At 42.4% G+C, this 71,911-nt stretch overlaps 2 protein-coding genes and 1 long non-coding RNA gene across 6 annotated transcripts in view; 1 reads left to right on the top strand and 2 right to left on the bottom strand.

Annotated features, from left to right (window-relative positions):
* The window catches only part of NF1 (neurofibromin 1), a 141,073-nt gene extending 125,602 nt beyond the window's left edge, over positions 1 to 15,471 (bottom strand). For 2 of the 3 annotated variants that reach the window (XM_019545597.1, XM_019545598.1), the window contains exons 1-3: positions 15,317 to 15,470; positions 4,874 to 5,017; positions 1,579 to 1,662 (exon numbers count right to left, since the gene is read on the bottom strand). In XM_019545597.1, coding sequence (XP_019401142.1) covers positions 1,579 to 1,662; positions 4,874 to 5,017; positions 15,317 to 15,376 — 288 coding nt within the window. In that variant the 5' untranslated portion in view covers positions 15,377 to 15,470. Of the gene's footprint in view, positions 1 to 1,578; positions 1,663 to 4,873; positions 5,018 to 15,316 lie in introns of all 3 variants that reach the window. The other variant, XM_019545599.1, reaches the window with a different exon arrangement.
* A 2,077-nt stretch (positions 15,472 to 17,548) lies between these two features.
* On the bottom strand, positions 17,549 to 47,263 carry LOC109317117. 2 transcript variants are annotated; one of them, XR_002102980.1, is made up of 6 exons: positions 46,987 to 47,263; positions 46,765 to 46,865; positions 39,198 to 39,293; positions 38,110 to 38,267; positions 20,067 to 20,133; positions 17,549 to 17,944 (listed from the first exon to the last, which is right to left on the bottom strand). It is a non-coding gene; the product is annotated as an uncharacterized LOC109317117 (long non-coding RNA). The 2 variants fall into 2 exon arrangements; XR_002102981.1 differs by lacking the exons at positions 46,765 to 46,865; positions 46,987 to 47,263 and adding an exon at positions 45,256 to 45,744.
* Positions 47,264 to 47,646: 383 nt separating this feature from the next.
* Positions 47,647 to 57,830, top strand: WSB1 (WD repeat and SOCS box containing 1). The gene is made up of 9 exons (XM_019545595.1): positions 47,647 to 47,775; positions 48,957 to 49,125; positions 50,194 to 50,462; positions 51,434 to 51,565; positions 52,056 to 52,156; positions 54,355 to 54,527; positions 55,112 to 55,225; positions 55,877 to 55,984; positions 56,700 to 57,830. The coding sequence occupies exons 1-9, from the start codon at positions 47,736 to 47,738 to the stop codon at positions 56,857 to 56,859; spliced, it is 1,266 nt and encodes a 421-aa protein (XP_019401140.1). The 5' UTR covers positions 47,647 to 47,735; the 3' UTR covers positions 56,860 to 57,830.
* Positions 57,831 to 71,911: the final 14,081 nt, after the last annotated feature.

Below are 71,911 nucleotides of genomic sequence, written 5' to 3'. Positions count from 1 at the left end.
TACAATAGGGAATTGGGAAGTTGCAGCCACTCCCACTCGGTTGACCTGAGTCTTGTTGCCATGAGAACTTGGTGAAACATTAAGCAAGAAATGTCTGAAGACATCACAGAACACAACTCTCTTTTTATACAACTTTGGTTCCATCTTATTAAATGTATACTGGCTCAAACTGCTTATTTGAACTGACAAAGCAAGAAGCACAGTACAATTTTAAGCTATTAAAAGAAATGTCATCATGTACATGAAGAACACTGGGGTTTCCAAAAGTTTGGATTTTGGCATGTGTACCCTTTAAAGAAAAGAATTCAGGAAAGTTTGACAAGTCTAAAGCACAAAACATTACAGGAAGAAAAGTAAAGAACAATACATTATGGGCTTAAAGTTGAAACCTACTCTGTGATGTGCATTTACCTATATCTCATTGTTCATGCATTTGAAACAGAGCATTTACGTTGAATAAAAGTACTTACTACATTGACAAATCAAATCCTAGTGTGTTTAAAGTGAAAGATCTTCTAAAGCCGGCACAACAGAATTGCAAGCTTACATGATTTCATTACATCCATCCATCCTGAGTTCAAAAGCAATCCCTTTCTGGTTAAAGGAATAAAGTAGAAACTCAAAAGATTTCACCCAAGCTAAAGTTTGTCTTTGCAATTATACAACTTTGCAGAAAGAACTGTACAACTGTTTTTATCCCAAAGGTAAAAGCAAAGTGCCTCTCAGCACAGATTTGAATGACATAGGAAAGTTTCTGTGGAAACCTCAAGACTGGACTCCCACTGGAAGTTTGTACAAGGTTAACTAATGTAAACTAGGAAACACCTGCAAAAGTAATCTTTAGTATGGTGATAGCAAAGGTTTCTGTCTGTGTATACAGTTACACAAACCAAAATAAAATTACATCAACAAATGAAAGTTGCAAGAAACCTCTGCCTCATTTAAGAAAAGTGGGCTTCCATAAACTTTAATAAGGATTTTTATTTTCATTTAATCCATGTACTACTCTACACTGATTGTAAAGCTACCCTTTAATTTTTTTATACTGTCTGAATTGTGACATGAAAGGATTTTATTATTTTGTTGGTTAACCTACTTAGAAACTTTCCACATACACAGATCCAGTAGAAACTTCGCACTAGGATCTGTTTCTACACCAAAGTCTGTCTCTTATGAACACAACAGTTGGTTTGAGTTGAGCTGTTTGCTACTAATTTTTCATATGAATTGCCACAGAGAAAAAAGCAGTAGCATTAAGAGTTCTGCAAGAGGAGGAAGCAGAGGGCAGGCCAGTCTTGAAAGCTTTTTGGGCTCCTTAAGTTGAACATTGAGACATTTTTAATCATAGTTACCTACTACATATTAGGAAGGAGACAAAACATTTTATAATTCATTCTTATTTTATCACTTGCACTAATGTTTCAATGCACAGAAGTTTTTTTCCCTAACATTAATAGCTATCCTGTTATGTGACATAAATTGCTTCCAATTTTAGTAGCAGCTAGCACACAACCCTATGTATGACTTCCGCTTTCTGTTTACGTCGGATTTACAAACTTAGGGTTAATGACAACTCACCCCTGCAAGACATTTTTCCAGTGTATCCAATATAATCAGCTGAGAGAGATATAAATTCTTTTCAGCAGCTTCTCCAAATATCCTCTAGAAGAAAAGATGCAGATTTAGCTCGATGTATAACGTGTAGATTATGCTAAAAATTAGAGGTAGGTGGGGGTTAGGTAGCACAATAGGTTTATGTCCTAGCCAATCAACCTTCAGAGCTCTGGGTACAAACTTGGAAACAGGACAAACAAAAGGAAATTAACAGCTATACCTTAACTGCTGCCCAAAAGTATCACAACAGTTTTGACATGATTAACTTGTATTGCACCAAGAGAACCATAGAACAGCATGCCTGGAGGTGAACTAGCAACTGAAGTGGGGAGCCCAGCCAGCCCCTCACTTTCATGAACCTAAAATCCAGCCAAACAACAAAGGCTACACTTCTCTGGAAGTTAATCCAGTACCTAATACTGTTCATCTCTTCATTTCTTCAGTACTTTAGTTCACTGCTAATGTCACCTAACACAACTGAGCTTCCACAAATCTGTAGCTTCTCAATGGTGCAACTGCTGCAAAATTTAGCACAGACCCACAGGAAAAAGTTCACATAATACTAGAACCTAAAAGCAGATGCTGCATTTTAAATCTGGGACACAAGACTCCATTTGTCAGGTATTTACCCTAGCATCCGATTTCACTACCAGCTCCCATGGCCAATTATGTCAATATTTGGACTGGAACAGAAGAACAAAGCAGAGAAAGGATACCCAAAAATACAACTGGTACCATTGTCTGTAGCTAGAACACCACACTCTCATGTTATATTTAAAGTTGCCTGAAAGGTTAGTTCAAATAGCTATAGAATTTTGGAGAGAACAAGGTCTTCTAACTAGATCTTTTTTCTAAATCTGGACTACGATGACACTACAGTCTGCTGGAGTTTCCTGACTCTGATGGAGGAAACCTTGAAAAGTATTATCTGCTGAATGAGCTGGCATCTCTTCTTTAATCATGGAAAAGCCCAATCCTTGCTGTTTGATATAGGACACTGATGAGGAGACACATTTCTTCCTGCCTGTGCTTTAAGGCAAGTAAGGACTTTCAGGAAGGATTCATTTAGCATCAGCTTGGGTTAATAAATTCAGTTATGCCGTTTCCCTGAAAAGCTACACAAACAGTACAAAAATTTATCTTTTAGGTCTATAGTTTGCACCCTAGTTTATCCTACAATAACCTCAAACATCAAAACATTTCCTCATGCCCAGGAGGGTTAATTATAATTCCCTCTGAATGAAGATAACAGGCAGGATTTTAGGTTGCTTACTGTTCACTCACTGCAAAGCAGCATGTTTTCATTCGCTGATTTGAGCTAACTTAGGTAAATTATGGAAAATTTTTATCTTCCGCACATTACTAATATGTAGAGTGGGCAGCTGATTTATTTGCTGGCCCCATTAGTTTCTATGGCCTTTAACACTGCAAGCTTTTGCTGCCCTTTCTATCTCTTTCTAACAAGTATGCAAGCTGGCATTATCACCTGCCTTTTTGCAAATCCACCCAAGCAGTGACAGTTAGCAAGCAATCAACTTTATGATGATGATTCCTAGTATCTGGAATGTATTCCCCCATGAAAGGTGTTTTATTTCATCCTTCTCCTCTTAAAAGGCTCCTCAAACTCCACATCTGGCCAGCAAAAAGGCAGTTTTTATTTTTCCTCGAAGAAACACTTTTGACCATAATTAATACTTTTACCACTAGTTTTTTCTTCCCTTCCTTCCTCTGGTATCAGGCACCATCAAAGATACTTCCATTGTTAATATTAATGAACAAGGGGATCCAATAATGCTCTAGCGGATTTATTTTGGAAGTGAATTTACTGTGCATTTTGTTGCTCCTCAGACAAACTGAGCATCGATGGAGACCATTCATGTAATGTTAAACCTTGGCATTTAAGAATATGTTTCTGGAAATTGGAAGGGAGGTCCTTTGGAACCTCTTTCTCCCACTCTTTTACTCCAACTTGTTGCCCTCAAGAATTCAACATTAATGAGATCCCTGACCCAACCAAGAACAACCTGGGGTCCCACATGGCTTGGTCCATGAACCCATACTCTTCAATGTCTTCATCAGTGACTGACTTCATTAGGGGGATGCAGCAAGGTATTGGAAATGCTCTGTTTGCCAGGGCTCCTCTTGGGATAACAAGGAACAATGGTCACAAACTGACAGCAGGTTTAGGCTAAACATCAGAAAAAACTTCTTCATGGTAAGGGTGGCCAAAATTTGGAATGGGCTTCCAACAGAAGTGGTGCTCTCCCCTACCTTGGGGGTCTTTAAGAGAAGGCTGGATAGGCATCTGGCTGGAGTCATCTGACTCCAGCATTCTTTCCTAGCCAGGCAGGGGATCGGACTCAATAATCTGTTGAGGTCCCTTCCGACCCTAGCTTCCATGCCTCTATGCAACTGAGCGAAATCAAATGTCAACAACACAAGATAAACTGTGGAGGATATACTCCACTCTCATCTTCACTTGTTTTTCTTTTCTACTGTCCTGTAAGCGGTGAGCTCAAGAGATTCACTCTTTAGTGCTACTATTAGACAACCCCAAACCTTTTCCTTAATGGTTCTTAACCGATAAATTTCTTTAGCTCTTTTTTGGGGGGGTGTAACTGATGACAATGCCACCTGCAATTGACTGCAGGAAATGCTTATGCCAGAACATGTGAGCAGGAACTAAAGAGACTTACGTCCAAGTTTTAGATGCTGTTTCTGACAAGAGTGAACAGAAAAGCTCCCATCTTGCCAGGTTCTCACTAGCTTTGAGCAACTGTCCTTCTCCTCTCCCAATGTTATTGGGGTGCTTTTTCAGTTAGCTGGCATATTGAAGAGAACCAGTTCTCACTGACCAAGTATTATTTACACTACATGTTCCAATGATTTGGAGAGTGCATGTCCACATACTGCTTACAAACACAGGGTAGTGCAACATGCTGAGTTGTACCTCTCAAATAGTAATATATCCTTTATCATCCATTATCTCAATGGATAACCAAAAAGGTCCTAATGAATATAATATCACTACCATTCTTCTCTCAGACTCTGTTGCCATATCTAGCTCATCATCCTCACATGCAATATGTATATTACTACTTTCAATTCTGTTGGTAAGTTTTACTGCAGTTAAAGTTGAGAAACTGGAAGGGACCCAGAACCGATTGACTGCACAACATGTAGCAGCAATTTGACTCATATTTCAGACCAGACATTCCAAGGGTTTTGATAAATCCAAACAAAAACAAAAAGAACTTACCATATTATTAACATTTTTTAAGATATTAGTGAGACCACTTATGACCAGGGAAAACTTGTACTTGGAAATGTTTATGAGGCATTCCTTGTTATGTTCTGTGCTGACTCTGGTGTGGGTATTCTGTTGGCCAGCTTTTATTGGAAGCTGCAAATAAAAAGGAGTATTATTAATATCTGTACAGCAAGATAGAGATTGACATTTTTACAGGAGAAAAGCAGCAGAGAAAACTTTAAAGGATTCTAAAAAAGGCAACCTTACAGTAAGTTAGCACGGTATCTTACTTTTATATAAGAATGTTTTACTTCCTCTGTCTGTCTGCTAAGGAATCTCTTATTGTGACATGCAAACCAAATGAATAAGTAACCGCAGTCCTCCAGAATGTTTCCATTTAGAAACAATCATTCATAATAATAAAAAGGATGCAGTGCATTCTTCTTCATTCAAAAGCACTGCACTGGACAGCTTGTCTACGTCTAGTCCAACCATGCAGTCAGTTCGGTAATAGGTGTCACCCACAATCCTCACCTCACGCATTTCCTCGACCATCGCAGCTACAACAGCACTCGAACTCTACCATGAAAATAGAATTTGAAGTCTTAGAGGAGGAACAAGAAACATGAAAAGCAATTGCCCATGAAGACAATTATGAGTCAGTGGACAGACCGTGCATTTCAAGCCTCCACACAAGTTGAAATGTAGGGTGTACAGTAAATATTAACAGGTAACCGACAGCTGCTAAAGCCGTTGGTATTAGAAGTGACAATCCCAACTGTTGGGAAGGGAAAGCTAATGGAAAACTAGGTGTGTGCCTGCATAGCACCTAGCCCAAAAACCTGGGATTCTTCTTCACTGGGCCCTCTCAGTGCTAATGAAATATCAACACCAAAAGCCAAGCATGGGTGATAAAATGAGAGGCTCTATAGTACGATGGAGAGCATGAAAGAGAGTTCCTAAGTCCAAAAAGTTTCAGCAGTGTCGCTGAAATAGTGCAATCTAAAAATGTTACATAAATTTTCAGCACTATTCTTGAAACAACTGTTCCTCTCAAACCAAGTATGAAAAACAAACAAGCAATAAAAACCAACTTTAGATCCTCAGGAGCTGAATTTACCCCTAAAAAACCATCGCTAACCTTCATATGCTACACAGCTATTGAAGAGGGATTTTTTTGCAATGTTTGTTGCCAGTTATACGTTTTACCCTTAATTATTCTTGTTACAAAATGTAAGTCCTATTTGTACTTCAGAAGCACTCTCAGACTCCAATCTGGAGCTTCACTGAGCTAGGCACAAAGTCATACAAAGACACAGTATCGGTCCCAAAAGCCTGTCAGTGAGTATTTCTGTGATGAGGGCTCAAAGAGCATTTCACTTCTATATACATTGCAATTCAACTTATCAATGCCTATATTCTGTGAATGATTCAATTCAGGTGCTCAGCTGCAAGATGCATCTGTTTTCTCCCATCTTCTCTGCATGCCTGATATGTAGATTAATGAAAGTTACATTTTGTGACAATACATTCAAAAAAATAAATCTTTCTAAAATTTCTCCCAGCTTGATGCAGAAAGAAGACCGTCAAGAAGGATCTTTTACATCAAGTAGCAAAAGTTAGACTTCAGAGGCAACTATTCCACCAAAGATAAGACTTGGAGCAATTTGACAAAACATATTAATCCTACTCTGTGAACACTAGACACTTTGTTTCAAGCTGCACTCAGTAAATTCTTCTAAGGTCACAGCCCAATCATTTCCCTTGTGTGCAGTTTACCAGAGTCAGTTGGTTACAAGCCATGAGACCACATTAAAATGTGGAAAGAAGGCCTTTGTTGAAATTCGCTTTATGTTTTAAAAAGAGTCAACAGATTAGGGAAACAAGAACGCAATCAGCACATCATCTGTGTTTACAAATCACACGCACTATTTAGGTTTTGAGCAGGCCCTAAGGATCACTAATTACAAAAATGTCAAATATTTAAAGTGTTACTTTCTTCTGGTTTTAACTAGATCCCACTAGAACATTCTGTAAACTTATATCCTGAAAACACATCGATGGTTCAAAGAGATGCACTGAAAGATTATTTGAACTGGAAGCCCACTCTCCTTAAGAAAACCCACAGAATTTAAGAGCAGCTAAAGGGAAAAGTCCAAGCAGTTTACATGTGCTTAAATCACCAGGAAGCACTAAAGGTTTGGGGTCAGCTTTTAATGAAAAGCTGTAGCATCTTAACACTTAGTTTATTATATTAAAATGTATAAACTTCCTTTTAATACAGTTATAATGAGATTGACCTGAGCCAGCCATCAAAAACTGTTTCTAAATCCAAAGGAACTTGGCCATGAAGGTTATGGCTATCCTGTCCAGTGATCCCGACCCAGAATTGTACTGCAGACTTTTTTTTTGGAATAACTGTTCAACAGCTGTACCACAGCCTGACTTGATAGCAGATGTCATTGTAGTTCTCGGGGTCTGAATGCCAGCAGAGACTAAGCAGGCATAAAGGAAAATGAAGAATATTGAACTGCCTGGTGCAGAGAAATTCCTCTTTTCTGTGCAACTGTTTCCCACTCCCACCTCCCAAAGCTAACTGTGAGACTACAATTTCCAAAGCTGGTTAAGCTTTTTTGTATGTGTGTGTTTGTTTCATTTCCGTAACCCAGAACTAAATCCTGCTCACATGGGAATTCAGGTATACGCAGCTACTTTCTCACATTAACAAAATCTGACAAAAAATGACTGTATGGTAACTCTAACATGAATATGCATATAGCAACCTGTAAAAATATAAGAATGCTATTTTGTATGTTCATTTTTCAGCGCAACTATTTTACAGGAGTCTCAAGTTACCTGACAATTAGAATCTGCATTAAAATCAATTTAATATAGATTCCCCCTTCCAAAAGAGATGGTCACATTTTAAACACTGGAAGTGACCAAAAAAATGTTTCTGACTCATGAATACTTTAAGTGAATATTGATTTTGGAGTGATTCCTCCTATTAAAAAACTGACTCTTTATTATGCTGGTACTCTTAGCTGACTGCATTTTGTCCAGCATTAGAAAGATACTTATTTTGCAGAACTCGTACAAACAAATTAATTAAAAAAAAACATGAATTACCTCAAGCAAAGGATTAAAATAGGAAAGTTCTCATTAGGTCAAATTTTGCTGTTGGTTATAATGTTGCCAATATGGAGTAACTACAAAAAAAACCCCACCAACCACCAAATGAGTCTGCCATATCCTAAGATAAATCCCAAGCAGAAGTAGAACCATTGCCTAATTTCTTATTGAAAAATAAATGTAACATAGAAGTTTTCATTTTAAGCCTTGTAAAGCAAGTACTGCTTGTTAAAGGCCCAGGTTCTGCAAAATCTTATAAATGTACGCAAGTTTATGAACTTTAAGTGCTTAGGAAGATAACTTGAACCCCACCATACAAACAACACTTGATCATTACTGATGTAATTTACAATGACAACACTGCAAAGTCATCACTTTTACAACATGCAAGAAATGATAGGTTAGCAATATCTTTTACCTGTGCATTCTATTATAAGCTAAGCAAAAAATTAATTTAAATTTATATTCATCTTTCCATCCACTGTCAGAATGTTCATTCTCAGCCATCTCAATAAAGTTGATGACATGAAGAACTACAAACAAGACCTGAGTACACAAGTACTAATATTTAAAAAAAAAAAAAAAGTTGTTACTAATTTTGTAAAGACCAATTTTTTTGGTAACACAATCAATGTGAGGTAGATCACTTAATTAATAACTTAGAGTTATTGGCAATCTTTATTTGAACTTCCAGATTTGCAGGAGACAGCAGAAAAGTCCCATCTTACTAAATGACACAATATTTCAGAAGCGTCTCAAAGTGTTCAAAAGATATTTCATGCCACAGATCTGGTTTGATATGCCTTTGTACTAAAGAGGCAATGTATGATATATCTTTTGGAGTTTCTTACCACAAGAGCCACTGTAGCAACAATGCCTCAAAGCAGTGTTACTCTTAATACTACCATTAAAAAATAGGATACGCACAGACACTTGTATTAAGTTTTTGTATAAACCTATTAGTGACACCCTTGAATGCAATTCAAAATAAGGGGATGGTGCTGTTCCTCTGCAGTCTTGTGAAAAAGAGCAAGAGCAACAAAACTATAACCGTAACACTAATATATATATCAATATGATATTGAAGGAATAAGCGAAACAAAATGCCTACAATTAAAACATTTTATTTAAAAAGGATAGGATTCCTGCATTACATTTATTTTAATTACTATCACAAAAAAGTTAAAAGACAATAATACACAAATAATCACCCCCTATCCCAAAACTATGAATACATGCACTGTTCTGTACTCCTCTAGGCTACAAAGTAGATGAATTCAAGACTCATTTTAACCTAGTAATAACAAAATGGAAAAGGATCAGAAGGTCATAAATCTAAAGGAAGACAGGAATCTGAGCTGATGCAGCAGCGGGCTTCGCTGATTTGAATGAGGGAAGTAAAACTGTGTAAGAAGCATCATTATTATGTTTTAATCTGAGGGATGGTCTGCACCAGCAGTTCCCAAACCATGAGTCACAACCCCAAATGGGGTCACAATATCAGCAGATGGGGTCATGGGGGTGGGAGGCTGTGGGTTGGGATTGAGAGGCCATGCTGAGGAAATGGCATCACACTGAGATCAAGTTTGGGAAGCTGTGATTTATAAGGAGTTTTTGGATTAATTTAACCATATCATTATATCAGTAATTTAATTAGTCCATACTGGGGGTGTCAAACCGTGAAGATCTCTGGGATAGTCTGCAGGCTGGATCAGGCAGTACTGGAGCCAAGGTACACGACCAGTCTGGTGGGGCACCGGGTGTGATATACTCCCCATGCTGACCCTGTTGCCATATGCAGTGCACACTGGCCCCACTCTGGGGCTTTTGCTGCAGGCCAGGAGTGGGTTGGACCCTTGCTTGCAGCACAGGGGTTGGCACAAGGAGCACACTGCATGAAGCTCCCCTCCAGACCAACCCTGGTCCAGTTTGGCCCTCACCAGCACCAAAGCAAGAGCTGATCCAGCAGGGCTCCAATTGAAGCATGCATGCCATGCCAGCCCCAGCTGCTATGCAACAGAAGCCCCTGAGTGGGACCAGTAAATGCTGCACCCTGTGTGCAAGCTGGATTAGCCACACACTGCACGCAGCAAGGGGGCTGGCATTGGGTACACACTGTACACAGCACCCTACCAGGTAAGTCCTGTGTGCTGGCTCCAGCATGGCCCAATCTGGACCAGCCCTGGAGCTAGTGCACAACTCCCTGATGGTACATTAGATTTCAATCCTTTTTTCATCTTCCTATTTCTAAAAGGCAGACAACACAACGTGAATTTTGAAAAGCGTTTGAGAATGGAACCAAGAAAATATCAAAACATATAAACTGTAGCCATCTACTTACCCATCTACTCTAAACTAAGCCTTCAATAGATTTTTCTCATATTAGTTATCTAAGAGAAGTGAATTCCCCTTACTGGTTGCCAAAGTGATATGAAGTTCTTCCAACTCTGACCTCAAAAAAAACTAAGAGTTTAAAAACCCTTCACAAAAATATGCTTTAAAAAAAAAAAAAAAAAAGGGCTTGATTCATTAATTGATAGCAAAGAGTCAGCTACCGGCAACCTAAAAATAATATTTCAAAACCTCCTCCACATCCTTACAAAATGGTACATGTTAATTTATTGAAAGCTCTATGCATTACTACACTATAAATTATTAACTGCTCTGCAATGATGTCTGGTAGCCTCAGACCATCCAGCCAACTTTGTCTCTACCATGTCATCAACCAGAGGGTCTGCCATACTGAACTTTAAAGTAAAATCAACACTTTCCCTATATCCTGTCACTCTTACCTGTCTTCCTAATGTAAAGGAGTGTTTCATCCCCTTCAAAAGGACCAGGTAATTTAATAGCGAAAAACAAGGAATTAGATTTTTGGCACTTACAAAACAGAAAAAAGCATTTAAAAAAAACATACATACTTAAGATCTCTATAGTTACATCCTACAACTGGCTTTCAGACTGAAACGGAGGCATTAAACAGAATTATGTAGGTATTGCACTGTGGAAAGTAGTGTGGTTTCTAACAGTAGGAGAGACTGTAGTGTCTTTGGGAGTGGTATCCCTTCAATAACTGAAGTGCCTTTATCCTTTGAAACCTCAGTCAAATGACTCTTCCACAGTTTGTAGATATAATTTAAGAAAAATGAGTCTCTTTCCTAAGTGTGGCAAAGAAACATTAGTATGCGCTCCAATTACTCTAATTTGAATATACAAAGGCAGGAAGTCTTTTCCTAAAGTGTTCAGGACATTGGTTAGCAACTGGTAGCCCTAATGCACTTGATCATTTGCAAAATAACCCATTCTGCCCATTGAAAGAGGTAAAACAAAGAATCAAGGGCATTTCCACTACAATAAACACAAAGTAAACCTAGTTCTCTTTAGCTAAAAGAATGCTCTTTAGCAAAAAATTGTCTTTATTTTCAGTGCTCCTGGGACCTGTATGAAGTTCATTAACACTTCCGATGAAAAAGTCACCCCTTAAGTGTCAAAGATTTAAAACTCAACAGGCCAAACAACCTGCCACAGGCTCTAAACTACAAACCTTTGAATTCTCAACCACAAAACCAAACAATTTTTCAGAAGGAAAACAAATATTCAGCATTCAGAAAAATAACATTATTCTCATACAAGTGTATGCCCTCCCTAGAGAGAGGAGCGCTTCACTCCCTTCAAAAGGATCAGACAGTTCAATAGAGACAAACAAAGAAACTCCTAAAAAAATTCAGCAGCCTACTATATAGAAATCAGCACATTCAAGACTCAACTCCAAATACTTCATCCAAGGGTAAACCCCTGAGATCTGGAAACAAAACTTCCAGTGCAAAGCTAACAATACCCAACCTGAAAAGCATCCAGATCCACCTGCTTACTTCCTTGCCAGAGAGAGACACTGAAAAACAAGTTGGAAGATGGGGTGTTCTGAACAGAAATAGGAAGAGAGATAAAGCACCCTTCCTTCCTTCAGTCGGTGTTGGTTTCTGAGCCAGAACCAAACCTCAGCCAAGTCAATTGGAGTCATTCCATAGACTGGAGACATACTGGATCAGGCCCTAAGACCACGTGGTGAAGCAAAACACTCTTGCACTATAATACATTGATGGATTTCAGACTGCTTTCAGAAAATAGGCCATTTGGTTCATTTCTTACTAACACTAGAAAAAGCGTAACTTAAGGGCATACATTGTAAACAAATGTGTATTTATCTACACAGCCTGCAGCACGGTTTTGTTTTAGAAGCATTCAGTTTTTCTGTTTTGTTTTCTTCTTTTAGTCTGTATGCTGCTCTATGCCCATGTCAAAGGAGGTAAGATTGAATTAGTTCACCTTGTATTTGGAGCAGAAGGTGGGAAGATATGTGACGGTCCTTAGTTCCTGTGGGAATCTGTCAGTCTTACAATCAGCAACACACGGTTTGGTTTTGTACATGGTTTTAGTTCAAAGACATGACTTGGATGCTGGATCAGAGTCCACTGCCCTTTAGTAGGGGCAGGCAAAGGCCTTAAGAGGTGCACAGACTTTCTGCCTTCTGATAAAGAGTTTCCTCTTAGCATGAAGAAAGCAGTCCTCTTAAATTCTAAGTGAAATCACAGTCAGTTTCTCTTTATTTACAACCAGCTTCAATCTCAGATTCTTGGCTTGCCAACCAATTTCATATGTTTCAGAAAGAAATTTGCTTTAAAACAAAACCTTGCATTTCAATTTAAGCTAAATGTAACATTACTAGTGATTTTTTTTATCATTATTTTTATAGAAAAATGTTTTTAAATGTGGACCCTAATTAATGTAACAACATCCCTTTGACTGAAAGCCACATAAACATTTTCTTTCCTTAATGGGCATCACAGAATCATTTAGGTACCACAGGTGTCAAAAGATACAGCCCTTGGAGCACTATCATCCAGCCACTGCTGCTGCCCATGTGTTTTGGAGTGGTCCACATGCCTCATGGGGTGGCCTCACATGCTGCATATGGGGCCACTCCAGGACACTCACTGCACACAGTTCCTGTGCAGGGCCAGTCTGGGGCAGGTACTGCAAGACCTGCCCACTTGGGGCCAGTCTGCAGGCACTTCAACCCATGAGGATCAGATGAGTTTTGACACTCCTGACTGAGGTCACAGCAGATCCTACTGACTGTAAAGGACTGGGGCCCTTTGTCCTTGCATCTATGAGCACTTAATGCAGCCAAATTTTAAATGATTCAAGTAACAGGGACTTCCATTATCGTGCTCAGGGTAACTAACGGTGTCACATTTTTGCCAGGAAGTGACGTTTTGGATTGCGGGAAAACTTGTCAGCTAGTTGCAACATTTTTGACAGGAAGTCACATTTTGGATTATGGGGAAAATGTCATTTGCTACAATGTAAAGCCACATTTGCTGGCCACGTAAATGCACAGAATCATATGCATAAAGGGTATGCCAGTTAACGCAGAACTTGTCAAAAAAAAACAAGAGTAGCCAAGAGCAACTGGCTCCCACCGATGTTCGTTGTTGTTCAATACAGATAAGCCCGTACTCAACTTGTTTCACCTTAGAATAATTGAAAAACTTGGCTAAACAAAGAGAAAGACTGTCTAGTAACTATAACCTTCAGCAATTCTATTTTGGTACTTTCTAAACCATGCCACCTAAGTGAATGACAAAATACTTTTCTGTTTCTAAAAGCAACAGCAAACAGTTGTTTCCCCTCTTAATTTGGTGAGAAATATACTCAGTATTACATGCACTGCTAGCTCGGCTCCCTCAGGGCTCACACCATGGTTCTGCCCTTAGGAGTACAGACATTATGAGCGGAGAAATGTGAAAATGCATAACCAGCCCAGTAAAGAAGAGAAGTGGGGAATGTAACAGCATGCATCAAAGTAATTGAAACTGCAGTCAACGATGCAACAAGGAAATAGCTCCCGACTTTTACATCATTATTGGCTCATCATTCACACATCTATTTTAGTAACAGTTTAGGGGAGTAGATTATGCCCGTTCAAAAGTAGTACATTAGGAGAACACGTAAGGGTGTCAGAATAACCTGGCAGGTTTGCTCTGAACTGAATCCCAGTCACCTTCCCACCATAAAGGCTGCTCTCAAGAGTGGGCGCAGCAGAAGGGAGGAAATACGATGAGAGCTTGCAAATGCAAGATGAAGTAAATAAAATGAAGTGGAACACAAGACCAATTCAGTACGTAATAAAAGTTTCAAAATACAAGTACAACAGTCCCTTCCTCGCTGCTTGACCCATTAAGTGGTTTAACACTGAGACTCGACTCTGGTTAGTATAGATAGGAATTACTCAATGAACGGACCACAGTACTGCTACTAAAACATCTATTGTGCAAGCTAGCAGGCTGCTGGGATCATCAATATCGTATTTACTGAATATTTCCTCTGTAACTCGCAATCCAAAGGGCTTCGTTTCTTTGAAAGCAGGAAAGGACCCTTCCTTCCCTATGCATTGACCCTTAATTATTCCATAAAGCATATAAGAAGACACTTCTATTTAAAAAGCTCAAGGGCTTAACTCCTACCAGATGCTGGCAAGCCCAATTCCAACAACAAAGCCGATGGCAAAGCCAAAGGCCTTCTCACACCAGTACACAAAGTAACATTTCCTGGCGTTACTGGGAGCAGAACCAGCACCGCTGGTCCTTTTCAACTGACAGGTGGAAAAATGTTCTGCGATTCAAGATAAGCCAGCAAAAGACAGGCTCAAAAACGTGTCACTGTTATCAAAAAAACAGCATCTTTGCGAACTGTCGAACAATCCAGGTAGAAAAGCTCAACTTTTCTGTCCCCAAGTGAACTGGGCTGATCACTTTTTGACTGAAAAAGTAGCAAGGACATCCTATTTCTACAGGCCACACAGCTCTACCTGGGGCCGGAGCGGACAAACCAAACCTGCCCTCCAGAGTCAACCTCGTCTTTTCTTTTTTAAGATGAAGGGGACACATTAGGCCTCCGTGACACAAAAGCGTAGCAAAAAAAGAGCCGAATCAAAAATCAGCCAACCGACCTCACCCCCGTTACGTGCAGATGATATATCTTGGGGAGGGGGCGGAAGCAAATCTCAGGGCCGCCAAGGCAGTCACCCGATGCCTCTCTGCTCCTCGTTTGGAGGAAATGGATGGATATTATCCACAAAAATGATGATGAAGAGGAGGAGGGGGAGGGTGGGGGGAGGGGACAAGAGCAAGGCCCAGGCACACCACCACCCCGGCCCGGCCACTGATGTGACAAAGGAGAGGGGCCCCAGCCCTGGGCGTGAGGGGGAAGCGGGACAAGGGGGAAGCGGGAGAGAAGGGGCCGGGGGACCGACCCCACCTGCTCGTCGAAGCGGTTGACCACGGCCTGCACCCACTCCACCGGCTTGTGGGCCGCCATGTCCCGCCGCGGGCGGCCTGCGAGGGGGTGGGGGGGCAGGCTCCGCGCGGGCCTGGCTCAGCTGCCCGCCGCCATCAGCGCCCCGCCGCCGCCATGACACCCGCCGGAAGCCGGAGCCCGCCGCCCCCACCAACCCAGGCTGCGGCCGGGCGCGCGGCCGGCGCATGCGCGGCGGGGGAAGCGGGTGGGCTGTGCGCAGGCGCCGAGGGCAACGCGGCGCGGAGAGCGCGTGCGCGAACTGGCGGGAGGGCGGGGCCGCTGGCGGGAGGGTTGCGCATGCGCGCAGAGTGGGGTTGAAGGGGGAGGGCTGCCAGGAGAGAGGGAGGGCAAGTATGCTTTGCTACCCTGCCCTGCTGGCTGTGGGGGGAATCTCTCACTGCTTCACACTCAGCTTGTGGGCCCCCTCCATGCCTTCTCCCTTGGTTGCTTATCCTGGCTGCAGGCATGAGCTTCAGTTCTGGACGGTTTTTGGGTTTTTTTATAATTTGTATCCCAGGCCAAATTAGCCAACAGGGTCTAGACCAATAAGTGGCCCTACTACTGGCAAACATCCTCCACCTGCACCTGGAGCTTCAGATGTTTCCAAAACCTTTCCCAGGCATCCTCCTTGCAGGCCCAAGCCCGGAGGCTTGGGGTTAGGATGCCCCACAGTTTTTCTTGCCCTTTAGGCTTACAGCCCTTGGAGCAAACAAGGGAGGATACTCCCATTTCCATAAGCTGGGCTTAAAGCTGCTGCACCTTGGTGGGTACTGAGCTACGCCAGAGGAACAGTTCTCCCACAAGGCAGTTCAGAAAAACTGCCTTCTTGGACACAGATACATAGTATTTCCCCTGGCAGGTTAAGAAGCCACTACACTTGTCCTGAGCCTTCAAGAGGCATGACCTCTTGTTGCACCTGAGGTCAGGCACAAAGACCTGGCTGCAGTGGCGATGCATAGGGTGTGCACAGGGGTGTACGTGCAACCCCTGACTGACCGGGGACTGCGACGCCGAGGAGTGGAGCTTCTGGAAGCAACTGCAGTGATTAGCCACTGACTGGTCCCTGTGGGGGTGGGACACATCCCCCCGCCCCGATTAAGGCAGCACCAGTCATCCATGCCTGGCTGGGAAGGTGAAATGGAGAAATCCTGGCCTTCTGCTCATCCTTCCCTCCATGGGCAGCTGATTGTGTCAACAAACTAACTTCTCAGCCAGCTTCCCTACACAGCCAACCTTCTGGCAAAGGCCAGCAGGAACCTAAGCAACCTTGGGTTGCTTTGCCTGTGCAAAGTTATTCTCACTTCACGCCTGAAGAGCAATACAGAGGGAAACACACATCCTGCTCTATTTCCCTCTGCAACCTTCCTGTGCCATGCATAAACTTCGATTGAAGTTCCCCTGCAAAGATTTGCGGGGGGGGGGGAGAATAAGGGGAGGACTGAAGTACCCTGCCACCCTGAGAAACAGTTTAAAGTATCTTTAAACGGACTTTCTAACGTTTTCATTTATGCATAAAATTACTAGCTACAGGTTTTGTTAGGGGGGATCGTAGTTCGCTTTACAAAACAGTACATTGCTTTACAGTAGCATACTTTGCTTTACAGGAAAAGGGCTTTCCAGTAAAATACTTTACTTTACTTTACACAATCCTAAAAGCTCCAGACAAGACACTATGGAGAAAATTATTCGCCTCTCAAAATGAAAGCAACATTTTGAGCCTGGAGAGGTGGTTAGCTGTCTGAAACCAGGTAGGGGACAGGGTAGAGTTGCACCTTGTAGATTAACTATATCCAATGTATAGCATAAGCTTTTGTAAGTGAGCCCTCTGCTTACGAAAGCTTATGATATATATCTCCGATTTTCTTTGAATCTAGCAACGTAACAGGATTCTACGCACTGGATTACATCCTATCACACCGCCTTTTGTATTTAGGTAGACACCCTTACTGTAGTATCGGATTGCCTTATATTTAACTAACAATGAAATATTTAGCAACATTTCACCCACTGTCGTTGTCTGATCTCCTTGATTCCTGCCTTGTGTGTTCTCATTAGTGGGCAATGAATCCATATGCATCACATTTTGTTTTAAATAAGTAAGGAGGCTATTGTTATCTGTGTGCATACTCTCATTCTGTGTAGTTTCATATAATTTGCCACTTCAATAGAAGCAGGAAATATTTCTGAATTAATATGATCCAAAATAACATGACAAACACTTTATTGCAGGCCAATCTATCCCAGGTCTTTACAGATCAATAATTGATCATTCTAGACTTAAAATCGGAAGCCATGAGGTTTCCTCAGTTTGTTTTTGTCTGAAAAAGGTGCTTATTCTCATATTTAATTTTGCTATGTAACAAGTCTCATTGGGAACAATCTCATTGGGAGCAAATTTTTCTCTCACATTAGTTATTGCACCAAAATCACAAAAGAGATTTTTGGACTAATACAGTATAGAACATGGTAATGAAGATCGGTCCTAAATGTCATACTCTTCACAGATTCTCTTTTCACACAGATATTTGTTCTTCTTAATTAATGTGCAAGCTGTCGTGAAATAAGGATTGACTTCAGGACCAACTCCACCTAAGCAGGAGACAAGAAGAGGAGCAATGCATTAACAAACTCCCACGTACAAAAGAATGGAGGTTCGCTGATCTCTTAAAGACAACAGGTTAGATTTCACTCTCTGCCTTGCTAAGGGAAATCTAGTTTAACTCTGTGGAGGTCATTATGTTACTCTGCATTTACCCTGATGTAAAAGAGATCAAAATGTGATCCATTGTGTCTAAATATAGGCACAACCTGCCCACTGGGTAATAAAGAAAAATCAAAACTGCCACAGAGCGATTAGAGACTCTATCCATTTCATAACTCTTGCAACCAGTCCAATTGCCCTGATCCAAAATTAGTTCAGGTTCATCCAAGCAGCGGCCATTAAAAATGAGGAGGAGGGGGCAGTTAATGCCACCAGACCCACAGTCCATTTAAAAAAAGACGAACATGTATAAACAGACTTACATAACCACTCAAGATCACAAGACACCCATGAAGGAGGTGGAAAGACCACTTTGCATAACTGCCACCTCTATTTCTAGTCAATTGCCCTTTTTACCAAAGCACAAGGCCTTCCCTTTACCATATTTTATTACAACCAACCATATGGTCTAATATACAGGCAAGAATTTACTGTGTACTAATCTATCTTGTTTCTTTATTATTCTTTTAAAATAGCTAACGTTGGCTACAACCACTTTGGTACTTCACTAGAGAACCCTTGGAAACTGAAAACACGTCATGTAGCATAGAAAAATGTGTTCCCAAGCCTAGCTTCATGGTTCTGGTCCAATTGTTTACTCTTTCCGACTCAGGCAAGTAGGATATGTGGATAACCATACAAACATCCACTTTCAATCTCCTTCTTTAAAAATCCTATGACCCCAGCTGACTTCCTGCCCTTTGGGCAGGGGGCTGGACTCGATGATCTCCTGAGGTCCCTTCCAGCCCTAATGTCTATGAAATCTATGAAATCTTGTACATGCTAATTTGTTTTGCTTCTGGGAAGACAAGAGACACCCAATAATGTCTTTTCATATTACAGCCAAGTTAAAATTCTGATGAAGCAAATAAAGACGCCAACTGTTGTCTGGCTGAGCCTTGCATGTAAGGTTTAAAAGTGACAAGTGCACAGCGACAAACTGCAGAATATAACAGATGTTATTTTTTAACAGGGCCAGATTTTTGCAGCCCGTATTTGGAAATTATTTATTTTTGAGGATAGATGATAAAATCATTAGAAGGGTACTGTGCTTAGACGGATTGCCGTGAAACAGATTTGTTGATGAAGTTTCTCGTATAGAGCAAATCCTTCTAATTCTTGTTTTTCCAATTCATAAATCTGGCAATTCTCACAAACTGGAGGAAAGTAAGCGGGGAGTCTAATCTCAGCCTTCGCCCAAGTCCAGATCACTTTGATGAAGTACATACTACTTCTGTTTACCCACAAGGTTTCTACTTAAGGTCCCAATCCAGCACCATGGAACCACTGAGGGTGTGATCATTGTATTACACTACCATACATTTAATATGCTCTAAAGTACCATGAAAATTAAACTATGCTCATCAAAGTAATTGAACAGTGCGTTTTGTGGTGCATTGCCCTTGACTTCCTTCTAATCCTATTTGTTCACTTACTTGCTAATGCGCAACAGATCTGTGAGTCATTAATGTGAATTAGGATCCACGGTACACAGTTGGAAAACAGCAAGCAAGCAAAAACCTTCTCTCTCATCTATGTAATAGTAAGCAAGTCCTTATCCTAGTCTCCTGAGTGAACTCAGTATAATTTCACATATAACATTGGATTAAATATTTAGAAAAAGACAAAGCAAGCTCAAAATTCACTGACCTATTCCTGCTTTGAGTTTCACTATTGTACGTCTGGAGTAACACCAGATTATTTGAAAGGCAGTTGAGAATCGATGCTGGTCTGCATTGTTCATTAGATGAATCAAACACAGGGTAAGGTATCTACAGTTCAGACAGTAAACAGGGGCATCTTTCAATTTGCCACTATCTAAATATGAAACAAAGACTCAAAGTGGAAGAGCAGTGGGAGAAAAATAAAATAAAATAATGCAGGCAGCTGAAAATGAGGTGGTATTTATCTCTATAGCACGAATGATTGTATGGGTTTGTGAATTCTTACCTCTGATGTAACAGCCATGCAGCAATAACATGGGGAAACCAGGTCTGTGGGTCTAAAAATGGTACCACTGAAAGATCTGAATAAAGTTATGAATAAAGGATAGAGGTTCAGTTCATATTTCCTTTCTTCTACCCTTTATCAGCCTTGTCTACTTAAACTTTAAACAGTTTGGGAAAGGGATCTCTCTTTTTATAAGTTTACACAGTGTTCAGTGCTCTAAGCTGGGACCTTGTGGTGCTAAAGTAATACAAAACAATCCTCTGCAGCAATAATATCATGGAAGATATAGTTTAATGTGTAAATGAACAAAGAAAATGTTGTAATTTAAAAATACAGGATTATGCTGCATGTTGGGAACAAATTCGGTAGCTATGTGTTATGGTTTCTGGCTAACATTACAAGAAAAGAAACATTGTATAAAAAGAGAAAAATCAATAACGTATTATGTAAAAAAAATAATGATTTGCATAGTTTAAGAATAAAACAGTATTCCTCTCCTGCACAGCCTGTGGTGCTACCCTTCAGGAAATGCAATAAGCGTTCTGATTTATACATATTATGAAGCTAATATTGGTTTTTAAGTGGCCCGCTTTGTCTATTATTCATTTGTGTATATGTAATAAACTGAGTGTGGTGTGAAGCCCATTGATTCCATTGCACTAGAGCGCATTGCACTGGTCTTAGTGAATGTAAGTGTTTTAAAAGATCTGGAGAAAACAAATGCAGAGCTTTCCGCTGTATTTTATTTTTGAGCCTTTTTCCTGGGGATGCCTTCTACTATCTGGGGGTTTTCAATCCCCTATGCATGACATGTATGTTTGTTTTCTGTTGGATCGCCTCAAGCGGCTAGAGGGTGACAGAAGGCTAAGAATTGGGTGAATGTTAACCGTGTACCTGAATATGGGTTTATATGGAGACGAGCTGTTTTACGCTGTATAAAATGTGGTCTACATGCCACTAGGGCACACACAGAGACAGTCTATATCAATAATAATACATAAACAAACAATTTTAATCTTTAGCTCATTTTAGGAGCTTTTTACTTGACCTTCGCAATATACCTGTGGGATAGGTAGGTATGAATATTCTTATTTCAAATATGGGGAACTACGGCAAGCTGAGGGCTCTATTTTGCAGAGGTGCAACACCCGCTGACCTTTACTGCAGTGAAAGGTGCCACCCTGCCCTGCCTTCTGCATCTACCGTAGTGACAGGTGCTCAGGACTACGCAAAGTCGGTCGCGAGTGACTTTCCAGAGGTCTAAGGGGTTGAGTGTGGTTCAGACCACAACTCTCTTGCTACTGTGCAATGCCCAGGAACTTCCTGGATTCATCAGAAATGGCTCTGTTAGTCAACCTTGGAGGAAGAAAACACCCATTGATGTCACCGGGCTAGGATTTCACCCCAGATTTTTTTGTACGTTAAAATAAAACTGTTAGGAGTAGATTCTGAGCCCCTTACTCAATACCTAACTCTTCAAGTAATCCCACCAAAGTCAGCAGAAACCCTTGCAGAGTAAAACATCTATAAGGGAGGCAGAATCAGATTTATGGATGCCACAAAAGTTTGCTTTAGCTCTGAATGTAAATAGTTTGAAAATAAAATCGGCAATGCTCATTTAACTATACTACCAAAATGGCTGAAATCCTCCTTTAATGTATGTTGTGGAATAAAAGAGACACAGAAGACCTATTTAGACATTTAGTCCATTCCACTGTCATTACAGTATTACTTCATGCAGTATGTTTGGTTCGGTTCAATTTTCAATGGTCCAAAATGATAGATCTCGGTAATAATGTGTTATTAAACACAATACCTCCAAACACATGAATGGGAAGCAAGCTACTCTAAGCAGGCAACTAGCAACCCAAGTACTGGGCTGGCTGGGAATCTGGGAGACCTTGGTCTATTCCTAGCTCTGCTACATACTGGTGTTTGAACCTAGGATAGTCACTTCACCTTCCTGTCCTTCTGTTTCTTTTGCACACTGTCCGTCTTAGTCTATAAACTATCTGAAGCAGAGCTAGTCTCTCACTAGTATAAGGTAGCTTTAATCTAGGCCAGTGGTTCTCAGCCTTTTTAGACTCATTTTTTCTGCTGCAAAGAACTCAGAAAGACCACAGAAGGTCAGATTGTTTTTAACACTGTGAATGGCAGATGTTTTTTCATTGCTAAAATGTCCCCTCTTTCTGCAGGGGTAACAGTGGTAGGAATACAATGTAGACTGCCTTTTGCCCACCACCTGTGGGGGCACATTGCTCACAAGACAACCACTCTCCCTCCAATCTTTCAGTTCTAATTCTCAAAGGGAATTTACAAAACACCTTTCGCAGATGTGCCTATGAACTTCACTTCATCAACCTACTGGATACAAAAAATCATAGACTACATATAGACATTGGATTTATGGCACATTATAACCTGCCCACCATCTGATGCCCCAGAAGACCTCTCTACTGTTTACCAGCTACCAGGTCTACATTCCCCTCTCCACCCCTACCCCCACCCCCTGTTTGTCACTCATTGACTGCCTCACTTTGCATTTTCATTGACTGGCATTCTTGCACACTGGCTCCTGACTCCTATTCTATTCTATTCTATCCCATCCAGGAAGAGCACAGAACAACTGCAGATGCTTCCTCAGCCTGAAGAAGGGTGTTTGTACCTGAAATCTTGCAAAGAAATTTTTTTCCAACTATTTAGTTGGTCTAATAGATTCAGATTCATATTCTAAAAGATATCAGATTTACCCAAAGAAACTTGTCTGCCTTTTGCTCATCTGTCATCTGATCCTGCTCAAAACTCTTGCTAGATTCACTCTTCTGCCATGGAGCCAAACTCATGGCCAAGTCAAAGGCTGAACTGAGATTTACCATAATAGGCAAGATCCAGTATTATATAAAAGAATAGTATATCAAAGTATATACAGTATATAAAATAAAGAGCTAAGTTTTTCACATTTCCAAAGTGTAGACTTTAAGAACAATGCCAAAAATCATGAGTTGGCAACACTGAGATCCTCAGCTGATGTAAATTTACAGCACTATTGACTTCAACTGAGCTCCAGTCAGGCACATTGAGGAACTGGGCAGACACCATGTGGGTATTCCCCTCTCTACTTTTCACTCCTGTACCCGCTTCCCACATCCCTTCATCTTCATTCTCAAGGTTTTTTGCCTTTTGACCTAAGAGGCTAGCATAGCCATCTTAACAAAACCAAAAATATCTAAACCCTGTGACCTAATTCTAGAGGCTGCCGAAGAAGAATGTTTTGAGGGTTGTTTTTCACCTTTTGCTCTTCCTGTCGTTTCAGACAGAAGATTGGAAATACATCCTCCCAATGGAGCAGTGTTTGCTTTCAATGAACAAATCATGAAAATTCAGACTTTGGTTTGGATGTTCATCTGAGCTTTACCTGAACTTCCTGAGTCTACCACAGGGAGCTGGCAATACCATCTACAGGGACAGTCTCTCTCATGGAATATCTAGAAATTCCTGTTCACAATCCAGCCAAAACTGCCACTTGAATAGCTTCTCTGATGATATTCTGGCACTCCTGCTTAGGTCTGAGCCAGGAAATGGGGAACCAGATGAGAAAATTGAAGGGACACAGAGAAGATGTTTTGCCCAGACATCAGAGAAACTCTGCAGCAAAGCCCATGTTAATTCTTGATTCTTTGATCCTATCTTTATTCCAGAATATAGGAGTACCCACAGTATAACTTTACCTATATAGATATATATTTTTCCTGGGAACATTCCTTTTATATGTGAGCCCTTAAGCACAAGGCAATTCCTTCCATTCCAGTTTCCTTTAACCTCATTAGTTTCATTTCTTTCTCTTTATTTGCCACGTTACATTCAACATATCTGCACCTCCCCTCTCCCCCTTGCTGTTTACTGGGCCTGAGTCAGCTCTTCTGGAGGCAGCACTTTTCTCGGCTTGTTTCCAGAGGATGTGGATTTTCTCCACATCCTTCTCCTTCTCTATTCAGCTCCTTTATCAGCCTCCCACCACCTCATTTTTTTTCTGTTTTCTCTCTTACCACCACAAAAGTCTCTGTTCTTTTCTCCTCCTTTCCCTCTTCCTACTTCCCACATTGTCTCTTTTTAGTTGTTACAAAATCCTGATATGCCAGCTGACTCCTGCAAAGAAATGTACAGCTGTGACTAGGGCTGCCAACCCTCCCAGACTGGCCGGGAGTCTACCAGAATCGGCATCGATCTCCCGGTGACTACTGAAAGCAATCCAGGAGATTTTAATGGGATATTTTAAGGGGGGGAAAAATTCCCGGAATAGCTTCAGTCAGAGTTGGCAACCCTAGCTGCGAGAGGAAGCCATCCTCTGTAAAGAGGGGTCTTGCCTGGATTCCTTTCACTCGGGGAACCAAAGTGTGACAAATGTGTCAGGTCTGGGACCAAAGAGGGGGGAGAAATGAGCTCTTCTTTAAATGAACCCAAACCAAATTTCATGATGGAGAAAAGAACAAAGAAAAAGATTTTTCTGTGAAATTTTGTCAGTGAATAAACCCCTCTATGTTATAAAATCCTTAAAGATGGAGTTTAATCTAAGCGTCTGACACACTCCAATGAGCACAGGGTAATTTGCCTGGCAAATCCACAGTTCCCTCCTCTCTGTTAACATCTGCATTTCTTAACTTAGTTTTGCTGTTCTGCCAAAGGGGATTTTGCTGTAAAAGATTTGTCCAGTAGAGGGCATCAGAGGCCACTATAAATCTCAAAGTTTTCCTTTAACTAGAGGAAAGGAAAGTACTCCTGGGGGCTTTTTTGTTTGTTTTTTAAAATACAAAAATAGTGTTGTTGCACTGTTTGCATGCTAGTCACCTTATTTATTTAGCTGAAACATGCTGGATAGATTTCAAAAGGCAACGACACTTTTTCCAAGAGATCAAACCACAGGTTCGCTACTTTATTTTTTGCCTCCTGATCTGTCCTGGCTGAAATACGAACAAAGCAAATAGACAAGCAAACTAGATTAAGAGTAACCATATGATGATGGGTTGTGCATTAGGGAAGCTATAGACTGTGGGCTAAGTATTCACACTGTAACTCTTTATCCCAGGAAGTCTGATCGGCTAAGTACTTGGGGCATAACTGAAGCTATAACAACAAATAATTTCATATAGACAATTTCTACATGCTGGAGTTAAAAGGGAAGCAGCTGCAACTGAAAGCTAATCTGGATACAAAGCAGCACTTTAATGGAAGATCTACTGTTCAATCTGTGATATCTTAAAGAAGCAATATATTGTCAGTACCCTATAAGCCCAATATTTTTCAAGGGGGTTGTTAGGGCAGAGACTGTGCTCACTGGAGAGCTGATGCATACACTAGGTTACTGGGTATCATTTTATTTTACAGGTATAAAACATAAAATCTTAATACAATCCTGGTTACGATTAATTTGACCATAATGATTTCTAGCATCACTGTCCAAAAATGCTACAGAGCACAGGGATGATTCTATGTATATATGAAAGAGGCAAATATTGAACCTTTTATTGGCCCAATTTCATGGCTGGGATAGTCATATAGGCAACTTTCAAGTATCATGGTGCCCTTCCTCAGACCTAAGTAGCAGATGGAACCAAAGCCTGTATAAACCTTTCAATGTATCTAGTTGTTTTGCAGTTTCCCAGCTGGCCTAATAAAAGGTATCATTTTGGAACCAAGAGTTCTAGATTTTTGCATTTCTGCATTTTTTAGCATGCGGTAGCTTTCCCAGGTATTACAGTCACTTGTGAAGTCTGGTTGGTGCTGCAGTGCTAAATGCATCCTCTGGAAACACGCCTCGAAACGTGCTGCCTCCAGAATGCAGCCCTTTAACCAAGCCCTACATTACTTGTGATGTGCATGGCAAGTTACTTAAGCACAATAATATGCTTTAAACTGTTCCGGATGACTAATCAGCCATGCCGAGGCTATCAGCCCCCCAGTGTCACCCCTGCAGATCATTCAAATCGTTCCTTCCTTTCCTCGAGATTCTCTTTCTTGCTAAATTACTGTAAAATGGAGGCACCAATTAGGGCAGATGTTTCAGGAGGGAGGAAACCAGCTAGAACCTGTGATGATCGTCAAAGAGCAGGTCACACAAAGGAGCTCTCACGGACCCAGAAGAGCAGACATCCACCTTCGGCTTCCTCTGTGCAAAATGAAATTTATTTTTCTACCTATGGGGACTTTTACCACCTTGAATTTTCCCTCAGCCTGAGCATGTGTGCCCGAAAGCTTGCAAAGAAAGTTCATTTTTTTGCAATTTCTTAGTTGGTCTGAGAAAAGGTATCATCTCCAAAGCAAGAGTTTTAGAGTGCGGCATTTCTTTTTGTCTCAGACAAACACAGCTACCAAATACATCCATCAAACTGCCTGACACTCCGTAGCTTCTTCTTTAAGTGACCTTACAAGGCTAGTGCCCCAAGGGAAGAAGCTGAAGGTTTGAAATTTCAGCTAGCTGAGACAAGGCATAAAAAAAGCAGCAAGAGGCTAGCAAGCCAGCATCTAAATCAACCACGCTTTCACTGTAAGATGTTTTCTTTATATTCTCTCTCCCAGGCAAAGCTACTGTGCTTTGACTCCTCATTACACTCAAAGCCCTCGGTATAAAACTAGCCTGGACTAAAGTTCCCTCTAGCCAAGAAGCTAGCTTCTAAGGTAGCAACTGTGTTACAAAGTGTTTTGACTGGCACCCAAAAAAGAGCCTCCCCTTTTTTCCGAATACCCTGGACTTTCTTAACTGTTTCTGTATAGGGTTGATTTTTTTTCCGCTGAGCTACAGAAAGCTAATACTTGCAGGAAAGAGTCTCGATTTTCCTGCTCAGTCTCTGTACTGGCTTACCGTCTAGACCAGTAGTTCTCAACTTTTTTAAACTGGAGACACCCCTCAGAAAATGCCAGCTCTTAGTTTCCGCCTGCTTTTTTACTACAATAAAATAAAAGAGTAATTTTTCGTTACAAAGAATTCAGAAAGACCACAACAAGGCAGAATACTACCATCACTATGTACTTCGCTTGGAAACCTCTGGGTTTATCCTGTGAACCATGTCTGCACACCTAACAGTGCTAACGCTGCATGATACCCCATGACACCCTTGAAAGGATCTCAAGTCACCCCAGGGTGCTACAACACCCTGGTTGAGAATCACTGACTAGAGCCAGGAGCAAGGTGGTACTGTGATGGTCCAGCATTAGTGGTAAGGATTCGTTTCTCTCTGTTTCTCCTTTGCCATCAGAAAAGTTCTCAGCTGGAGCACTTGGATACCATTACTGCTGACTCTACCTTGTTTTGTGAGTATCCAGGAAAAAGGGTGCCTTGTGCTCAGATTTCTACTTGGAACTGAACTGCTGGAAACCTGCTGAAATGTGCTGTAGTCCGTTGTCTGGGCAGGGTCTGCTTCAGTCTCCTGATCATGGCTTTTGCCACAGTGTCATACACTGGAACTGCAATTTCAATTTACTTTCTGTGCTTTAAAATGTTTTGTCCTTTTTTTGTACTTTGCTCTCTGCTTGGGTGATGACAATACCCCATCGTTCTCCTTGTTGTTTCTAGGAACCATTCGATTTCTTTTTTGCTACAAACCCTTAAGCCTTCGGACAGTTCTGACCTGACACTATCCCATTATGGCCCCTGTCCTACTGCCGAAAAGTTTGGGCAAACTCCTTCCACTGCTTCAGGAACGTGGCTTTAAGCATGCAGAACTCTTGGGCTCAGTGCTGGTCAACCCAGATCTATATGCCGACAAGCCTCCAACGCTTGCCCTGCTCCAGCTCCACTTCTGAGCCAAGGGGGATTTCACAGCTATTGAAACCTGCATTAAATGTTTCCACCTAATGTGTCGGTATGTCCACATGGTTTCCTTAGCAAAGAAAACTGGAGCTTTCTTGTGGTGACTAGCCAGGGTCCACTGCTAAAATGCCCTGTCCCATGTCTCATGCTAGATCTCTGCTTCCCCTTCCCAAAATGTGAGGTGTATTAACGCCAGCATTTGGTTCAGCATTCGGCGCTGGATCCATGCCTTGCCATTCATTGGGAAAAAAAGACTTTCTACACCCAGAAAGGACAGACAAGTTTTCCCACACTACACTGTGAAAAATACATAGAGCAGCTCCAATTAGTGCAATGCTAATAACCACAGGATATGACCCAGGAAGTCCTAGAGCTCACCCGAGTGAGCATGGCACCAGCACCTGAAGCATGACAGTGCCCTGTGGTTGCTCTCCCCAGAAAACCAAGCAAAAGTGATCACACCTGACTGCAGATCGCTTGGGGCGGGGGCACCACGTAGTGAAAATCAGCCCCAACTTGTTCGAGGACATGGAAATAGATGGGGCCTGATTCTTTGCTTGAGACTGATGTAAAATGTCAGTGGAACTACTCCTGAATTACATCAGTGTCACTGAGATAACAAATATACAGCTCAAGCCTCAGAGCTGAGAACAGCACTCAATAATATATGTACACCACTAAACCATGCCTTTCTCTACACAGTTGGATAGTCTCTTGGGACCAAATCCTCCTGGCTGCAAGCCATTTACATGAATTTCCTTTGAATTCAGTAAAGCCGATAGGGTTGGTCCCTGACGTATACCATTCACCACCAGAGCTACGAGTCTTTTGGATTAGAGAAATGGGAATAACACTACAGTACGGCTATATGCACAGTTATTTTAGCTCACTTGGCACACGGCCGGCCGTACCTCTGACAGAATGCAAGGGAACAACCTGGTCACTGCATACACTTCGGGTAACTCCTAGGGTAACTATAGCTTAATTTCAACCGCGTACTCGGTGCTTAAAGAAGGCTGCAGTGGAGAGAGAGAAGGGAAAGTACCTGATATAAAACAGGCCTCTGGGTACCAAGGCAATCCCAAGGTTTAGTTTATGTACTTGTTAATTTTTTGTTGTCTGATGTTAGCTTGCTTCCAATTATGATTCGCTGTGGCTGAACAGATCTTGCCAACCACTGCTCTATTGTCTTCCAGCTGAGTCATCCCACTAGCCTATGCTATCCTATTTAATTTCTATGGCTGCTCATGCCCATGTTAGTACACTGAAGAAAGAGAAAATCTTCTTTTAAATACACATCAGATTGTTTGAACTGACTACCTATTGCACCGCCTCTTGCATACAACACAGCCCAGACCGCTAGGCTTCAAAATACTGGTGAACACACAGAGCATTTTACAGCTGCCCTTAAATGGGGCTGAAAATTGGAACATGGGATTTGCTGTAAATTGCCTCCAAGGCAGCAAAACAACGATGTCACCTGCCAACGCTTGGAAGTGCAAACAGCAACACTGGGAGGAAGGAATAGGGGACATGTACAATGCCTAACTCAATGAAGCAGCAGTGTATAATGGGGGCCGCTAGGCACGACTGCAGTACCAAAAGCAATGATTAGTTATATCGATCTACTCCTCCACAGAAGATCCTCAACCTACGTTAGCAGTCAGTAGCAAGAAAAGGTCTCAATAGTAAAGCCACAGGCACTAAGTCCAAGCCTCTTTCTCTTTTTCTTATGAACAGAGACAGTGGGAAAGGGATGGTAAAAAGGGAGACCTACCAAAAATTGTGGGGAATGTTTCCAGCTGAGAAGAGTGTACACTGAGTTATAGCAAAACCTTAAGCCAATGTTGAATTATAGTAAAACCTTGAGCCAGGGGTGGGCAATTATTTTGGGCAGAGGGCCGCTTACTGAGTTTTGGCAAGCCACTGAGGGCCACATGACAGGCAGCCAGGGGCGGATAAATATTAATTTTCTAAATTTTTTAGGGGCCCCACGGGCCAGACAGAATGACCTCGAGGGCTGCATCTGGCCCCCCGGCCACATTTTGCCCACCCCTGCCTTACACCAACACTGTCAAAGACTCAACAGCCACAACCTGCTTGAAAAGGCATGATTTGCACTTGTTTTTGTTTTTTTTTAAGGAAACTACATTTCTGTGAACTAGCTGATCTCATTGCTCTAAGCATAGGTGCAGCCCTGTTTTTCCAACTGTCTGGCTGTAGGAAAAATAGAGATTGTTGGAGAGAGGAAAAAAAGCTGGCCATTTTAGTTGCTATTGTCATCTTAAATCTGCAGATGAGCCTTTAGGGAGCAGGCCACTTATTAACATTTCTCACAAATGAATGATTTAAATAAGGGTGATCTATGCTCTGTTGCAAGTCCACAGCCTCATCAACATCCTCACCTAACAGACAGCAACAGTTCAACAAAGAGCAGCCCAAGCCCTCAGTGCAATCACACCAGAGATTGGGAAACAGGAAGAAAACACTGCAAGGATGCATAGGGCAGGGAAACTGTCACAGACTATGCAGTGTGACAGGAAAATCCTGCTTGGGGGAACACCTGGAGAATACACGGGGCAGTCAGGATGGAAGGAGAAAAGCCAAATTCCTTTCTCATGCTGAACTGCACGAGCTTTCACTGGTTGAACCTTGCAACTCAAGGACAAGTGTGTTCCAGTGTTTTGAAAATAAAGGATTCACCTTCACTTAAAAGTTTTGCCACTTTAATTGTGCCCGCAGAATTAACACAGCAACCCCTACCCTCACAACTGGTAGAGACTGGGGTCCTCAAAGGACTTGTGTGTGTATGTCTGTGAGACTGGCATAGGCAGGACTTTTTTTAATATTAAGCTCTGCAGTAATAAGTAGTGCTAAACAGCTATTACGGGTAGAAAAGGATGGCCTTGCGAGTACAACGCTTGGCTAGGGCTCAGATGATCTTGAGTCAGTTCTCAGCTACTCCACAGGCTTCCTGTATGACCTTGGGTAAGTAACTTAATCTCTGTTGTGTCCTGCATTCCCGCTGTAAACTAAGGACAGCGATACTTGGCCAAGCTCACAAGGGTGTTGCAAAGTTAAAAGTAAGAATGCTTGGTTGGCATTCAGATGCTCTGATGAAGGTGAGTCTGAGTGCCGAGATGAACAGAACAGATAAAATCCTACTCCTGCTGAAGTCACTGGCAAAACTTCTGGATTTCGCCTGGGGTGTTTATGAAGCAGTCCAGCAATGGAGTAACATGTGCCACAACAGGAATGGCATATCATTACATGCTTTGAATATTATATAGCTGAAGCAACTGGCACACTAGGGATCCATTCAGCTGGTGTCTTGTTTAAAGGAATAAAAACAAGGTATTATTTTTGTGTGCAGTACCTAGTACTCTGGGATGCCCACCTGCAATCCCAGCTGCTTTTATAATGCACATAGCAAATGAGATTTTATCAAAACCACATACCCAACTTTTACATACTGGGATAACCATTAAGTTGGTTAGCCCAGCACACAACCCAACCAAGTATACAATACAACCAAGTATGCAATACAACCACCCAGTAAGTTCTGGGGGAGCAGAGAGATGGGTTCACACTGCAACGTTCGGAGTGAGATGGTTGAACACCACAAAGTACAAAGGTATTTGAATTGAGAGTTTTAAGGCAGCCTGTTAGAAATATTGCTGCTGCTGCACCCTTACCGACTAAAAACAAAATCTAAGCATTTACCAACCAATCAACCAGCAAAAGATCCTCCCCAAAACAAAGCTTTGAGAGAGAAAAATGAAGTTCACTAAGGATCCCACTGCTGCTACTGATTTTATGGAGGTGCTGGAACGAGTACAGTGGTGAGTGCCAGTATAAAAACCTACAACATATAAAAAGAGCGATGTGTACAGATATGGTTTCACTTCTGTTTCCCTTTGTGGGTTTTCTTTCTGACTTCCCTCTAACGTTGTGAAACTGTTGGTAGTGAAAGGAGAGCAGCATTCGTTAACTGTCTGAATATAGCTAGAATGAATCTACACTATGGAAGCAAACGCAAGATTTCAGCCAGGTTGAAATTTCTCGCTATGTGCCAGGCCAACGCTCACCATTTGAAACCATCTAGTAAGCAACATACTGAAGTTCACTTTTCACAAGTATATATACAAGCACAATTCATGGGGTAAAGAGCAAAAGGGACATTGATATGGAACAATTCAAAATTCAAACTTTGGGAATTTTTTGACCCAGAATTGAGCCAGCCCTACTCCATACTGAATTAAACCTGTTAGTGGATGAAAGACTTTCATGTGCTCGGAGTTTACAAAGTCCCTCCCAAAGGTTACAGGGTTGATGTCACTTGCTTTGTCCGCAGCAAGTTTTAAAGCTGAATCATTTTGCCATGGCAATTCTTCTATACTAGAAGAGCATGCACCTGACAAGAGTTTGGCCAGGCGTAAAGAAATATAAACACCACTGATCCTTTGTCATTTGATTTCCTAATAGGCTTCAAGAACCATGAGTCATGAGTTTCATTAATAGCTTTGAGTCAGAATGCTGGTCACAGCAAAATAGTGGCATGTACCCAACCCCCTGCCTTTCCCCCGGAAGTAACTAATGAATTAATTGGAATGATGCCATAGTATAATCACTTGTGTTGAATCTTTACTTCTTCTTTATTGTCCCATTAAAGAATGTAATACATTTTTGTTCACAGGGTGATGAGTGCAAGTCAGGTTGGCTAACTGAATTCTTTGGCACCAGCCACCGAGATCTATCCACGGCACCAATGTAATTTAACACCCGGTAGTGGATCAAAGTCCTGATTTTAACCCTCAAAGAGGAGAGTGAAATGGGTTTCTGGGTAAAGCACTGGCTTTGAAGAGATCAGTTCAATTCTCACTTTGCCACCACCTGCCTTTACCTTTGGCAAATCCCTTCATTTCACCATGCCTAAAAGTTTCCTTTTGTAAAACAGTTACCATAAAAGCATCCAGACAAAATGACTGGAAGGCTTCGCTTATGAATGGAAAACACTTTGGGATCCTCAGCTGAGAGAGAAGTGTCCTACCACTTTAACACTGAAATATGTTTGTATGAGGAGCAGGATTATTGTCCCAATCCCACAACACACATTCCCAACTTTAAGAACATGATTAACCTTTGCTACAGCAGGGGCTGTTTGCTTCCTGCTCACGTCTGAATATGAATTGCTATTCCCCAGAACACTCACCTGTTGCTTTAATTTAAACATGCCTGTTTGCTGAACACCGTGTGCTAGTACCGTTCCTATGCCAATTGTTATTCCTCAACCACAGGAAGCTCTCTCAATGGCAAGATCCAAAAGTTCAGCCAAGGCTCATAAAACCCATGCATTTTCCTAGAAAATATTCCCTACCCTATGGAAAAATGGATCCCGTTCCCCCCCCAGCAAAATGTCTCAGACCTTCAAAAGTAGTGAGGAGTAATCCATTTAGCTCAGTTCAGACACTGCCCTTTTATTAAGTCTCTCTGAAAACACTGCCTGATCTTATCATCTTCTACACAGCCCTGGTACTCACTAACATGGAGAATTTATGTTGCCTGAAACCTCCTGATCATGCTGCTAATCTTCTCCTTAGCTGTTCTACTCGCGATGGACAGTTGCATGACCATTTTCAGCTCACCTGTGTCATAACTTTAACATCTTCACATTGTTCAGAATTGAATACTATGTAAAAGACTGGCACTAGTAAGATCTACTAATATAGTACTTCTATTATATATTACTTCTGCTAATATATTACTTCTAGTGCATGAACAGGTTCCTGTGGATAGCCATTGCATGTTTTGGTGGCATTAATTAACAAGCTATCAAAATCAACTTAAGTTTGTGCATCTTTTTACAAACTTTTTGCTTTGAAAGCAATGGTAGCTCTCTATATTTCTTGTTGGCTAGTCTTAAGAACTGATGACAGGAACCCATAAACGGCAGATCTGCTGTTTTTCTCCCACATGGGCAAGTTACTTCACTTCTCAATCCCACAATTCCCCATGCACAAAGTGCAGGTGACAGTCATACTTGCCTCTCCAAAGTACATGAGGATTAATTAGTAACCTCAACTCACTGGGCATTGCATCGAATTTTGGCAGGGTTGAAGTTGGTTGGTACACATGCCAGACATTCCTTTTGCTGCAGCTAGCATTTTATGTTGCCTATTAAGTTTTGAAAGGTACCGCAAGATCTTCCTGAGATCAATATCTTGCAGAAAATGTAAAGGTCTCTCTCTCTTTTTGGTTTGTGTTAGTTTAACAGCCTGCTTTTCCTGTGTCAGTGCAAAGCTCTCTGGTGAGCAGGCCAGGCACAAAATGGAAGCAGCAGCCTTCAGTTCTTGTGGGAGAGGATGCAGATCTGTTCTGCAGCCAGTGATTCCAGCTGTCATTTCTAGCATGCAAGTCTTATTCTCCCTATAAATAAAATGATTACTGGCAGGAGACTAAACTATATACCCCACTTTCCAGAAAAAAACCAACTCCTGTTTTTGCTGAATTGGGGCCTTTTGTGATTAGTGAGCCTTTTTTTGCACCTCATCAGAATTATTTAGTGATTTAGAGGGATGTGCTGAATCATAGAATCAATGAGTTGGAAGGGACCTAGACAGATCATCTAAGGTTTAATTGACTGTGTAAACCTGTTTTCCCTCCTTTGATGAAGTATCTGTAAAGTACAGAGTATTAAACTAGTACAACCTGAAATTATAAAATCATGCAAAACTGTCCACCCATTGTAGTGCAGGTACCAGATGCCATTATTAAGGTCTTTATTTCCATACCCTCAATACTGGCTATAAGACTATCTTCTTTCCTTCTCAGGTTAGAGATGCTACTGGGATAATTGCACTTGTAATTATATCTGTCTCTTCTTTATTGCTCAAATCACAAACCTAGATCTCTATGCCAGGCCTTTAATAAGTGTGAAGGTGCATCACAAACACTCTTCTGTTATATAATGCAGGGAACAACCTGCAGCCAGACTCGTTGAAGTGATCACAGACCTGGACATGGTGTTTCAGCAAATCTGGAAATGAATTACAGTTTTGGTGTTGTCATAATCAAACTGATACATCTGTAGTGCTGACGCACAGTTACACCAGTATGAAGCTGCTCATATCAAAACATCCTGTTCTCCCAATTGACAGCTGTTTTGACATAATACACCTTTACAGTAAGACAACTGCATCCACGCTAGAGGATTTTACTGCTATAACTATATCTGGTGACTAAGCTGGTACAGTTATAGCCATAGAAAAAGTATATGTAAACCAGCCCCTAGTCTCACGCTTCTCCAACCCTGCTGTCAAAATAAAACTCATAAATTAAGATACTTCTCACAGGGACAGTACCATATCTAGAGTCCTGGTGGCCCCGGACAAACTTTTAGCATCAGGCCCCACTTCACCAGAGAGAATGATAACAATAATTGGACAACGGGAAAAAAAAATTACCATTTTCAGGCCTCCTTTCTGGCCTGCACAGGGATGTGGCTAGAGCCAACTCATTGCTAAGCTGGGTTGCCAGCACCAAAGACACGGCATTTCTGAGAGGATTTGCTATTGCCTACATCAGTGTGCACCCAGACATACTATCTGTTGCACAGTCATTTACTGCTTGCATAACCAAGTACTAAATGACTGCACAGTAACTGGTGTTACTGCACAGTGGTGTTCCCACACAGGTTTTTTTCTGACACTACTGCGCAGTAGTAACGAGCCACTGTGCAGTAGCATTACGGCCCGGTTAGTGCCCCCCAGTGTTACTGTGCAGTAGTGTCTCATGTAGATGTGGCCACTGAGATGTAGACCTGAGCTAAAGGAGTCATAACATGTTCTTTTTTTTCACCTCTTCCACATCCCACACCCTGTGTGACTGTGTCTTTACTTCTCCTGTTCTTCCCTCTATCTTTGGTTAGCTTTACTAGCCCCTTCATCATCATCATCCTTATGTGCTTCCCAGGGAAAAATCAGTCCTCAGGCCCTTGGATGTACACATGGGAATCTCACTAAAGTCAATAGGAGCTGCCTGAACATCCCAGGAAAGAATCATCTCCTACAGCTTAATAAGTTACTTCATTTTCTTTGCCTCAAAAAGTGGCTTCTGCAACTTTCTCTTTCTATATGGGTGTACATTCCCAGGGCCTGATCTTCAATCATGCCAAAACCACTTTACATCAATCACTCTGTGCATAAAGGGGACTTAACAATAGGCATGGAGGATTATATTTATATCCACTTTACATCACCCTTCCAAAGCAAGAGGGGCAGAAAGGGGCCTACATGTAAATGAGAAACAAGCCTTCCTTATTTCCTCCTCCCCTCTACCCATTTTCTCTTTCCTTCATCTTCACTTCTCTCAAATTACCCTTCCCTACTTCTCTCCTCCTTGGTCCCTGTCCCCTCCTCCTATGCAGGCATGTCCCTTATCACTAGGCCTGCATGCAAACCTGTCAGAATTCACCACTCTCATGCTTTCAGACTCAGCTCCACATGCAAATCAGGCCTATCTTTGATCTTTAGGCAAATATTGTTTGCTCTTTCCTAACTCTACAGCAGCAGGAATGCAATTTTGTCTGTCTCCAGGCAGACGGTGCCTTTTTTCTGACCATCAGACACATCCCTTCCCAACTCCGAATTCCATGCTCTATGGACATTTTAAGACATCTCTACCCTGTCGTTCTCCCTGAAAGAATATAGAGACTTTGGGTGCTTGTACATGTGACACTATTACCAAGTATATGTGACGAAAATGTCACTTTGTGTGGTTTAATGGCATCACACTGTACAAGTGCAGGAGTTTGGTTTTTTTTTAAATGAGTTTGCATCACTGCAAACTAAATTACAGCCCAATGTAGTTTAGTTTGCAACGCTGCAAATTGCTGTGATGCAGCCGTTAGCTCTCCACCTGGCTGTGGAAGAGGTGGGCAGGCTCCGCAGAAAAAAAGGATCAGCCCTTTGCCGCTTCTGCCTTTAGCAAGAGCCTGCTGAAGGCAGAAGCGGCAAGTGCCCTGATCCTTTTTTTTTTCCAGTGGCCTGTCTCTCCTGTGTCTGGCGGGGCAAGCTGCCAGTAGGCCAAGTGGCCCCTGAACTGCGGGGCACCCCCCAGAGCCACCCCAGCAGGCTGCTAGCTGGCTGGGTGCTGCCCCAGCTCGGGGTCAGAGAAGAGTTGGATCAGGCCAGGTGCTGCCTCTGAGCTGGGGCCGCCACCACCGCAGAGGAAAGGATCAGGACCTCTCATAGCTCAGGGGCTGCTTGCCCTGCCAGCAGCTCACCCCCCAGCTGTGGGCAGACTCCACTGAAAAAAAAGAGGATTAGGCCTCTCGCCATAACAGTGACAGAAAACAAAACCTCTAAATTTAAATGTCGGGTTTCAATTAAAAACCTACCGTTTCAATTTAGGGGGCACAGAATACAACCCTAAGGATTAAACACCCCACTCTTCAGCGCTGGTCAGGTCACACCTGGAGTACCGTGTCCAGATTTGGACCCAACACTTCAAGAAGGATGTGAACAGTTGAAAAGAGTCCAGTGAAGAGCAACAAATGGGAGATTGGTTAGGCCTGATACCCTCTTTTCACTTCAAGGCCCAATACCTTATTTTCACCAAAAATACCCCAGAATTTTGTACTCGGTCAATTTTAGATGACTAATATAGCTACGTTAATGTATTTATATTGTAAATAGCAATCATATTGATTTGGAAGGACTTCTTTGAGGTGACTTTGCTGGACTTTTTGAAGGGCTCTTGGCTGGAGTCTTCTCAGGAGTCTCGGCTGCAGGTTTTTTGGAGTCCTGTCTGCTTTCTTAAAGGAAGTGTCCCAGAAAGTTTGGACAGATGTTCTCTGGGGAGAGAAGAGATACAGCAAACCTGTTTGCTGGTGTGGTGTGGCATCGGATCAAGCACCGTAAAGTCAAAACTGCCATCAGAAAGTCGAAACAGGGTGTCAATTTATAAACGCTGTAAGTGCCATCCGTTGTAACTCGAAACAGCTAAAGTCCAGGACTGCCTGTAATTAACTCTATGGCAATTTTAAGAATGAAATCATTCCTGCAGGAGGACTTGTTCGGGTTAACAACACACAGTGAAGGCTTTAAAACTCTCAGATTTCCATGACACTGGTATCAGTCCAGAGCAACTTCTCTGCCTCCAATGAAACCCCTTTGGGTTACCGATGTAACTAAGGTCACATTGCAACTGTTTTCACTAAGGTTATGCAATCATAGGTACCTGCACCAGGAGGTGTGGGATTAAAAGGATTCCAAATATTCTCCTTTTATCTTCCATGATGTATTTCTCTCAGTCTGCCAGAGTGTGACTTTATTTTGACTACTGCTGCAGTGGCCTTGCACTCCCACAGGGCTCAAGTGTCCGTCGCAGTCACAGCCCTGTTTTGGGATACATAATGCAAAGTCACATCAATCAAAGGTGAGTACAGGAAGGCATGGCTGAGGCAGAAAGCCCTCCAGACTCCCAGATTTGTAGAAGTGACATGCCTGTCACACTGTACTTCTTTGAGGGGGGTAGCTTACCCCTATCTGAGTGCCCCAGCAGCTCAGGGTGTATAAGGGAGGGAACCCAGTGACAGCCCCATTTCTCTTTCCTCCTTGAGAGCAGAGAGAAGGCAGTCTCTGGCCTCAAAGCAGGGCCAAGATAACTATTCCACCTGGTTTTTATGAAGCCTGCTCAGTGGGATATAAAAGGGAAATAACCTGGTTCCTCACTGCCTTGCAGGACCTGGCCCTCAGTCCTGGATTCTCCTTCTAACTCCTTCTTCTGGCCTTTGGCCAGAGTATCTAGTTGCACAAGACTTATCGGGGTGGAGAAACAACCTAGCGGGACAAAGAGTAAATAGTCCCAGCAGGGCTATTTTCAATCTGCCAGACATGGCTTTTGCTGACGGAAACATCAGCTGGCCTGATCTTCTTTCCTACCCGGCTAAGTGACAGAAGCGCTCTCACAGGGTGGTTCTGTATCAAGGTGGACTCTGACTCTCTAAAGAGGAAAGGCAAAATTAGGAATCTGGCATCTTGTGGGAGAAAATGGGAGTGATTTGCAAAACAAATACATGGAAGGAGCTGAGATATCAAGTTTAACTACCAAACCAAACCTTCCCTCCCATCTGCAGCTGTGCTGGCCCAGGGAAGAGGGCCAAGTTCTCCCCAGCCGCTCTCAGCTGCCTGCCTTCGCTGCGCCAGGGGAGATCAAATGAAAGAAGCTTTGCAAACCCGGCGATCCTTGGGAGGGGTTGAGCTTAGGATCCTTTCAACCTTTGATCCAACTATGCAGAATGGATGAAAAAGGAGGCTGGTTCTCACCACCACAGAGTCACAGCACCTGATTTTCCCGGGTCTGGCATCTTCTTCCTTCCTTTTCACCGTTGCCTCTGGTAGCACTTTGTATCACGGCAATGCCTACAGAAAGTACAAGACAAAGGAGAAAGTCGCCTTCACTATAGATAAATTGTAATCTTTTGCATGCACCCTCCTCCCCCCCAGCCTTTAGCATCTTGCTATTCCAAACACTGAATGGGTATGGAGGGATGAACATTGTTTCTGTTCAAGTCATTGCATGGATGGGGCTATGTGATTTGCCAAGTGTCACTCAGAAAGCTCATGGCAGAGCCAGGGAGAGCTCTCCTGACTCTCTGCCCCATGCTTTGCCCACAAGACCCTGCTTCCTCCTTCCCTCTAACAAAAACAATGAAAATGAGAAGTTTTCCCCATGATTAGAAGGGAAGGGTTAGTATGTGGCACCACAGTAATTACCAAATACAAGTACAGGGCAGTGCAAGGGGATTTAACCCAGCAAAGGACTTTGCTCTGCTCAAAAGAATATAGAGTAGCTCAATGACATTTTCAGTCTGGAGTGAAAAAGGTCACTCTAAATCACATAGAAATATTGCAGATGGAGAGTCAGATCCAAAAGGTATTTTGGTGCCCAACTCTTAGGGGCAATGGGAGTCAGGTGCTTAAAAGGCCCTTTTATATCTGGCTCTGAATGCCTGCTCTGCTAGGGTTTACATCATTCACAAGGAGCCTGAGTTTCTTCAGTCCCACAGAAGTCAAGAGCAATTGGAGGCATTTAACACTTCACAGGATCAGACCCATTGCCATAAAAGAACATGCAGAACAAACATGAACTGAAGGAGCACGCTGACTCGGTCTGTAGTGCAGAGAAGCAGCCTGCTGTGAAGAGCTTGAAAGCAGATGTTTGTCATGTTTGGGATTATACTGTCATATTTCAGGGTGGGGATTCAGGGAAGGTTTTGACCTAGTTTCTGTGCCGCTCGAATCGCTCCTGGCCTATCAAATGCACTTCATATTTTTAGCTGCTGAAGTATCATGAATTATAGATAATGGTAACGCTTTGCCGTTGTCTAGATACTGTGATCCTTTCTCATTGTTCACATTGTTTTACAGTAACACCTAGGGGGTCATCGTATTAAAATCTTGTAGCGAGAGACAGTTCCTGTCCCAATTTGCTTCCATCACAGACACGGCGCTCGAGGTCACACAGCCGGGCCAGGAAGACAGCACAGAGCCCCGACTCCCAGCCCAGTGGCCCAAACCCCAGCTCACACCGCTCCTTCCTCAAAACACATTTCCAATACTAATTCGTCGCAGAAAGGCAACACATCATTTCTCAGTCCATCTCACATGCTGTCTGGGAGTCACCATATCTTCCAGCCTTTAATTATAATACTTTGCCCTTCTCTCTTAGCATTTCAACATGCTTCATAACCACTAAGCCTCGCAACCCTCCAGCCCCCGCCAGGAGGTATATTTTATTATTCCCTATATTACAGGAGGAAACTAAAGCCCAGGAAGCTGGAGGGGCCAAGCAGAAAGCCTGCCAGAAGGAGACCTGGTGCTTTTGCTCCGAGTCCTGTTTAATGAATACGCCAAAGGGCCGCAGTTGCTCCTGCGGCCCCATCCTGCCCCCCTTACCTGTCACAGTCATGCTAAGGCTTTACAATAAGGTGAGTAATTTATTTTCAACGTGATTTTTCAATGTTCGCCCTTCCCTAACAGTCAAAAAGACTGGGGCAACCAGCTTGACTAACTGCCTCCACCTGCTCGCTTGATTCTCCCTAGACATCCCAACAATAGTGCTTTTATGCCTCAAGAGGCACCCTGTGTATTAATGAAAGAGAGGCTGGAACTGCAGAGACAACAGGGGTTTTGAGAGCAAAAACACCCGCTGTGGAAATTGGCGGTTGCCTTGCAGCTCCTCTTATGCCAGCTAGGCTGGTACAGAGCAGCTGTGGGGCAGGTACAGGGGCTCTTCCAGAGACTAAAGCCCGACGTGGGGGCTTCTGCAGCCCCGGAGTAAGATGCAAGCAGGGCAGGAACAAGGTGAGGAGCGGGAAGGCAGCACTCAGTAGGGGAGGAGCACACCGGGCCTGTGGCCGTCGAGGCCGTGAAGCAGAAGCCACTGAAGGCAGTACACGCACCTGCTCTGTATCGCTGTGTGAATCCCATTCACAGTACTGCAAGGGGGCATTCAACAACAGCATCTTCTTCCCCGTGGAACAACACAGAACCAAAGCACGCTCCAAATCAAGCGAAGCGTAGGAAATCCTGCACAGCGCTAGGCCCTGCGCCCAGCAGTAGAACGGCACCTCCCAAGCATAGAGGACAATGTGTGTCCTCCCAGTGACAGTGGCCAGTGAACTCTGGCCTGTTGTTCTTTCTCCAGTCAATAGCTGCGAGGCCTAAAAATCTCTCCCCACCTGCTATGAAAAAAGGCTTTTAGGATCCCAGCTCACCCTAACTTCTCAGGGCTTCCAGAGAAGCTAGCACTCCCTCTCTGCAAAAGGAGTACCTGTATTTCACCCCTTTGAACAATTCAAGTTCAAATTTCTCAGCATGACCTGTCAGCCAGCAGAAAGAGCAGCTCTCTCATTGCTATGGGCAAATGTAGCACCATAAAACATGTCAGGACACTAGTTCCCTTGCACAAGTCCCACGGTTAGCCTCCAATGAAAGAAAGCCTGTAAACCTAAAACATAAGCCGCAACTTCCAGCTTCCTTGACTCCAACGCAATCCCTAAAAACTCATCAAGAAAACGCTGAACGTACCCCAACCCATAATTTATTCCATTTAACATACCACAGGAATGATAAAGTCTCTAAGAAACCAAAAGCACGCAAGGAAGGTACGAGCCTGCTCTATTGCTCAATATGCCGTTCCACAGCTCGCTGACGCTATTTCATCAGGCCTTTTCCGATTAACGCCGTGGGTCTCCAGCACAAACTACCATATGAATAGCCACGGAAAGTGACTCCTTTTTTTGGAGCAGTGTGCTATGGTGGACAAACTGTTGAAGCAGCAGGGACATTACTAGTAAGAATTGGTCCTAGGGAGACAGGTTGATCTAGTGAATTGAGTTCCTACCTAGGAATCAAGAGACAGATTCTCTTTCTTATCGTGCCCTTATCTCTCACGTGACCTTGGGAAAACGACTTCAATTCTGTTTCCCTCCTTACCTTTGTTGTGGCTTGCAAACTCTGCAGGGCAGGATGACTCCGATTGCATGTTTGTGCAGTGCCCAGCGCAATCTTCGAGGTCTTAGACCTCAGTGTCAGACAAATAATAACTAAATGCAACAAGCTTGACCCTCAGCTGCCGCTGGAACTGTGGCCACATGAGAGGTTTCATCATTGTAAGGAATACACAGAGTTGGTTAGAAAAGCAATACTTTACCTAACACATATCTCCTATCACATTACCACTATGCATAATGCTGGACTGTGGGAAATGAACCCATGCAAGTTTTTCAGACTCAAGCACACATTCCCTTTCTCTTACACTTGTGTGAACTCATGTGTTGCAACTGCTAACTTCTCACTACCCGCAATCAGGGACAACAGAGAGGAGGAGGGGAAGAGGACCATTCAAATCTGCTCTAGTAGTAGGCATCACGTGTCTGTCTCACAAGACAACAGAATTAGGCCAAGTGAGATACCAGCTGTCACACTGCAGGTCCAACTGTGCCAAGAGAAACCTCTTCTGCTAGCATTTCACTCTGATAAATGGAAGGAGCTCCTGCTTTGAAAGTAAGGGCTGGATCTCTCCACATAAGATATGTAGCATCCCATCAAGGTCAGAGGAGGAACGACCACGTGGGCTATGCAGGGCATATCTGATGACATGTGCATATATGTGCCCGTATGTGCATTTCTTATATAGCTCATTGCTTTTCTTCTCCCCACAAGCCCTTCCCATCTTCAGCCCAACTCTCCAGTACCCCTCTGACTTTCCTTCTCCTGTCTGCCCTTCTCTCGCATCTTCTCCACCTCCCCAAAGAAGCTAAACCAAATACACAGAAACCCATGAATCATTAACAGCTTTGGATCACAGTGTGGGTTGGGTTTTTTTAGCAAAACCCAGCCTCCCAAATATGTGCACTGCTACGCAGATCAAGCATGTGAATCTTCCTGGTATTTGCCTCACTCCCCATTCCCTTAGTTGCTCCTGTGGGCTACCACTTGTCAAATTTCGACTCAACATTATAAAACCTGGAGGACAGGGACACTACTTTGACTTCCCACAAAAACTATGGGCATACTCACAGTTTGATACTAAACAAGTTACGCTTCTTTATGAACTAAATTCTGAGGTATGTTGAATCTGACTTCACCACCCATTTGAATCTCCCAGTGCAGCCAGAAAACCAAGAGGAATGGAAACCCTCCTCTGCTCCATGACACAAGGTGTCAATGGGTAGAGTCGTTTGCAACTCTTTGCATGGGTAGGAATTAATTCAGCCCAGGGCCGTATCATCTGGGACACTTAGCATGGTGGTTTGCCTACCACATTTTTTCATCCTTCGGAAGCTGCAGTGTGATCAATCTGTACAAGTCACTCTTTGCAGAAATCTGAAGTACGGAGGCATCATGCAGATACCTAGGCTAAGTACAAACAGTCAGCAAGCCTGAGGCTGAATTGATTCAGTCTTCGCAGGCTAGTGTAAGCTGCATAGATTGAGCTGATAACCAAGTGAACGGACATTCACTTTTTATTCTGGAAATGCAGCCACATACCTGCAGAGGCCTGGGGGTATAGCACACCTCCCTGCTTTGCTGGAGGAGACAGCTTGGGCACAGGTAGCTTGCCCTTTCCACCCCGATCAGTCCTGTGCAACTAGGGAGGGTTTGCAAAGCATCCTGGGATGCTGGGAGACTGAGAGTTAACTTGAATCTGGAGGGGATCATTAAACCGATTTTAAAAAAATCAGTTAAGTCTGATACTACATCCATCTGGTTTTCTGTTAAACCGGCTTCAGCCATTTTGAAAGTGGTTTATGTGCGCTGCACTTCTGTTGTGTTACAGATCTGAACCGGTGACTAGTGATCACTTATACCAATTCATGTGTAGCTCCTGTCTCTAGCCTCGGGATTCCAGACAGTCTTAAATGAGAAGCAGAAAGAGCAAACAGAAAATAGTGCTAAAACCACAGAAGGAGCCAGATCCCACCTGGGCCTTTACGGTCCCCAAAAACTTCTTTTGGTTTGCCTCTTTTGTTCTAAGAATACATTGAATTAGCCAAGAAAGCTTGAGCAAAGATGGCTATAAGAAATACAGATCAAACAAGCAATCAGATAGCTTAAAAATCCAAAAGAGGACACAGAAATGTGACATGCCCAGATGCACTGGGTCAGTAAATAAGACCATTACATAAATAGGTGCCGGTGTTTTTATGGCTGCAGAAAAAGCCATGTAGACCGGACCTTAGAAAGCTTTCCTGGCTGCGAGCCTAGAAAAATAAATTCCCCGTTCATTTTGTGAAAGTTCACTGTAAGCCATACGGAATATAGCACTGAGTTCATTTGCTTCCCAGCTGAAAAATGCTACGCAGAGTTGGCAGCTGTGTCCGCAGAGAAAGACAATGGAAAAAACATAAATCATCTCTAAGTCGTTTGTGCAACCAACCTGCTAGGACCATGCAACATGTGACTGCATGGTGCATGCAACCCCGTTCTACCAGCAAAGCAATAATAGCAAGCATCTTTGAAGAGTCCCACCCATCTCTTTTACAACTATGACAGCGCTTTGAGGAAGGGAAGTGGATGCTTCTCCCTTTGCTGAAGTCTCACTTCACACCTCAATGACTTCCTGGAAGGTGTGCTTGAGTTAAACGCAATTTCTTGGTCTCGCTGTATGTTTAACCGGATGGAACTCTCTGGCCTGTTTAATACAGGAGATGAGAATAGCTGATTGAGTTGTATCTTCTAGCATTAAAATATATGAACCTAAGGAGAAGTGCAATATAGGGAGAGAATACTTACTGTTGAGGGGATACACACAGAAATAATAGTTGTAAACCTCTAAAAAGAGCAGCAGGAAAGCCACAGGCTACAAAATTGTTACCTGTCTGCTCTTGCAGCCTTGGTTGAAGAGCCCCTCAAGGTGAGCAAACACAACACAGTCAACACATAACGTGGCCCGATCCCGGGCGTGCAGCAGCACTCAGCCCCGCGGGAGGAGTCTTGCGAGGTGAGTCATCTCAGCTACGTGACAGTCTCTTTCAGACTTTCCCAGTTTACAAGCAGCTCCAAAAACAACGTTTACAGCATTCACGAGCCTGCAAACCTCCCTGATTTGGAGAGAAGCTGAGTGCTTAAGTGGGGATAGATGTTCAGGGCTTTTTCAAGTCCGGCAAGAAGAGACGAACGTAAAAGAAATGGGCCCCGTGTTGCTTTTCAAAAACCCTGACAATTCACTATTACTGAGTAACAAAAGCATGTTAATTTATGACCTGTCATGTAAATGGAGAGGTTCAGTTGTGAGGCACAGACTCAAAACGCTATGACGTCAGGAAAGCTATCCAGGCCTTGTCTACGTAAGTAAAACTGCTCTGCACTGTATAGCTGTACTCCAGTTTGATCTTCCCATGTGGACACATTTTTGGAATAAAAGTAGGGAATGAGTCCAGAATAACTGTAGCAAAGTAATTATTTAGCTATAGCCATGCTTGCCAATCTCCTCTTACAGCTAAGCCTAAACCTTGCTGTTTGTTAGCTTCCTCATCTGTAAAAAGTGAAGAATAAAACTACTTGCTAAAGGATATTCTGAATCTTAATTCATGAACCAGCGTGGAGCACTCAGAGACCCTTAAATAATTAAAAAAAACACACCACAGACAAATATTTTAATTGAAGCCTTTTGCAAACCTTGGTGCACATGCTTCTCTCAAGCAGAATTTAATTTTGTTCTTTGGGCTGCCCAGATAGCATGTACTTCTTGCTACTTTTTCCAGGGATCAGAGGATATTTTGGAACAACTTCTGGCAATACTGTCTGGGTGTAACAGAAACTCTCAAAGGTTCTTTGTCCTGTGACTGTGGTTTCTTTCCACAATGAGCAGGGCCAGGACTGAGGGCTTCGACAGAGCTTAACGGTGTGGTTAAGCTGTGCCGGCACTTCTGAAAGTGCTACATAAGGACATCAGGAATCCTCTCCTCACTAGGCAAGCAGAACGAACATACAAGGAGAAATAAAGTGCAACATGACTGGTGCTGGGAATAACACAGCAAAACTGGGATTGCAAGTAGAGATTTGGAAATAATAGTAATCTGGGGAAGACATGGAGACGACTGAATAAGGCAAAGGGGTATGGAGGTGAGGGACCAAAAAGTTAGCCAAGAGAGATGGGGCAAAGAATGGGTCCTGGCAGCATTGATATTTTGAGCACTGATGGGACCGAACGTGGGTAGATCAGGCAGAGACAGGGGAAGAGAGAACGGAGAAACTGCATTAGATCTAGAACGAACGGCGGAAGAAATTTTTGTTAACCCGAACAACGAAACACGTGGATCTCTGGCATCCGCTGTCTCTAGTGCAATCCAGGATGACAAATAACAAGCAAGCTGAAACGAACCTCGCTGCAGAGGATTATACATTCAATTATGGCAAAGAGCCCAAACCACTTCAAGGGGAGGACAGCCGACAAGGTAAGAAGAAGGAGTGTCATTTTGTGATCTGTCAAATACAAGCGGAAACGAACACAACACCGGATCCTCGAGCTGCTCAACCTGCACCCTCCCTCCAGCCCATTGGAGAAGAAATTATCCTCGTTTTGCTGCAACTGCATCCCACGGACTGTCCAAGAAAGCACAAGTGCAGCCCCCAAATCTGCGATCCACATAGGGGCTCGACACAAACCGATGATCTGGGCTTGAGCCCTGAAGCCTGGGGGGGAATAATCATTTCTGCCTGGGACGCAGCCATCCCCCAACCGGAGGATGATCTCTCCTGCCGCTCGTCCACGGGACTCGAGTCCGATCTTTGGGCCGCCCAACCTCTCGCACGTGTCACGGGTCTTTGCACCGAGAGGAACAGGCTTCATCAGGCCGGGACTCCTCTCCTGATCCTCCCGCCGCTTCCTCTCGAAATGGCTCAATTCGTCGCTACCCATCCTTCAGGCCCTCGGCCCTGTATTTGCAAGGCCTCAGCAACAGCCCATTCCATCATTTCTCTCTTAACAAAGGGCTGCCCCGCACCCTTGGCATCAAAAGTGGGCCCTTAGACTGGGTGAGCAAAGCGGTGCCATCCCTCCCACCCTCCTCACTCTCCAGCACTGTGCAGTTGGCCCTCCAACCCCCCCCCGCTGTGGAATGGTCCCTCCCGGAGACGCACGCAGCCCAGCGGCGCCGTACCACTGCACTCCTCTGAAGGGGAGGGGAAGGGCTATGTGACAGGGGGCGTGGCCTGCGGCGAGCCCCGCCCCCTCCCCCATACTACATCCCGGGCCGCGGCGGCCATTTTGTTGCAGTGTCCGGCGTCGCGGCCGCGTTGTTTTTTCTCCGTTCCGTTTGCGCGGCAGAGTCGGTGCGAGGGGCGGCCCCGTAGATGGCCAGCTTTCCCCTGGATGTCAACGACAAGCTCATCGGTGAGGGGGTCCACCCCGTCCGGGGTCCCGGGGGGGGAGCCCGCGCCCCACTTTGCAAGATGCCTTTTGTTGCAGGGAGGTGATGGTGTTTGCCTCCATCTTCCTGCATTGCCGCCCCGGGGGGTCAGACCCTGCGGGAGGGGAGGGGGCTTGCTGAAATGGGGGAGGGGGGATGATTATTTTTAATCTGCGTTTTTTTTTGTGTTTTTTAAAAAAATTATTTAAACCCATTTATTTAAAACAGCTTGCAATGCCGTCCCTGGTCGGGGAGGGCCATGGCGGGGATGGTTTCCTCATGTACAACTTGTCGAGGCATTTGTGCGGGAGGGGCCCTTGTGTTTTTTAAAAGCTGTTGAATAAAAAAAAGTGAGGTTTCAGCGCCTCTTGGGAGGCAGGGTTGTTTTAAAAAACAAAGAAGATAGGTTGCTAATAAAAATGGATTTCCTAACTAATTTAAGTCGGTCGGATAAAAAGATTGTCCGATTCAACCCAAAGCGATGTGTCTGCCTTTTTTTGGGTGCAACGATTTTCCGTATATTAGGTGAACCCAGAGGGTTTTTAAACCTGAAGAGGGTTGCTATAAAAAAAAAAAAAAAATGTCCTACCTATTTAAGTGGGTCGGATAAAAGATGATCATTTTCACCCTAAAGAGCCCTCTGCCTATTTGGGTGCAGTGATTCTCTGTATATTAAGCACCGCAGCAGGAAAACGGTCCTAAGTGGTTCCTTGTTTGATCTCGAAAGCTGGGGGGATTTAAATTGGAGACGCTCGATTCAGGAGGTTCTTGAATGTGGGGTTTCGGTCGCTGCCAATAATACAATCTGTTACTTCAGCACATTTTGTGGTGTTGGGTTTTTTGTAGTCCCTAACCAAGGAGGTCTGTTCATCAAATTGTGACGCTGAAGGTTTGTGGGGGATGCAGGGTTGAGGGGTTTTTGTTTTGTTTTTCTTTGTTTTTTAGCGACAACAAATGCAAAGTCGTTATTATTTTAATTTTTTTTGTCTTTGCATTTGCTTTTGGTCAAAACCAAAATGATCGAAGAGGTCTCATTTAAAAAAAAAAACCCCGAAAAACTTTTAGCAGGAAATACTGTGTTAGTTGGAAGTCTTTAACATGCTTATACCTTGTTCACAATTGAAGTGGCATTTTTATGTATTTATTTGTTTGTTTTTCTTTTTAGCAAGGTCCCGTACTATAGGAGAACTTTTGGCTCCCACGTCTCCTTTTGACAAGAAGTGTGGACGTGAAAACTGGACTGTTGCTTTTGCTCCCGATGGCTCGTACTTTGCTTGGTCACAAGGACATCGCATAGTCAAGCTGGTTCCCTGGTCTCAGTGCCTTAATAACTTGTAAGACAAAACAGTACTGTGTCTTAATTTTATTTATTTTTTTATTTTTCTTTGCTCTTTTTATGAGGCACGTGAAATGGCTTATGAAAGAAGGGGTGAATTTGGTTCCTTTGACCCTAGAAAGTATTAAGCAAGTGCCCTGGTCTATACATTGTACTTGGTTTGCACATTTAAGAGGTGCCTTCCTTTCACGCCCCCCCCAGAAGTTCCTGTGCACAGTGGGATTAAAAAACAAGGGACAAAACCCCCCAGATTTGAGCAATGAGGGAAGGCAACTTCATTTTAACATATATGCTTAATTCATTCTTTCTAAAAACACAATGGAGAAGTTTGAAAACTAAAACCGTCTACCCTTTCAATTCAGGACTGGATGCTCTGGCTTTTTAGCAAGATCAGGAGAGGCTACCTTATGTTCTTGAAACTGATCCTATTGAAGGTTTGGCGTGCACCATCCCAAACATTATTTTCATTTGCAGGTTCCCTTTAAGTAGAAGCAGAAGTTTGTAAACTGTATCTTTGTGACTAGTCAGTTGCATGCCTTTACAGCAAACTAGGTTTCTCCTCATAGGGCTCAGCTTCGTAATTTTAATGTGAAGGCTTCATTATCTCTTTACTCTTCTCAGTAAATAAATGTTGTGTTAAACAGACTGCAGAAGAAGAGAAAGAAGGACTCTCTTACGTAATACAAGAATTGAATTTGGATATATTCTCTGCAATTCAGTTTCTCAGTAATAGCTTTACTTTTAAATAAGCACTTAACATCATAACTTTAAAATTTCAAGGTAAACATTTGCCCTGAACAGAAGCAGAACTAAGTATGTAGAAATAATTGACCTAGGAAAAGGCTTCTGGACCTGGCAAACTCCTCCCTTGAAAATGGAGTGTTAAATACTGATTTTTATGACTCTGTGTATTGGGACTGCCCAGAGACTTCTTTATACATTAAGATTCTTCCTTTTTTGCTGTACTGATTATCCTCTTGTTAATAGAGATTTTTTTTTTTTTTTTTTTTTTTTTTTTTAAGGAATATTAAATTTTACTCTAAAAAAGCTTATTTTTGTTTTGCAGCTTGCTGCATGGCACAAAGAATGTTGCAAATTCAGTCAACTCAAGGCTTTCAAGACAGAACAGTGATAGCGGGCAGAAGAATAAGCCCTGTGAGCATATAATAGACTGCGGTGATATAGTTTGGAGTCTTGCTTTTGGGTCTTCTGTACCTGAAAAACAGAGTCGCTGCGTGAATATAGAATGGCATCGATTCAAATTTGGGCAAGATCAGCTTCTGCTTGCAACAGGCTTGAACAATGGGCGCATCAAAATATGGGATGTATACACAGGTATATTTGTTTTGCCCCTCTGCAGCAGTAGCTAAAATTAATGCGAATAAATAAAATTAGACTTGCATATTGTTTTAGGAATGCTAAGAGTGTAGTCTGTACCAGTTAAAGGATCTAAAAATAAACTAATTCAAAGGTATTATATTTCAAATGTGCTATCTTCTGAAAAGAGAAATGACTTCAGTTATGCGTGAAGTACAGTAAGAAAGACATCAAGCCAATCTTCTTTCTTACTGATGTGTGAAATCTTGTGTTAAGAGACCTTAGAAATACTAGAGACCTGGGAGGAAGACTTGGACGCACTGATACAGCAATTAAGCATGCACTATTTATGAACCTGAAGGCAAAACATGCTTAGATACTTCAGTGGACAGAATTTCTTGCATGTTGTTAAATGACTTGGTATTTGAGGGGGAAAGAGTTTCTTGCAGGTCCCAGGTTATGGGGAAGGATTTGTGCTAGCAGCTCCGTTGTTTTTCTTCAAGTGGAAACGGGCTAGTAGCACTGAGCCTCTGAAGTTAGGATTCTACAATCTAGCTGATTGTTCTCCTCTGGGCTGACTGCAGCTACTAACTTCTGATGATTTAGGAATTAATTTAATGGCAGTTTGCTTATCTTACAGAAACTTGCTAATTTTATTTTCATATACCTTTGCTCTATTTTAAGCCAAAAAATAAACTTCGCCAATTAAGTTATTGTAAGCTGAGAGTTTTAGCTTCTTGGGAAGTCAGAGCTGAAAGTTTGAACACAGGAAACTGAATAAAGATGCACTGCATCTTATCGCTCTAAACTCTGTGTACAAGATATGTTTCTTTTTACATATCTTAAACAGAGCTGAACTTCAGCCAGGATCCAAGGGTGGCTTGAGATAAAGACTTTTTTTTTTCCCCTTTGTTGTTCAATCTTAAGACACACAAAACAAACCATAGCATTCTTTCTACCCTTTAATTGGTGTCCTTCTCCCATAACAGGAAAACTCCTCCTTAACCTGATGGACCATACTGAAGTGGTTCGAGACTTAACCTTTGCCCCAGATGGCAGCCTGATTTTAGTGTCGGCATCAAGAGACAAAACGCTAAGAGTGTGGGACTTGAAAGATGATGGTATGCTTTAAGAATGCTCTTTTCTTAAAACAAACAATGGATTATTCCCTCCCCCTTCTCCCTGTAATTAGCTATAGCATGTCAGTGTGTGGTCTGGATATCTTTACACTTTAGGATTTTAGCCCCCTTTATTAGTTATTGCACATTCCACAAAGTGCAGCCTAAAAGTACAGCTTGGTAAGAAGCTTGTGCTGTAGTCTGTATTGCTCGTAAGTAACTTACAGTCGCATGTATTCTGTCTCTGTTGGTCAAGGAACTTAATTCCTTATCTATTCCTGTACAGTAGGTTACCTTTTTTCTCTATGGCAGGCTGAGCTGTTAAGCTGGTGGGAAATCTCCAGTTTCTCTCCTTAAAAGTAACCTAGAATAATGGTACAGTATGTTTTGGGGGAAAAATCTTGAGTGTAAAATCGGATTTGGGGTAGACCATGCATAGGAGCAACTAATCTCCAACTGGTTCTTAGTAAAGTAATATTTTTTTTTCTTGTAGGAAATATGATGAAGGTATTAAGAGGGCACCAGAACTGGGTCTATGCCTGTGCTTTTTCTCCAGACTCTTCCATCCTCTGTTCTGTTGGAGCCAGTAAAGCTGTATGTGTCAGAGTTTCTTGTTCATAAACTTATTCAATTGTGTGCATAATCATTTAAAATCTAAATAACATTAAGCTTGTGCTCGGTGTCATGAACTTCTAATGTTCTGATAATGCAAAAACTGCATGAAATAAATCAAAGTAAACTAGCCTAAGATGCATTCAGATACTGATTTATGAGAACTGCACTGCTTTTAGTTGAAGAAACTTTAAGCATCCTTTTGAGAAGTAGTTCTGCACATCTGCATCTGTTCATAATATAAAAACTGAGGGCAGTAAAACTTAAGTGTTAAGAAATATTTAGTTTAATGTTCTAATTAAATTATCTTGCTGTTGATTGATATCCTTTCTATTTCCTGGTCAATTTAAAAGGACTTTTCAAAGTCTGAGCTAGTCATGGTCTCTTCTGCTGAACAAAAATGCCTCCAATACAAATGGCACTTGTGTAACTAAAACATCTTGAATGAAGAACAGCATATTGGTTTTGTTTCCATCAGTATTCTAATGTCCTGCTAGAGAACTGAAAGCAGTGCAGGTAAAACACATACAATAAGCTGCTCTTTTTGGCATTGGATAAAGCCCTAGTTAATATGAAAGAGAAAGGAACACCCTGTAGCTTAAAGATTTTTTTTTTTTTATAGATAGATAGTTTACTAAAGCCCAATGTAAATATTGAATAATTAACTTTTCAGGGATAATTGTTAGAATGCATTTGATAGATAGATAAATCTAGAGTAAACTAACAGTACAAGAATTGACAGAGAGCAGCTTAGTCCTTTAAACTAGAACAGATGTGGATGTATGCATTGATATGTTTAGGCTGTGTGTTTTCCATAAGCTTCTTGCTTTCCCTGTCACAGGTGGTGGCAGCAATATTGGTGTGATTGAGGTTAAGCTGGCACCACTCTCACAAGCGCACAATGGTGTTAGCTGGGCAGAAAGAGTGGCATCTCTGGCTACCAGGCTGGGGGCGAACTTTACCATAGGATGAAGTAACCTTGCATTCGACTGCAAGGTGTACTGTACGTACGCAGGTGCTGGTTGATGTCCACTTTCTGCTTTTTTTTTTTTTTTTTTCCCCTTTCTTTCTTTTGTTTGTTTTTTGTTTTGGTTTTTTGTTTTTAAATTTTCACAGCAGTGAAACCCATCGACTCCAAAACTTTAACTTATTTTCCAGTTTTATGGAATGTTGGGGTCTTATTAGTAAAATTGGCCAACATAAAATATGAGGCACTAATAAATATATTTTCTTTAGTTAAAATTGAGTTATTTCCATCTCTTTATTCAAGCTAACTGTGACATAAAAATGTGTTCGGGGGAAAAATAAAGAAGGAAAGAGCACTTTCAAGGGCAAACTTAAAATAAATACACCATGTCCAGTAATTGTAAGCCTACTTTCTATAATGTTATGGTGAAATATATAGCAACAGCTTATTAAGTTATTCTGCACAGTCTCTAGTGCAGTTATGTAATATTCTAAGTACTACTCTACTTGTACTTTACCAACCTCTATAACAAGTTAAATTGCAATCATGGATATGTCCTTTTTTTATTGTTGCTTTGATTTAAATGCATAAATGCTGTCTCATAATATGGTTAAAGTTCCTTATTGTTTTGCCAAAGACATTTTCTTTTGGCTGTGAAAAATTCTTTTTGCTTGCAGTATCTGTTTCTCTTCCTAGGCTGACGTTGGTGATCCAAGCCAATTGTAAACAAGTGATCTTAAAGGGGATGCCACTGGAGTAACAATATGTTAACCTTACATTTTTCTGTCTGTATATTTCTTAAAAATTTTCGTAGTTACTGAAAAGAGGGGACTGTAGTATTTAACCCTACACTTCTATATATTTTAATAAATAGTTTTGTAATACATGGATTTCAGTAAAAGTACATGGTTAAATTTGTATTGCTTTTATCTTACATTTTGGCTTATTTTTTAAATAACATTTAACAAACTTGAAGTTAGAATTTGCATGTCTGCCTTTTAATTAAAAAAAACAAACAAACCTCATTTTAATCTGAGTGTGACACTGAGCATATTTCTTAATTGTAGTAATTTATAATGCTTGATTTCTATTTATTTTTTTTTAAAGAAAAATTTTAATATAATCCTAAGTAAGATAGCATTCATAGTTAAGAAATAGAAATACTTCATTGTGTGCCTGAGCAAGGCTATAACATTAGCTATTTTAATTGCAGGTTTTCCTTTGGGATATGGATAAATATTCCATGATTCGAAAACTAGAAGGACATAACAATGATGTTGTAGCCTGTGAGTTTTCTCCTGATGGAGCTTTACTGGCTACTGCATCTTACGATACTCGAGTTTATGTTTGGGATCCACATATTGGAGCTATTCTAATGGAGTTTGGGTAAGTAGAAGAGCCAAAAATGTGCTCTTTATTTTTGTCTTGAAATAAATTTAAGGAGGTGAAAGAGTAATGGGATTCTTGAAGACATTAAGCCTAAAAGTAAGCATGTTAACTGCATTGCAGTTAAAAAGTGAGTGATGCATTACTTGGCTGACTTCCCTGACTACAGGAGGGCGTCAGCTTCATGCACCAGAGACTGGTGCAACTACAAAAAGGGCACCGTGACTTTATTTCCTAGAAAACCTCTGTTCTGCAATTATTTATTGTTCTTGTTGTGTAATGCAAAGGACTGTAGTGAGATGAAACAATTGGTTCCATACTCAAAATCCTAAGAGTGCCTCTTCTGTAATGGGAAATGGATTATTCAGATCTTCAATATGCTGGTGCCTTAAAGCTGGATAAGGGACATATTTTAGTGTAGTGTTGTGATACTACTGTACAGAGAGAGAATATCTTTTAATTTTTTTTTAGTCAAATCTTAGAATATTTTTACTCTTGAAGAGTCAAGCGGATCATGGCTAAAGGAAATTTCTCTATTGCGTTAAATGGTTGTGTAACGAGCTGTGTGTGCATCTTGTCTGCAGGCATCTGTTTCCCCCTCCTACACCAATATTTGCTGGGGGAGCAAATGATCGATGGGTGAGATCAGTATCTTTCAGTCATGATGGACTGCATATTGCAAGCCTTGCAGATGATAAGTAAGTATGAGGAAAGAGCTGGTGGACTCCTGGTTCTTTGCAGTATCTCAAATGCCTTGAATACTATGCTGCTTTAAAAAAAATACTGAACTGAGTTCTAAGTGTTCTTAAAAGACAGCAGGCTTTGTGTGGGGAGGGGGTAAAATATATTACAGGGTGCTCTCCTTTCTGAACCATATCATACAAATAAGAGATGGTATAGAAAGTAGATGAAGTAGTACTACAAATGTCTCTGGTCCTAATATACTGGGAAATATAAGCAAAGCTAATTGTGAATTTTAGATCTCTAATATGTTAAATGAAAACACGTTTCCCAGCATTAGGCATGCTTACTGCCCTGCCTAGTTAATGCATGATATTTCTCATGGTTAAAGGAGGACTTGACTTGATTACTTTGTTCAGCTTTGAAAATAAAAGCTAAAATTAAAATCAGTATTTGAAGAAATGTATTTAAAATACGTGTATGGTATTGTAATTCAAGAAGAGTACTTTGGAATGCAGTGTGTTTTCTGTAGCTTGCTAAATCTAATCCTTTGAGACTTGGCAGAAATGACACCTGCTAAAAATGTCAACTGCCATGGCTTGCGCTTCTACACCAGCACCATTTTTTATTAATTTATTTTTCTCGACCACACTGTTCTTTCTTTCCAGAATGGTGAGGTTCTGGAGAATTAACGAAGACTATCCTGTACAAGTTGCACCTTTGAACAATGGGCTCTGCTGTGCCTTTTCTACTGATGGCAGTGTTCTAGCTGCTGGGTAAGTAAATAAACAGTACTTTTCACATGTACTGTTGAGTCTTCCAGAACAAACTTCGCGGACAGTGACAGACCATTCCAGTTTGTTGTCTCTGATTGTTTGACAGAGAATAGGCATGGTTTTATTTAGGAAACGGGATTTCTAACTCAAATCCATGCTTATTTAAATAAGCCTTGAATGCCTCGTCATATGTAGACTTTAACAACCTTCATCTCATTTTTCTTCTAAGACTAGGGAAATAAGCTTAAGATACAGGTATGAAAGAGGGGTTATCTGACCAGTCAAGATCCCTTTACAGTAACAGTTCTCAACCTTTTGGCCCTACGCAGCTGGGCTTGGGAATCAAGCGCCTGATCCAGCACACAGAGCCCCGATCAGTTTGGAAATTGTTCAGCAGGGGAGCAGTGCTATTTCTCCCTTACGGTTCAATTTCTGGACCAGAGGGAAGCCCAGTGGGCCCTGGGGTTTAACACCTCTGCTCTACACTGCTGCAACCATAAGCACTACAAACTAACTTAGGCTGGAGGTTGTTTTAGTCCCTGCCTAGAGTTTCAGGGGAATAATGCCTTTTAAAGCTAGATCGTAAATAACTTGGAAGGCCTCTTGCCCAATTTTCCTTAATTCATCGGAGCGTTTTGTAATATAGGAACCTTCTAAGGATGGGCTAGTCTGAAAGCAGTTTGGTGGGATAACTGACTCTTCGTTTCATGTGCAGGACGCAGGATGGAAGCGTGTACTTCTGGGCAACTCCAAAACACGTTCCCAGTCTCCAACACTTGTGTCGCATGGCAATTCGAAGAGTGATGCCTACTAGCCAAGTGAAGAACTTGCCTATCCCTTTGAAAATGGTGGAGTTTCTTTCCTACCAGGCTTAAAATGAAACTTGCAAGTGACTGGGCTGCTGAAACTGGCTAAAACACTCTTTAAAGAAACCTCAAACTTTACAGCCTTCAAGCTTAAAACTGTATAGGTTTTCAAGTTCTATTTAAATTTCAGACATCTAAAAAAAACCTGGTTATGCATTTTGACAATGTGGAGCTTTTACTATTATTTATAGAAAGATACAGTAGAAGTATTCCTGAAGTTCTCAGACAATTTTTTAAAATCGAACTGTGAAAATATGTACATACATAGATGTAAGCTGCTATGTGGTTTATCCGTGTACCTTTTTTAATTGCTTTACTGATTTTTATTTTTTTTTAGTGTGTATCATGTATATATTGCTTCTGTAGAGCCATCTGATGCATCAGTGCTGTAGAGTGGAAGGACAGCTTTTATTCTGAGACACTGAGTTAGACAAATATTGACTTAAGAAAGCTTAACGGCTTTGTACATACGTTTGTTGATTTGGAGTCCAGGAAACTGATCCCTAGATGCAAATTTGTTAGTTAATGGAGAGGTACAGCTTAGTTTTCTACAGACTTCAGTGGCAAAGGGAAGTAGGTTGTGTGAGGGATGGGTTTGAATCTAAATCCCAGAACATTACTAGTTTGTCATCTAGGGAAGGCCTTGACTTTGACAGCAACAACAAAGTTACTTCAGAAACCTGGGTGATAGCTTTAAGAAAATCTAAAATTTCTCAAGTTAACTACTGTACTGTTGCCTGGGTATCTTGTCTGTAAATGGGAGAAGACTTTACAGACTTGGTTTATTTTGTGACCCTATAATATCTCTTCAGGGGGTGATATTGGTTAATGGCCAAAGATAAGCAAAACATTTGCTTTTGCCTTCTGTTATTTATCTGTACCTGCAGATATAAAGAATGTATGTATTGCATAAAATGCCTGACTATATATATATTTTTGTTGAACTTTTTTATTAAAAATAAAAATCTCTCTTCTGAAAACATGATGCCTGGTGACTGACTCTTCTACATGCTATAAATATATGCAAGTAAGTTATGCTACACTTGGCATAGAGGACTCCAGTCAAAGAACTACAAAGTGATCAGATTTCAAGTGCATGATGCACTGTGTACAAGGAAAGGAACAGTAGTGATGAAAGAGTCTGAAGCCACATATCTGTAGTTAAGCTTCTCAAGTCTTTTCAAAGGTATTAAAGAAGTTTACTCAAACTATATATTTTTTAGGATGTAGTACCTTTACTGTACTGCCAATGGGAATAGAGTAAAACTACATTCCTTGAGGGTGGGGGGAACAAGTAAAACTGGTGGGAGAAGCTGAGAGCAGAAATTAGCAAATGAAGGAAGCGGAGTGCCACGATTAAATGAGAACCACTGTCCATGATGCACAGACAAATGCTAGTAGTAAAAATCCTTGCATGTAAAATAAACAGTTTAGAGGAGCCCCACGGTTTCTTTGCTGAGGTGCTTGCTTTTTTACGTGATCCTCATCATGGAAAGAACTTGTAACTAACCCTTTTAAGCACATCTTGTTATCAAGTCATCCTAGTAATCCTAATATTTTGGAAAAGTGACCCCCACATAAGCGTGCTTCATTAATTACTACAAAATGGCAAAAAATAATACTAATAGAGTAGCTCTGGCTCATCACACTTTCAAAGGACTTGTTTTGAACCTTCCCCACTCCCAGCCCCCACCTGAGGTGAATTAGTAGGGTTAACCTATCAAATATCCATGCTACACTTCTACAGCCAACTGGCCAAGTTGCTATTGCTAAAAGCAATGACTTGTTCAGCCTTACCCAACTAGTTCAAATCCAATTCCTTCTAATCACTTGCTTTCTTTGAAATAGACCTAAGAAGGTACCAGTTGGTGAGATGATTAAACTGCATTAGTACAAGCAATAAACAACGTCCTAATAATGATCTGAACATCTTTTTCCCAGCCAACTACAGATTTCACTTTTAGCTTTTCAAAATGGAACTTTTTACTGTGTGTTTTTCTTTCAAGTGGCACTGCATGCAAGTTTTCAAGCTAGTCACAGTCACTTAAATCATGATTTTTTTTAAACTAAATTTAGAGTAATTAGCGTGGGGTTCAGTGCCTTGCTGTTAGTAAAGCATAATTCCATGTATGTTAACGACTCTTGTGCCAAACAATAGATGTCAACCAGTCAGAAACTGGTACTTGATTTACCTGAGCCTAATTCTCTTCTGAATTAAAATAAATTGAGCACCTTTTTGGCAGGAGTATATTATCACCACTACTGCATTTTGTTTGCTTACTGAATTTTCAATTGAACTAAACATTATTCAAAGTATAAGGGAGCTAGGGCATAGGGAGCTGTATTCAAATGCAAGGGATAGATGATGGGACTTTGAGGGATAGACTTTCTGACCTGTTAACTATTTAAATCTGCCTTGGTCTAGTACAGCCAAGGAGCTACATCTAAACTATAAATAAAACATCCTATTTAGCATTTCATCAGCCAGGTTTGAAGTGCAACAGTGACAAGTACAGGGCAGACTGACCTGAGAGAGCTGGTGTAGCTGTGATGGAAAATTTTTTGTTTGTTTTTAGTCTGGACTTTAACCCCCAAAACAGTTCTAGTGGTAACATCCCCTAATCTAGATGTATCAATAAAAGAATAGGAAATAAAGGAGTTTTTACTGATCTAATGGATGCATGCTGGAAAGGTTTTTGGTTGTTTTTCTATTCTAGTACAGTTCACCTTTCTAGGACATAACACTGCCACGCTTTGTGCTGTGCTAGTGTCTCAGACTCCAGTCTCCAGGCTGGTAACCACAGCAGTATTTATCAGGACTGAATTGGCTTAATTGCAGTGAAAAAGCGGTGTGTGTGTGTGTGTACACACAGAATGTTAAACAATCCTTTCTTCCGTATGGACAATGCCTGCATGCCCTGATTTGAATCCTGCTGGAGATCTTCCTCATCAGCAATGGCTTTTTTTCCTCTTTTTTTTTTTTTAAATCAATCAGTATAGAATGTGGGTAAAGGCAATGAGCACAGCCATTAATTTGGTAATGTCTTGTTTTAAAAGGGTGTTTGCTTAGCTTTGGCTTTTGTGTTCTCCAAGTGCCTCTGCAATTTATCTGCTTGGCACAAGACTGTTTACCAGCCACAACACCCTTGCTTTATCGAGTAATTAGTTCAATTAGGTTAGGACTCTCTGTGAGACAAGTTCATTTTCCCTGAGTATTGTAATACTGCAATTACATAACATGCAACTGAAAGCATTAGAAATCAAAGTGATAGTTTCTTCTTTGCTTTGTTTAGGAACCAGGGGCTATGTTATTTATTGCATTTTTTTTTTTTTACAGATAATATAGAACAATTATTCTGGCATACTTCAGCAATGCATTCAGGGCTTTCAGCAATGAAGTATGTCTTGATTTAAGAATACTGAGCTCTTTTCATTCAGTACTCTTTCCTGCCATGGCAGGGGGTCGGATTAGATGATCTGCTCAGGTCCCTTCCGACCCTAGAAACTATGAAACTATGACTGCTGCATCTCCCATGTACGCTGTCCCACAAAGCACGATGATTTCATCCTTTTGCACGTACAGGAAATAAAGATTAAATTACTCACAGATGAGAAGTTTCAAACTTGCACGTATTTGCACGGTTCAGGCCTTATTTGCAGCTGACTTCAGTCTGAGATCTGGTTATCTTCCTTTGTACACAATCAGTGTAAACCATCACCAATATGTAATGGAGGGTAATAGCCATGCTTTTGGTGTTTAAGAAGATCCTTCCCAGACTTAAGCAAAAATATTAACATCTTTCTGGACGTGTAAGCCAGAATTTCAAGCGCAGGGCAGACGGGCCCTGCACATCAAGGTCATGGCAAGATTGGAGTCATAAATACAACACTTGCAAAATTATGCACTTTCTGACATCCATGGCTGTGATCATATGAATGAAGAAGAAAATACTTGTGGTTTTCTTTGGATCTCTCACCAGTTTTCACATCAACTCCAGGGGAGCGAGTTCCCATTTATAAATGTTTGCGTATCCGAATAAGGCCCTAGTAGTATAAGCCTTGAGGCTCGAAAAGTAGCATGTACAGGCTTGGAAGCTGCTTTCGTGGTTGTAATTTGATCCAGGAAAACCTGAAGTTTATGATCCTGAAATTTTGGAGCTGTGGAAGTGAAAACGAAAAGCAGTTCAAGCCAGTGAATGCTGGCCAGAAAGCAGCAAGAACTGAAGAGGCCAGGCCGTGCCTTAGTAAAGAGTTGGTTTGGTTTGTAATATTTAAGAACTGCATGTCTTAAATGAAACAAGTAGCACATTCAAGAGGAGGAAAAAGCAAACCACATAAATAGGCAAAATGAAGTCATTTGGGATTCTGAGACTCGGTATGTGTACTGGTCTCTTCCCTTCCTTCTCTTAAAAGCTGCCTCTCCAGAGCAAGGAAGGCACCGACCGTAGGTGGGGGCTGATGGAAAGGCACTGGCAGTGGCAGAAGGGAGAGCGCACTGGGGAGTTAAAGAAGCAAGAAAAACAACAGACAGGGCAGGCCATAACACCTTAGTGATTCAGGGGCTGCTCTCGTGACTTGGGAGCCCTTGCTGCTGAGACTGCAGACATCGCCTCAACTTCCACACAGGTCTATCGAGACTATCAGCTCTTTGCCTCATACTATGTGCATGCCTTGGTCACGGCGCAAAAGGAGCCCAGGCTCAGTTAAGGCCGCCCAGGAGGCCTGCCTGCACTGCAGACAGTGATGTGACCTCCATGTGCGGGGGCGTTTCCAATCAAGATCAGCTCCTTGCACCAGGTAGCAGGGTGCCCTCACATGCACAGCGCTGGCTGCATCCTGAAGTGGAAGCAGTGTAAGTGCCCCGGCACAGTGCTGCGGGCAGGCTGGTTAGCACAGCGGAGAGACAGTGCCGAGGAGAGACAATGCACTGCCTGCAGCACTGCACAGGGGGCTCCTCTTCTGCTAATGCAGAAGGCAAGGAGCAGCAGAGCATGGCCAAGGGCAGTGCTGCCTGCCATGGTGAGTTTACCATGTATCCTTCAATTAACTAACTGTTAACGACTGCTTTGTATATGTTGCTCCTTATGGGTGTGTTGGCTGCCAGCTAATGGGAGAATAAAAGCCCACCTGCCTTAGCAAGCTTGAGTCACTCCAACAAATAGATGCTGGGCTGCAGGTATTGTAGGCAGTGCCCTCAAAGGACACTCCCTTGGGATGCCAGCCTTTGCCAGCCAACTCAGTTCAAGACTGATTTCCAATTGCCTGCATGACGCTGTTTGTACCTGGGCCCTCCTTGTGTGGAGGTGGCAAAGCCCATTCAACCTCCAGGAGGTGCAAAGAAGGGGTGAAGGGGAAGAGTGTGGTCTAATGGTCAGAGTACAAGCTGATGACTCCAGAGTTTTGGGTGCTATTTCTGGCACTGCGGGGCTGACCATCTTTGTGCTCTTGAGCAAGTCACTTCCCCTGTGCTCGATTGATTCAGCTTCCCCATGTAGAAAGTCAGAGGCCTACATAGGAAAGTGGGCAGGGAAACAGGAACTGCAGCTCCCTGCCTCTCAGAAAAGCAGCAGGGAGACTACCTACTCGTTCCCCTGGCTCAAAGTCAGAGGCGCTGCCTCTGAGCATCCTCTGCCCTTCGGCTAGGCTGCAATGGCTGCCCACTCCTTCAGTTAACTTGAACCGTGATGTAACATGAGTATTATGAAATTATTTACCTTCCTCCCAGGCCTGATGCTAATGTTTGTAAAGGGTCTGGAAATCTTTGCGGGAATCAGGTGTAGGAACACCAGGTAATTCCCACGACCGCTATTCAGGATTTAAGCAGTCTTCATCGAGGGAACCAGAAATATCAGAAGAAAAGATCAGCTGATCTTGTGTCCACAGGTAGGCAGTCCCGCCTGCCGGGATTCCCAGTCCAGACACCAACGTCCGACTCCCCGAAAACTGCACTGGTCCCCTAATTACCTCCAAATACAGAGAATAAACTGGAGAGCAATTTGCTGCAGTCTGGCATAGCTTTCCGAGGAGGAGGCTTGAACAACAAAATCAACAGCAATACAGTACTTCTTCAAAGGGTAAAAAGTGCTCATGGACCATGAAAAAAGACCTTATAAGAGAGTATATGTAACAGTGCTATTTTGCGAGTCCTGCCATAACAGGTTTTTGCAGTGGCAGAACGACAGCTATACCAGCACTTGATGCTAGCTTGCCTTTCCTCCGACTTTTATACAGGTATAGCTCTGGGCTGTACCTCTCCAGTGTTCCCCTGGCAAAGGGGACGCTGGCACTTGGCCAGCGCCCTGCTCCAAATCTGTGTGAAAATGATCAATTTGCTTTTGATGTGTTCTTGAATGCAGAGGTACAAATTGTGAAAAGCCTCCTGGTATGCCATTTTCTACCTTAATCTAAATGCCCAGGAGCAGTGCTTTCAGATGCAGCACATGAGGTGGGGCCCAGTAACTACGAAAGGCAAGTCTGCTTGGATCAAGCTCAAACGCTGCGTGCTGGTCACAGTCTTCTGGGCAGGCGGTGTCAGCCCTGAAACTGTATTCAGGTTTCACATTGGACGGCCCCTCAAATTTTGAGACAGCAAAAATGTGGTTGCTAGTACAGTTTTTTAAACAAGTGTTAAAAAGAGAGATAAGGGTGTTGAGGAATAGCATGAACCACTTACACTTGTGATTCTCAACCAGGTTCCCATGGCACCCCAGGGTGTCATGACATTCTTTCAAGGGTGCTGCATGGTGATATTAGCACTGCTCAGTGTGTGGACATGATTCACAAGATAAACCTCCTTTGTGAAATCCTATGAAATACTAACTTTCATTTCTACCCAGGAGAACTTTTACAATCTTCTCTCTCATGCCTTGATGAAGGGTGTTTGTGCCCGAAAACTTGTAATTATTATTATTATTATTATTTGGGGGTTTTTTTGCAAAAATCTAGTTGGTCTAATAAAAGATCTCACCTCTACTGCAAGTCCTGATTCCAGATTTCAAATAGGCATTCCTGGTGCTGAAAACGTTCTCACCTGGTGCAAGCTTTCTGTGCTCTTTGCAACAGAAGAATTGCTCTAGTATTTTTCTGTAGTCAGAAAAGGAAGCGTAAACTTCAAAACTGGCATTTTCTGAGTCTAAAAGATTGAGAACCACTGACTGACACAGTGCAACACTGCCCGGTGAAGCAAATGCATATTCTACATCCAGAGAGAGAGCTTGAAACAACAGGCAGTTGGAAACAAATGCCAAATCCAGGCTGTCAGGCTCTAGAGAGTGTTTGTGAAAATACAATGCTGTGGCTTTATCAAAAGGCTTGGAAGCTGTGTATGTTCTGCTAGGATTATCATAGTATCACTTGCCTGGTACCTCTGAAACCAGCTTGCAAAGAGAAGTGCTTCCCCAAAGCTAAGTTACTGCAGTTTAACTTTCACTATGGGCCAGGCACAGACATTGCCCTTCTACTGGTACAAAAGTGATCAGAAATTGGTCTATACCCATAAGAGAACGGAAGTTTGGCAGAACCCCCCCCCCCCAAAAAAAAAAAACAAAACCCGAAAAAAAACAAAACCCGACCAGTCTATACCCATAAGAGAACAGAAGTTCATCATGCATAGACTGGTTTAAAAATGGTGGAAGCCAGGTGAACGTGCGTTCTGTTTGCTACCTATCTAAACTACGTCACTTAACAGAAATCTGTGCTGTTTAGATCGATGCTGCCTCCGGCTTTTTGAATGTCTATACCTAGCCATGGGGCATAACAGCATGCACATGGGCAATGGCTACAGAGCAGCTCTAGCACTTTTTAAAAGAAAATTAAATTAAAAAAAAAAAAAATCACAGCCTCTGTATATTACTGTTGACACTTGGAATGATACCAGCATCCTGCCTCAAATTACAATCAGACATTTAATCCTAAGTGGCTGTCCTGCTTGGAACAAGCTGCTGTTGGCTCAAGATTTGTCTAATTCCTAACACATGATGACAGAAAAAGAAACCTCTATGGCTCTAGACTTTATCATGAGTTAAATGTAAACAGTGGAGGCATTACAATATACTTCTGCTTCCTGCCCTGCATGTGAGGATCAAAGCAGTTGTGGCAAGCATCCCGGTGGGCCTTGTCCACATCCTGGATTCCAGCTAGCAGTGTCGCAGGAAATCCATTGCCAAATGCATGCGCTCCTAGAGCCATGTGCTCACCCGCTGGACTTTGCACAAATTCTAGGTTCTTTCCTGAATAATCTAAATTTAATCAAATTTTAAAAAGACCCGAGATCTAAAAATGGATGAGGTAGCTTTGCTTCCAGTGCTGATGCTGTCAAAACAAAGGCCTAACGCATGTTCCTATATTTCTACATACATTCATTATGAGCATGCCATACACGCCATGCACTCATGCATGAAACTGTGCAGCACTGTTTATGTAAATCGTTAAGTTCAGATAATGTCATTTACTATAAACGGTTTTCATTTGGAAAAGATTTTTGATGAAAAATGGTTTTTCCCCTCTAAATGCAAGTGTTGAGGTCTTTCTGGGCTTTATTTATTTTAGTGAACAACACAGTGTCATTTCTTTGCATTTTTTTTTCCTGGGGGAAATGCCGACTTGTTGCTACGCTTTGCAAATGGCTTCCAGTGAGTTCAGCTCTGAGTGTGGTGCCAGGAGTAACTGCATTTTCCCTGCTGTTGTGGCCGACCAGAGGCACTGCATAATTTCAACAATGGCTCCAAGCAAGGCTATTCATTTTCTTGGCTTAAGGGCAGGATATTCTGCATGGCAAGGAAAAAACTGGTACTAGCCATCATTGTATTTTTGTGTTTGTTGTGATCCTTAATTAATGTTTTCAAGCATTTTGTAATCCTTTGATGAAGACTGCTCTAACCATTTAAGTTAAGCAAACCATGGAAGCAGACAGAAGCTGAGAAGAGAGGAATTAGGAAGTGAAGCTAATCCTGCAATACACCCACATGCTGTTTGCATTACCCAGCTACTGCAAGCATTGCTTAGCCAAGGGCGGGCATTGGAGAGAATTAGCAGGACAAAGTAATGAGGCAATGGTTGGCAATGTTTTCTGGAGGGAGCTGCAATAACAAAGCAACATCAGAGAAAGACATCAGAAAGGGTAAATGGGAACTACCAGCAGGAGCACCAGAGCTCATGCAGCCAGGATGGCAGGGAGGCACCACAGGAGGAAGAAATGGTAAATCAGCTGTTCAGAGAAGATGGCTTAAAGGAGGCTGGTCCCAGAAAGCAGCACCGGGGACGAGTTGCTGTGCACGCTGAAAATTTTTGATCTTTACCTTGCTGGTTCTTTTTCTATATGCAGCTGCCCAGTTTGCATATGTGTCAAGGCACTGGCTTGCGTACATTAGGCACATACAACCCAAAGTGCACAGGAGCCTGGTTGAAAATTTGGTTCTGAAGAAACTCAATGAGTTTGCATAATCATGATTCAAACCCCTCTGTTAGAGCTTGAGGGCCCAGAAGCAGAGTCCTAACAAAGGGGCCCCTCAGGCTGTGCTTAAAAAACTGCAATTATTTGGAGCCTTTTGCAGGCATGGCGCTTCCTCTTCTGGGAACACAACGTCCTAATGTGGAATCTCACACTGCTTTTTTCCAGCTCTGCTGATGGTGGTTGGTTGGTTGTATTAACCCACCCTCTTTGGCACTGGGGATAATTTTAGAGTCTGTCTTCTTATGGCCAATATTTATAACCATGTAAATATTCGTGTTTACAAGCCTTTGCCTGTTAGGATGCAGTCCATTGCCACAAGGGAGGCCTGCGGCTGATGCAGCCACAATATCCCCCAGTCCTGAGTTTTGATTGTGATTCATTTTGACATAGCCATTAGGACAAGCGAGCACTGCGCTGGGGCTACTAACATGCTCAAGTTTAGCAGCCTCTACCAACATACCCAGGGGACCATGTGCATGTGCATGCATGCATGTGCACATAAAATAGAAACTACTTCTTGAAATATTATACTGTCTTCTCAGAGCCGTTACAAGAATCAATGTAGTTGATCGATCGATCAGTGTGCAAAGTCGATGACGCTGGAAAAAACCTCCCTCATCCAAACATCCCTAAATATCTGAGAAGCTGAGGGCTGTGCTATGTGGGTTGGGCCCGTTACTGGGAATTGCTACTCTGTGGGCACATCTACACGAGATGCTAACTGCGGAGTAGCCCAATACTACTACTCAGTAGCATGTTATGGCAAAACCCATGCTAACACACTACTGCACAGTTAGCATCACTGAAAAGCCACGCACCAGCACTACTGCACAGTAGTGCCAATTACTGTGCTTTGATTTAGTACTTAGTTATACAAGTACTAAACTTAGTGTGCAGTAACTACGGCACATTAATGAATGTGTAGACGCACCCCATTTAGCTCAGCCTTTCTGCCATAAGCTTTTCCTCCCTTAGGAAGCTAACCTTGAAAGCCAGAGTTTATCCAGCTTTGTGGTTTCTAAGCTCCGATTGGATTAATTAGGTTGCTTTTATGCTTGTTGCAGCCTGGTATCTCTTCCCCTATTAGTTAACCATTAAAAAAGAAATGACTCCTGGCAGGAATAGGTAGACTCATACTTTAAACAAACTCTTCGTGCTAAATTCAGGAAACGTGTTTGGCAATCAGGAGGGTTGCTTGGAGATATACAGATCTGGGATATCCAGCAAAGCCCTTCACAAAAAGGGGACTGCGACCATACTCTTCAAATGTATTCAGAGCGGGAAAGGGAGGTAGAGGAGAATCAGTGTTCAAAGATTTTCCTCTTCTTCCCTCTTCACGTATTTCTGAATTAAATCAAACACCAAGCAGGCATGGAGAAAGCACCTGTCCCTCTCAGCCATCAAAAATGACTAGGAACCATGTCAGAGTCTCCTGTATAAATACCACCAAGTCAGGCAGATTTCCACGACCTGAGGATCTGGCACTGTTTTTGTGCTACTTCGAGGGGCTTCCTGCTTTCAGCAGATGGGGGTGGGGGAGACGTACTCAAAATGGACAGATCATCTGCTGAGGCCTGTATTCGTATGCAGAAAGCCAGCAGCCTCTGCTGCTCCAAGGCCAAATAAAATACTCTTTTGAGGCAATAAGAACTACAGACAAAGGCAAGATCCTGGTATTTCTGGACATGTCTCGAGGTACTGATGTTCTGACCACTCTTGTTTACAGTTCATGGAAATTTTCTGCAAAGTTTGTTGGATAATGTGGCAGGACAAGCTTGAGAAAAGTTAGTAGTGACTTATGCTTATATGATCTGGGGGCCTTTTTTCTTCTATAGGCTTGAACCGCATTTCTGGGTACCTTTATCCTGTGCCTTCTTTTGGTTTACCTACAACATTAGACATTTCTTTCTCAAGGCATATAGGTAACACACAAGTCTTTTGGGAGTTTTAGCCTAGCAAAGTTATAAAGGGAAACATATAGGTTTTGGAAAGTCAAAAAACACTAATATGTAAAGCATGAGGGACTTACGTGTTGTGTGTTCTTGGCACGGGGGTAAAGTTCACCCGAAAAGCGCAGTCCAGCCCACAGTCCTCACTTCCACAGACCCAACAAGGCAGTGCACAAATGGCTTTAAGACTTCTCTGATTCAGTCACCGGGTTTCTGGAATGAAAAGAAAGCCAGCGTATACTTTAGATAAGTAATCAGTGACCTCGTTCAAGTCGCTGTAACAATAACAGTATTTATCAGCAAGGTTATGCCTTATACAGCCAGTTTGAATTTGAGAGAGAAACCAATGAACGTTTGTCCCTGTGAAATGAGAACGTACTGAGCAAGACCATGCCCACTTGTCTTTGGATGCCCTGTAGCTTGGTTCTGTGGTGTAGGTGTGATCTGCAATACTCATCAAGCATCTGCAGGAAAAGGGGTAAAAAATAGAAGTTAAAGTTAGGTTGGCTTTTGATAACACAGGTTAGCTAATCTTCGCTTATCTCTGACCTTGTTTTTTAATCTTCTAGACAAACACGCACAACTGCGAGCCAGTTATTCAAGAATAACTCTGTTTATTTGTTGATGAGTTGGCTCTCTTGAAGACTGAGCCGCTAATGACTTGACAACTTTTGGGACAACTGTGTGTGACTGCACAAAATGGGCAGGGCTGGCATATGTTTAATCCCCCAGCCTTTCCCACACTCCTGGAGCAGCGATGTGTTTTCTGTTTACCTGGCTCTTCATTTAGATGTAGAGCAAAAGCAGAAAACACAAAAGTAAAGTTCTCGTAACCATGTGCGGGGTGCCCCGAGCTTGTTGCATCTGAACTGAGCGCAATGTGGCAGCTACCTCCTGGAGTCTCTTAGAAATGGAAAGGCGCAGTACCCAGAAAACAACCTCGCAGAAGTTTTATATGCGCCTCAAAGGCTGCCTGGGGACGGAAACTACCCTGAAGTGCTCTTTTACCCCATGTAAGGCACGACAACCTCTTCAAATACAACCGAATACTTATCCAGAGACATCAAGTGTTGTGTGTAATCTGATAACTCTCTTCACTACTGTTCAAAGTATTGACTGGCATTGCCAGAGGGTCTGAAATGCTGAGCAGTGTCCCAAAGTTAAAGAAACACTCTCTCTCTCTCACAAGCACCCCCCGCGCACATGCACGTACAAAGAGAACCCAAGAGAGAGATGAGAGATTTTTGTTAAGACCTCTTTGGCAATTATTCCTGAGAACGATGGATCCCCAGTTAACTTGTCTCCTTCTGAGTGCATAACAACGCAAGCTGCAGCTGTCAGTACAGTGGACGTTTCTTTGTGCCAGATCAGTAGCGGAAGGAGAAGTCTTCAAGCAGCATATGCAGCAAAGGTGCTACGTTTTCAGTCCTCCATTTTTTTCAGTTTTACATCTCCGTTCATTGTGCCCAGAAGTGTTGCCAGCACTTGCTATTTTACTGGAAGCCTCTAGACGTTTAATGAGGTTCGTAAAGCCACAGCCCTGAGTGCAAAGTAGTTAGGTGAGACTCTTATCTTGCATTTAAGAAAAAGGAGATTGCAGGCCTCATGGTTGTACAGAACAGCTTGAGTATGTGACCTGTTTAAGTCCTTTTTTAAAAAAAAAAAAATCTCATGATTGTAAAGCTAATCTCCTGAGTTGAGGAGGTCTGACCTCCTGATCTGATGATGCCAATACTGCCATTCTTCACCATCAATAGATTGCCAAGATAAAATGCATGAATGATTTGCTACAAAACTTTAAGCATAATATTTCACTTGGCCAAAATGAAAGCCTGCTTTAGAAAGCAGCCCTGAAATTTTTCCCACACTGGTCCCTGAAGTCAGGATGTGATATATGGAGACAATACCCTATTTAATTTTAAATTCCCATTAAAATCCTCTAATGTGTTCCAAAAAACCACACAGAGCTATAAAATCAGGACCTTTCTATATTATGGGGTGGTATGACTGCCCACATGTTTAGTAATAAAAATGGTAGCTGGCAAGAATGCAAGGGAATTAGCTAACATGGAAAATTTATTGGTTTACCAGAGCCCATATACAGCTTGAGAAGGAAGGTCTTGTGGTGTGGCATGGGACTAAGAGTCAGGAGAAATGTGGTTTTTTATATATGACTACCACAGAATTAACCTCTTGGATTCCCCATCTGGAAAACAGGAGCAGAAAGTGGTCTCTGCCCCACAGAGCTGCTGTGAGGTCCAGAAATTAAGATCTCAGGCTGTGAGTCCCCAGTTAATTCCATCTTTGGAGCCCAGCTAGCCCAGCTAGGCTCCACATCTGGGAGGCAATGGTGCCCATTTGCCACATTCAAGATGCCCCTATTCTGGTCTGACAGGGAGAAGTTTTAGCCTTGGGTGCAAATGAAGGCGGTTTGAAACTAAGTTCCTCTGACTTGGGCCAGTGGCCCCAGGGGCTACTGTGGCAGCCACGAAAGCCTGGGCACAATATATTCTCTTAATGGCCCCCCTTGGCTGGCATCACCTGTGTTGGCATGGAAGGTCAGCTCTGACAATGGAGATTCACCAGGCGGAGCCACTGGCACAAAGAAGGACATGGGGGAATGACAAATTAGACCATACGATTTGAAAGCGAGTCCAGCTCCTGAACTGCTCAGATTTCGGTGCAGATTGTGAGCTCTGCTATACTATGGTAGGTCTTTTGTAGCTGATCTCCTGGGACCAGGTATGAGGTTTTGGACCCCCAACTATCTAGTTCTTTCAGGGCATGTCTACACATGCTTTTACTCCAGCTTAAAGCTACCACACAGTAAATTATTGCACAATAAGCAGGAATAGGCCAATGTCTACACATGTAGGCGTTAAAGCGCATGAACTACAGTTAGTCCCAACTCAGTCCACACATACGGTGTTACGGCACAGTAAGCTGTCTATACATGCCTTACTGTGCAGTAACTAATTGGGCGTAAATTTGGTACGTGCATGACGCAGGTATCAAATTTACACCCAAGAGGTCATAAGTCGCCATATTTACTCTGCAGTATGGGTGGGCTCATGTAGATGTGTGCCTGTACTGTGTAGTAATTTTGGTTACTGCGCAGTGAGTGTGCATGTGTAGATGTGCCCTCCAAGAAGTGAATAATCTGCGCTGTCTGGCGGCCTGTCAGGATTCCCACTGTCAAGCCTTTATGTACACTAAGTATTAAAAAAAAAGAAAAGAAAAAAGGCTGGGGGAGGGAACGGGGGGAAGAATTATAACAGTATTTCCCTTTTTTGGTTTTTTTTCAAATGAGTGGTATTTTGAAAACCTAGATTGAAGGGTGTTGGGGGGTGAATTTAGAGACACTTTCAGTGGCAGTAAGCTGTTATTTTGAAACTACGACAACTTATACCAGCTGAGGCTCTGCCCCTTGGGGTCTGAAGAGGGTTCCAAAATCCACAGAGGGCAAGGAAAGTCAGGAGCCTTTGATTTCAGACCCTCCGAGAGAATACGCAGTGATTCATTATTACCAACTCAGAGTATTCAAAACTCATGAGTCAACCTCACCCTCGCCTAATCACAAGACAGGCTTAAAAATCAAGAGATTGAAAAAAAAATACAACTTTTTCTTTTGTTAACTTGCTTTCTGGTTTTAAGTTTTCAG

Source organism: Crocodylus porosus, unplaced genomic scaffold, assembly GCF_001723895.1.
Source record: "Crocodylus porosus isolate Cpor-Errol unplaced genomic scaffold, CroPor_comp1, whole genome shotgun sequence".
NCBI classification, from domain to species: Eukaryota; Metazoa; Chordata; order Crocodylia; family Crocodylidae; genus Crocodylus; species Crocodylus porosus.
Note: the sequence above shows the minus strand (reverse complement) of the source record. Positions and strands in the feature narration are given on the sequence as shown.

Coding starts and splice junctions, on each gene's coding strand:
- WSB1 (XM_019545595.1), top strand. CDS start 47,736: ATGGCCAGCTTTCCCCTGGATGTCAACGACAAGCTCATCG. Junction 50,463..51,433: donor AATATGGGATGTATACACAG/GTATATTTGTTT, acceptor CTCCCATAACAG/GAAAACTCCTCCTTAACCTG. Junction 55,985..56,699: donor GGCAGTGTTCTAGCTGCTGG/GTAAGTAAATAA, acceptor TTTCATGTGCAG/GACGCAGGATGGAAGCGTGT.